This window comes from Eucyclogobius newberryi, unplaced genomic scaffold (genome assembly GCF_026437365.1).
Source record: "Eucyclogobius newberryi isolate DKJ021-1_F unplaced genomic scaffold, fEucNew1.0.hap1 SCAF_147, whole genome shotgun sequence".
In the NCBI taxonomy this organism is placed as follows: Eukaryota; Metazoa; Chordata; class Actinopteri; order Gobiiformes; family Gobiidae; genus Eucyclogobius; species Eucyclogobius newberryi.
In genome coordinates this window covers 124,666-196,754 of record NW_027315776.1, presented here as the reverse complement: position 1 = coordinate 196,754, position 72,089 = coordinate 124,666, and the positions used below count along the sequence as shown (strand labels likewise).

Genomic DNA, 72,089 nt, shown 5'->3' with positions numbered 1-72,089 from the left:
AATTATGTCATATCATTATTGTGCATCTTGGAATTAGGAAATATCCTCTACATACAACACAAAGCAAGTATATTCAAGCATGATCATAAAAGGTCATTTTAAAAAAAAAATATTATTATTATTTTAATAACAATGGCTTCATTGAGACTGAGTTGTGATTTGTCACTCCAAACAAAGCATCAAAATTGGGACTAAACACTGAAGCTGACAGTGGACCTGAGCAGGACTGATCCAGGACGGGACCTAAACATATCATCAGGAATAAACAATGAGTTGCACTCTTGACTTCAAATACAATACATTCATATGCAATACTGTCATATTCATGTGCAATACTCGGACATAATGTCAATAATATTGGTGCTATATTCTCTGTCCATGTAACTGCTGTAAATAAGAGTGTTACTATTGTTACTATTATTATTATTTTTACTCTTTATTAAGCTTTTATAAGAGCTTTTCAATCAAGAGTGTTTTTTTTTTAGTTTTCTATAAGTTATCTGTTCTTTGTTGTCTACTTCTGTACCTACTTTGTGTTGCAACACTGGAATTTCCCCATTGTGGGACAAAAAAGGCTTATCTTATGTTAAAATCTCTAAAAAGCTATAGCTATAACTATATTATCTATTAATAAATCTTGTATCGCAACATTTTCAATTTTATTATTTTTCTTCTACCCAAAAACCATATGTATTTATCCAGAGCTAATGACGCTTTCATCCTCAAAAAGAAGAAGAAAATGTTTACAATGATGTTATCGTGCCTTGGAAACGCTTCCCATTGTTTCGTTTTTTCTCTCTCTCTCTCTCTCTCACTAATTCCCGGTTTCCAAGACGATGGCGATGCTTCTGATTCCCTTTCCAAAGTCTTCACCTGCTGGCTCCCAATCTGCTCGTAGTGTGGAGGTGTGCGCCGGAGATGACAGGGCAAGCACAAGACTGTGACTGTGACTGTGAAGAAAACAACTCGAGCAGACACGAGCCGCTCACACTCCTGTCCGTCCACAACGTGCAGTTCTTCGGGGATAAAGCAAAACAAAAGACATTAAGGACTTCTAACGGCTCGCTGTAATGTCTTAGGAGTGAAAAGATTAGAACAAGACAGAACTGGTAAAGCATTATGTTGTTTTAAATGCTTTTATGCTTTGTTCCAGCAGCACTTCAGCAGCCATCTTTGAACAAATCACAGGAGCGGCGGTCTTTGTCTTGCAATTCTAACAGATTTATTTAATAGATTGGATTAGATCAGGCTTTATTGTCCTCGTAGGGGAATGCGTTCTCAGCATTTGACGCCGGGCCATCTCTTCAGGGGCAGTGGTCCTGTTGTGCATGTTATGGGTTTATGGGGGGGGGGAAACCGGAGCACCCAGAGGAAACCGGTGCACCCAGAGGAAACCGGTGCACCCAGAGGAAACCGGTGCACCCAGAGGAAACCGGAGCACCCAGAGGAAACCGGAGCACCCAGAGGAAACCGGAGCACCCAGAGGAAACCAGAACACCCAGAGGAAACCGGTGCACCTAGAGGAAACGGGAGCACCCAGAGGAAACCAGAACACCCAGAGGAAACCAGAACACCCAGAGGAAACGGGAGCACCCAGAGGAAACCAGAACACCCAGAGGAAACCGGAACACCCAGAGGAAACCGGAGCACCCAGAGGAAACCGGTGCACCCAGAGGAAACCGGAGCACCCAGAGGAAACCGGTGCACCTAGAGGAAACCGGTGCACCCAGAGGAAACCGGTGCACCCAGAGGAAACCGGTGCACCCAGAGGAAACCGGTGCACCCAGAGGAAACCGGTGCACCCAGAGGAAACCGGTGCACCCAGAGGAAACCGGTGCACCCAGAGGAAACCGGTGCACCCAGAGGAAACCGGAACACCCAGAGGAAACCGGAGCATCCAGAGGAAACCGGAGCACCCAGAGGAAACCGGTGCACCCAGAGGAAACCGGTGCACCTAGAGGAAACCGGTGCACCCAGAGGAAACCGGAGCACCCAGAGGAAACCGGAGCACCCAGAGGAAACCGGAGCACCCAGAGGAAACCGGTGCACCCAGAGGAAACTGGAGCACCCAGAGGAAACCGGAACACCCAGAGGAAACCAGAACACCCAGAGGAAACCGGTGCACCCAGAGAAAACCGGTGCACCCAGAGGAAACCGGTGCACCCAGAGGAAACCGGAGCACCCAGAGGAAACCGGAGCACCCAGAGGAAACCAGAACACCCAGAGGAAACCGGAGCACCCAGAGGAAACCGGTGCACCTAGAGGAAACCGGTGCACCCAGAGGAAACCGGAGCACCCAGAGGAAACCGGAGCACCCAGAGGAAACCGGTGCACCCAGAGGAAACCGGAGCACCCAGAGGAAACCGGAACACCCAGAGGAAACCAGAACACCCAGAGGAAACCGGAACACCCAGAGGAAACCGGAGCATCCAGAGGAAACCAGAACACCCAGAGGAAACCGGTGCACCCAGAGGAAACCGGTGCACCTAGAGGAAACGGGAGCAGCCAGAGGAAACCAGAACACCCAGAGGAAACCGGAACACCCAGAGGAAACCGAAACACCCAGAGGAAACCGAAACACCCAGAGGAAACCGGAGCATCCAGAGGAAACCGGTGCACCTAGAGGAAACCGGTGCACCCAGAGGAAACCGGTGCACCAAGAGGAAACGGGAGCACCCAGAGGAAACCAGAACACCCAGAGGAAACCGGAACACCCAGAGGAAACCGGTGCACCCAGAGGAAACCGGTGCACCCAGAGGAAACCGGGGCACCCAGAGGAAACCGGTGCACCCAGAGGAAACCCATCCACAGGGAGAACACAGGCAAGGGAATGGAACATGCGACCTTCTTGCTGTGAGGCGAGAGCGCTAGTCATTCTCAGTGACTTAGTTCCAGTTTAATTTCGATGCGGCCCCCGAAACCTGTACGACTAATCATTTTCCATGTTTGATATTCATTACCGTTAGACGTTTTCATCCCGAGCGAGGTCCCGTCTCCACAGCTGTCGAGGTGACCGTGCAGTTCCTTCGAGACGCACAGCCTTCAGTCAACAAGTGCTGTCAGTCAAACGCGCTGTCAGTCAAAGGCACAGCGTCCCGGCCGGCCGCTCTCAGAGACGGTCTGACATTTAAGACAAACCTCAATCGTTGGCTCAAGAGCTCTGTAATAATTGATTCTGAAGTGTTGTTTAACTCAAAGGTTGTCATTTGTATTGAACATGTGCTGTGTATGTGTCTGATGTGTTACGAGGCTAAAGCTGGTATATTTACATTGTATTTTCATTCAAAACACACTTTTCCTTTTAAATATATATATAAATATAACTGATGCAAATAAGAGTGTTTACTTTACCATTATTTTATCTTTATTTTTATTTTCTTCCCTCCATTCCCTATTAAGAAATGAGAGGACCTGTTTACAGGAGTTTTGTTAATAAGAGTTTTTGTTTTTGTTCATAAGAGTTCTATTAAAGGTGCCATAACATGCTTTTTTTCACGTTTCGTAGTCTATCCTAAGTGTATAATTGATTATAATAAGGGTTGTGCAACACCCTTAACATAATAGTTAAGAAATATCACCCATACCTTGGACCCCCTCACCAACCCGGAAATGCAAACGGCTTGGTTTGATGGTGACGCGTGCTTGCCCTTATGACGCGGTCTTGCCCCACCGCCCGTCAGTTTGGAGATTCGCGGAAAGGAGATAGTCTGTACTATAGCTAAACACTGCGGGAATCAATCAAAAAAACACTCTGGGTACATATATGAAGCACAAATAGCAATGTAAGAAGGTTAAAAGCTCTGAAAAGTCGATTTTGCATGTTATGGGACCTTAAAGAGTATTTTTTAAACTTTCTATAAGTTATCTGTCCTTTCGCCCTGTATCTACTGCGTTGTAACACCAAAATTTCCCCATGTGTGGACAATAAAGGCATATATTATCTTAAATAGGAGATCTTCTACTGAAAGTGTTTTTCAGACTTCCTATAAGTGATCTGTTCTTCTGTATCTACCTCTGTATCTACCTGCGTTGCATCAATGAAATTTCCCCATGTGGGACAATAAAGGAATATCTTATCTTATCTTAAATAAATACATCTAAATCTAAAAAGAAGATGAGGACAACTACTAGTGATAGTTTTTGGAGCTTCATCTCCAGTTGCATGGAGACCAACGCATAAGACACTCAAGGGCATCGGGAGCATGTGTAATTGATAGAGCTAATGCTTGTTTTATTAGACGTGATATATTATTTTCCCCTGGTATTACAGATGCTGCAAGTCAGACTCATTTCCCCGCACGAATACATATTGTATGGTATTATATTACAGCGCTGGAAACCCAGTCGCCATTTGGAGATTTAGCATACTAATATACCAACGCAAGAAGATTAAAGTGAAAAACTATGAAAATGCCTTAATCTCTTACATAAGAAATGTTTCGTGGGAAATAAAAAATACATTCAGCAGATGTGTTAATGTCCTCGAAGTGTTATATGAAGTGTCAATCAATGTAACAAACTTGAGAAGCAAGAAAATATACATAGAACAATTCCCTGCAGACGGGTTATCACTGATCACACTTTACAGGGTGAGTTTCACAGCGTATTTATGATGAATATTATGATTATTATGTTTAACAAACATAGAAAATCCATTAAATTAAAACTTAATAAAGCAAAAGTTCAGTTTTCCAGTTTCCAGCCATTGTCTCTCACATTGTTAGTGTCAAATATCACTAAATACAGTATGTAAAAATAATAATATTAATAATAATATTTTCCATAATTAGATCTATAATGTTTTATACCGTATTTTCCGGAGAATAAGCCCAAAAACCAACCAAAAAATGCATAATAGAGAAGAAAAAAACATATTTAAGTCGCACTGGAGTATGAAATACAGTTGCAAGTGTGAAAAAAACAATATCACATATAAGTCGCTCTGGAGTATAGGTACATAAGTATAAATATAAGTATAAGTCGCACCCCGGCCAAAACTATAAAAAAAAAAGGTGTGATTTATAGTCCAGAAAATACGGTAATCTTTTTTTAAATTTCATTTAGTGTTTGCTAAATAGCCTGCAGATTGAAGATATACCTTTTTTCACCTTTCTGTGTCGTTAAGTTAAACATGATGTATTATTATGCATAAGAATAATAAATAATAAAGTTATAATACCACGTTGTGCCCATAGGGTTATTAAACCGAGCCGAGGTGTGAAAGAGGGTGACCTGTCGCTTCATAAATCCAATGCCCTGAATCCTTTTAAACTGATAAAGTCTTGGCCCCATGTGTTGCAGCTCTGTCCTTAAGTCGTGAGGTCACATCCCGAGTCAGTTCCATTTGTCCCCGTCTCTTAACACGCTTGTTTACTTTGCACCTTTCGCTCCTGACCTCCGCCGACCAGGACGGGAGGGGCCTCGATGGGCTTCGGGGAAATGTTCCGGCCCCGTCTGTCGCCTGTCCATCGAGTTCAATCACAAATCTGACGTTAAAGCTGCCGACGCCTGAATTTCAAGGTCACAATGTTTACTTCCTTTGCTTCTCATGAAAAACATCCACTCTCTTTTTCCATCAGGGCGTCCATTCTGGGAAGTCAGGACCAGTTTTCAGCACCAAGAACCAGCATTTTTTAAGTGAAAAACGAAATAATGATAATAATCGTCCTGAAATAACGAAACGAGCTTGGGCGAAAAGAGGTATTTTGGGTGTCATAAAAACAGAATAAGAGGAGGTTAAAAGCAAGTTTAAAATAAAAGGTCCACGATGTGAACTCTCTGGTGGAGGTCTTAATCGTGTCCATGGTGATGTCACTAAAATGCTTGGAGAGTTGGCATAAAACGTATTCATCTAGCATTTTTTTCAGTTACAGGTGTTTTTTTTAATAGCAAAACAAACAAAAAAGTACATATTCTTACTGATTTTAATGCCATACTGTGGAACATTCCAGGCAAAGCAGAAACATCTCCCTAAACGTCCCCAGAAAAGTTACAAATTGCTCTGGTGAGGCAAAATGAGAAGTAGAAAGTGAGAGTTGCCAGGGTTGCTATAATTTAGTCACCTCATGCTGTCCACGCTGCATGCTCAGTTAGTGAGGCAGAAAATGTGCATCAGCTCCTGTTTCTAAACTGCTTATGAGCGGAGAAAAGCAGTTTGTGGTGGTGTTTTCAATGTCGCCATGTGGTGGTCAACGTTATACAACACTCTTTTACTTCCACTCTTTCTTGGACAATCCGAAAACCTCTACAACTCTTACTTTAAAATAATAATACTGAAGTGGTCCAGGAAATTGGTCCAGGAAATTGGTCCAGGAAATTGCACAAGTAAGCGTAAAGAAACATACCGTATTTTTCCAGATTTTATAAAAATCCAAGACCAAGAACAGACATTTCATCTTGAAATACATTTTAAAATAATAACAGATTAGAGAACCTGGTGAATAGGTGTACGTATGCTAACGCTAACACCTTCAGCTACATGAGGCACAGAAGTGTCTGGTATGTTAAAGTAACATATGAACAGTTATTCAGATAACTATAGCATAAAGAACATGCTAACAAGTTTACCAAAGCATCAGTTTTACCCCAAATCACTAAATCCACTGAATTCTTCTTCCTCTGTGTCACTTCTAAACAACTCCACAAACTCCAGAGGAAGAGGAAGTGCAGATTCTTCTTCTGCGTCGCTGAGAGCCTAGAGCGCCCTCTTGTGGTTGTCAGTGTGAAAATAACGAACAATATCACATATAAGTCGCACCCCGGCCTAACTATGAAAAACGTATGGTCCGGAAAATACGGTGAATGGGGAGACTCAAGTAAAAATCTGAGTAACCGCCAGGACGTAACATCTGATTTATAATTTGAAGTAAATGTAAATGGGGGAACAGTATTGGACAAAACCTGGGAAGTTACAAGGACGGATCACAAAAAATAGACACAAATCAAGATCTGAAGGAGCGATGGAAGAAACACTAACATTTGGACAGTATAAAGGTTTTGTCACTTGTGGGCTCACTCACAGTGGGAGGAGTAACCAAAACATTCAAAAGTATACAGTCCGAGCAGAAACATCTCTCAGCCCGGTTTCCTCTCGTACGACGGATATGCGGCTTATTCCTTCCCGACCTGCGTTTCCCCGATAAATTGAGTTACAAATGGCAAAGTAATAACAGGTCAGAGTCTGTGTGTGTCCTGCACGGTCGCCTCTACGCTTATTATCCATTATTTAATTAAACCCAGATTAAGGCCCATTACCAGCGAGGCGAGCGGGGGCCGCTGAGCAGGCCAGTCCCGGGGGGAGGGAGGAAGAAGAAGCACGGGGCCGAAAAATGACTTCGGAAAAGGTATGGTGGAAGCTTAGGGCGAAGTCGGATACAAAGGAACTAATTAACTGTTAAATGATTTATGTGAAGTCCAAAAAGGGGTGATGAGGAGGGAAGGAAAATGTGTACGCAGAGTATGAGGGATGATGAAACGGAGGCTATTTCTGTTGAACAAGAACGGCTGAAATGGAGTGAGAAAGGGAAAGATCGGGAGATGTAAAAGACGTATGATCAGAGCGAGCGAGGAGTAGTTTGGATAAATCGTACAAGGAAATCGACTGAAAAGGCCTTTGTTGAAGAAATTACAATCTGGGCAGTCGGCGGTCGGCTCAGCGTGAGTATGGGGAGAGGAATGTACGTTGCTATTCGAAAAAAAAAACTTCGGAATTGCTGTCTCGGAAGCTTGGGAAACAACACGCAGAGAGAGCGATTTATGAAATACGAGGCGGCCAGAATAATGTAATTCTAACGAAGCGAGACCAAACACAATCATCGTTTGAATCCTCCTGCAAAGAACTCTTCACCAAAATACCACAAAACAATGATGAAGAAATTCAATCTTTGCTAGCTACTCTTGATTTTCCCGCCATAACTGTGGCGCGTGGCAAAAAAAATAGGTGCTGAAGTAACTGATGCTGAAATTAAAACTAAAAAACAATAAAGAGAGTGGTATAAAGCGCTAAAAGACACACTCACTCTCCTGTTTTTGTCCACTTTTACCTGGGCCCTCGTTAGTTAGAAGGAAGCCATCATATCCTTCATAACTAAAGAGGGGAAGGACCGACTGTGCCTCACATAGACCACTCAATTCTGAATGTGGATATCGTATATATACGCCTCAATTATTTAAAAAAGAATGGAAAACATACTCCGAAATCTAATTCATAATGATCGGACTGGATTTATTAACAAATGACAAACACAGGATAACGTACAATGATCTTTACACATAATGAAGTGTAAACAAAAACAATAAAACAAGACGGTAATAATAAGTGTGGATGCCGGAAAAAACTTAAAGTGCTGTGCAAATCTCAAATAGATGATTTAATAATAACAAACATTGGGGATCTTTATGATAGTTCAAGAAATAAAATTGATGGCCATTTTTTACAGATCCACTCACTTTGGAATGAGGGGTGAGGCAGGGCTGTGCCTGGTCCCCTCTCAATGACTCTTGTGGAACCCCATGTCATATTTTGACAACCATTTACATTGATCAGTTGGTGCTGATCTTGATATATCTCAGAAGTAGTGTAAGACCACATCATGTTTAAAGAAACCATGATTTTGTGGTCAAAATTACATTATATTGTTTAAAGATAGTGTTTTTATATGTATTATCCGTTTGTGTGGTAACAAAGTCAGTGATAAGTATCAAACCTTTCCCTACTATCAAAAATCAATTCAAACTTCATGTATAATAACATAATTACAGAGATGTGTAATGCATATCCTGGAGAATGTTTGGAGGTTTTCAGTCAGCCTGTCACGCTGCATCCTCCTTAACCTTAATTATTAGCTGTGATTTCCCTTACAAACATAAAAACAGCCACAATAGCACACAAATCTCTTCATTCAACTCACTTCCAGCCTACATAACACACCAGTCGCTCCTCCCTCCCAACCTCAAATGTGTTTTGGTGAGCTCCATGCATAAATAAAGGCTTGTCCTTTCAATTCTATTTCCCTCCATGTCAATTATTTATTTAGCCATGCATCTGCGGCTTAAATGGGGCAGCAGTGACGTAAAGTGGCAGATTCTCCTCCTGACCGACACCGTGAAGGTCAACGCTGTCTTCAACTTCACTTCGGTTCATAAGTATCCTATGAATACTCTCAGCCAATACCATGTCTCATATTTGTCTAGATGTGGGAACCTAAAGGAACATTTGATGGAAGCTTGAAATTGATTTATGTCTTTGTGCAAGACGGGAGTGGGATTCAATACGTTTTCTTCAGCCCACTCACTTTTCAGAAAATAAGTCTCTAAATTATTTGTCAAATGTGACCAGGTATTTAGAGTTTTGGAGATGTACTGACTTTCTTCTGTATTGACTTGCTATGAATAAAAATAATAATAAATAAAATAAAATAATAAAAATGAAATATTAAATTTAAAATAAAAATCATACAATAAAATTAAAATAAATGAAAAATAAATAAATAAAATAAATGAAAAAAATAATGGGGAAAAGATTGTGAGAGATCATTATTCACATTTAAGAACTCATGACAAAGCCCACAAATTGAAGTAAAGTTATAGCTAAGTTCAGGAATAAACTTTTCAAAATCTCAGATATAATTATTGCTTCATTGCTCTTAAATTTTTTGTTGGTCTAAGAGCTTGACGTTTCAAAAAGCTTTCTATCCACTCCTTGCATTTGTTTTACATTTAATCCCATGTTTATTCTTTATAAACTCAGACAGTTACAATATCGTCTTGGATCTGCCACACTGATCGACTCCTGAACACGATATTCTCATCCGACACACACGTCATTTAGACATTTTGATATATTGTATTTTGATACATTGCACAGAACATACTTTTTACACATTCAAACACACATTTCTTAAACTATGACGTACTAGACCGTGAAAAAACAAAGATTTCATTACACGGAAGAAAACGAGCTTTCCTCACAGTCCAATTGGTTCATTTGATTTTCAGTTTAATATGGTTTGTTCATTTTGTTTTTTGTTTGACACACACAAGATAAAAATATGAAGCTTTCATCTACCGTTTTATTATTTCATCCCCACTTTGAAAAAAACTATTGAAAATGCTGGCTCCGAAAACAAATTTAAATTATTTAATTTTCCATTTTGGGTGTGAGCTTTGTGGATGATCTTGCTCTCACAACATTGTACCTTATAGAACAACAGACATGATTATTTAAACGTAATAAGTTTGTGTCTAGTCTGTATAGATAGAAGAAGTGCAAGTGGATTCCCCCCCATCCTACCTCAAAGATGCTATAGAACCATATCATCCAAACAGAGCTCTTCGCTCTCAGAATGCTGGCCTTCTGGTGGTGCCAAGAGTCTCTAAAAGTACTGTAGGAGGTAGAGCGTTTAGCTACCAAGCTCCTGTGTTATGGAATCAGCTCCCGACCCATGTTAAATATGCTGACACAGTCTCTTCATTTAAGTCCAGGCTTAAAACGTTCCTCTTCGAAATCGCTTATGGTCAGAGTAGTTAGGAACAGAAAGATAAACCCACAGCTTCAGCTACGCTGCCCTAGGAGTAACTATGCTGGGGGAAGTATGACAGCTTGAGCACTATCCTCTTCTTCTTCTGACTACTTATGCTATCAAACAATATTTATTTTTTGATTCCACTTGCAAACTGTTCACCGCCTTCTTTTCTTTCTCTCACTCCTGAGGACCTGTGGACCCAGATGCCCCTCCCCTGGTGAAGTGGTCCCTGCCCTGTGTGGACGGTCCCTCATCTGCCTGAAGAGTGGGTCCAGTTCGCCTCAGTCGGTCCCTCTTCTGCCTGAAGAGTGGGTCCAGCTCGACTCAGACGGTCCCTCTTCTGCCTGAAGAGTGGGTCCAGCTCGCCTCCGACGGTCCCTCTTCTGCCTGAAGAGTGGGTCCAGCTCCAGTCTCCTTGTGTCCGTCTGTCCGTCTGTGAGAGTCGGATCTCTCCTTCACTGGAACTCCTCCAGGTTTCTACGCTTTTTTCCCAAAGAGGTTTTTTTGTAGTTTTTCCTGGCCGAGAAGGAGAGTCTAAGGACAGAGGACCCTGGGACATCGTCCCTCGCCACCACAGACATTGTCTGACTTCATCGCCACCACAGACATTGTTGATTCATTTCTCCCTGTGGCCCTCAGAGGCAACTGTTGTTGTGATTTTGGGCCTTACAAAAATAAATTGATTTGATTTGATTTGATTCATCATTTCAAATTGTACAAAACTCAACATTTTCTGTCCCAAAATCTACATCGTGTTGCAGTTTGGAGACTTTAATACATCACGATTTGGACCGGTTTTACTCACACTCACAAATGATCCGTCGGAGCAGATGGCGTGAATGAAAGTTGAAAATAAATAAAAATAAATACATAAGAATACATAAATAAATAAATAAAAAAATAAAAAAAATGACTAAAAATAAAGAAAAATAAATAGAAATAAATAAAAATAAATGAAAACGCTCACGCACGCTCAAACACTCACAAATGATCCGTCGGAGCAGATGGCGTGAATGAAAGTTGAAAATGAATAAAAATGAATAAAAATAAATAAAAATAAATACATAAGAATACATAAATAAATCAATAAAAAAATTTAAAAAATGTATAAAAATAAAGAAAAATAAACAGAAATAAATATAAATAAATAAAAACGCTCACACACGCTCAAACACTCACAAATGATCCGTCGGAGCAGATGGCGTGAATGAAAGTTGAAAATAAATAAAAATAAATACATAAGAATACATAAATAAAAAATAAAAAAATAAAAAATAAAAAAATAAAAAATAAATTAATTAATAAAAATAAATAAATACAAATAAATATAAATAAATAAAAATGCTCACACACTCGCTCAAACGCTCAAACACTCACAAATGATCCGTCGGAGCAGATGGCGTGAATGAAAGTTGATTGTTGCATTCTCAGGTAAACAAGTCATTAGGTCGGTTTCCCCGCGTCGTTAGCCCGTGCTTCTTAATTAAACAGTAATTACCGGGACGGCGGAGCGCAGGAGTGCAGAGGTCAACGCTGTCGGAGTCACTCATTTACACATAACAACAACATGCTTCTGTTTGCTGCTAATGAAATGCTAACAAGAGAAATGTGCTAAAAACATGCTTCATTAAGTGTCTGATTACAACAACACAGTAAGGGGTTAATTCAGACCAGCGAGATGAGGCTTCAAATGTGTTTGGATTGGAAAGAAAAGTCAAACTGTCTCTTAGTTTGGAGCTATTATGCAGTATCTTTGTTTTTATTACCAAAACGAATGCACAGGCACAGTATAATTCTGGTATTTTTTACATTTTGTCCAAGGGTTTTTTAATTTAAGGTGAGACACTGCATGTGAATGGGAAAATATCTTACATTTTAGAGGTATAAATTTGAAACTAAGGGGGGGGAAATGTGTAAAAATAAGTATTTGGTACCTAAATATCTGAAAAACAGTTTCATTTCCTGCTTTAAGTATTATAAAAGTAAAATAAAAGTACATACATGAGGTGATTTGGGGTGTTTTATTTAGTATTTGAGTGAACTAGATCCCACTGAACATTGCTGCAATCGCATCACTGTCAGCAGGTCTCTTGGGCAGCTGTGGCCATGGGTACAATATATGATTAAAAAACACTTTAAAGAGCTTTTATTTTTCTTCCAAGAATCTAAAGTGTTCCTTTGCAAAACAATATCGAAACTATTATTCCAACCTTTCTTGACCAAATCCCTTCAACTACATTAATAATTTGTGTGGAAGACGATATCAAACAGAAAAAGAGAACTACTTTACGTACTACGAATGCATTTGTTTTGACAATTTAACTCTTTTTATGCAGCTAATAATCATTATTTTAAGAAATCTCTGTTGATTAGATATTATTTAGATGAAAAGAGTCTTTCTTTCTGCCTGTACCAGAATCTCTTGTCAAAATGTCACTGAATCACTTACAGAAAAGCTTGATGCTCCTCGTCTCCTCCTCGTCTCCTCCTCGTCTCCTCCTCGTCTCCTCCTCGTCTCCTCCTCGTCTCCTCCTCGTCTCGTCTCCTCCTCGTCTCGTCTCCTCCTCGTCTCGTCTTCTCCTCGTCTCCTCCTCGTCTCCTCCTCGTCTCCTCCTCGTCTCCTCCTCGTCTCCTCCTCCATCTCTCTCTTTCTCTGTCTGTTTAAGCCTGTCCACTCGCCTGTCTGTTTTTGGGCTGCAGCGTCTTCTCTTATCTCTGCACTGAGGGTCATCCTTTAGAAATGTCATTTGTACATTAGCGCACCAGTCCAGGAAGGATGCTATGAGTGAGGAGAGATGGGGGGGGGATAAGACCACTGTGTAGGTCGACAAACACCAGACACGATCCGGTTAATCTGATCACAGAAATCATCTAGAACAATGCAAGATACAGAAGGACTTACAACTCGCAAAGATCATCAGACGGACAATAAGTGCAAGATCTTTGATAATGTAAATAGGCTTTCCTAAAAGGTCAGTGGGAACATTGGAGACTGCATTTTCAGCACAATCTAATCTGATCAGTTTGTGAGCAGTTTGGCTTGTATACTCCGCCCTCTACAGGACAAGAAGAGAAGTGCGCCAAGGCTTGAGACATGATGGTTCTCAGATGGTGGGCCTGGTTCACGGGATGGTGGAGAAAATCGCGACTTGGGCTGTAACGACGTCGTGACTAGTGTCAAATAATACAAAATAGATATTAAAAAAGTAACTGCAGTTGTAATATGATGTGTTATCTGGACTGTACAGACTCAAAAACACAAAGAAAACACTATTTTATCACAAAGACAGTGGCAGTAAACCACTGAGAAGAGGTTCAAAATTCAAACAGCGCACTATAATCAAACGTTTTAAATCTGAAAGGAATAGCTCCCAGTTGAGTGGTGATGGATATTGATTGAAGTAGAGCGGCTCAATAAAGAGTATGAGCGGACACTTATGGAAATAGCCCTCAATTAAACTAACATTGATTTTATTGATCCAATGCCACTCGTCAATGTGTTTTGTCACCTAAAAGCCATAAGTGCATTCACAGGTGTAAATACAATTGTACTTCTCCGAGTAGTTTTCATACTTTTACTCCGACTTGAGTAATATTTTGTTGTGTTGGTTTTTCTGCAAGTGACAAAAGCTTTACGTTGACAATATTAAACGCTTTGTGATTCTTGCACCGCTCCGTCAGATATGATTTAGATTTCTAATTTGTGTGGTTCATTTAACAGCTTTGATTGACTATTTATATGTATTTATTTAATGTTGTGTCCTTTACACTACAGCATCTTTATTATTTTTTTACATTTACACTTACTAATCTATGCATTTTGATGTAACAGTGCATTTTGTTTTCTACTTAAGTACATTTTTTGGCTGTGCTCCAGTGTAAATTTTAATAGACGTAATAAAATGAAGCGAGTTGAGAGAAGAGTGTGCGGTGCAGAGGAGAGGTTCATGTGGAGCAGGTGATTCATATAGTAAGAGAAAAATGCATTCATAATTTAGGCTCTGGACTCGTGTTAAATGCATAATTCTCGACAGATTTGCATAACCGTGTGTACTGTAAGCCCAGTGCACAGGGGGACACTAATTAATATTCACTGCGGCGTTAACACTGCAGCAGATCATCTTGCACCAATCAAAAAAATTAAATAAAAACGATTGTTGATTGTTTTGAACAGTTAATAAATCTTCCACATGAATTATGATTTTTTTAATTTTATTTTTTACTTATTTACTGCCACATTTCTGTTCAGCATTCATAAATTGTGTTGCTAAATTTTAAGTTTTAAGACCTCACCAGAGCAAGACACTTTACATTGGCTGTAGAAATCAATTTTTGTCAATTAACAGTGTAAAAATGTAGTTGAAAAATAAAGCCTTGGGGTTTTAAAATAACTTTGCTAGAATCAGTGACGAATACTTGAAAACGCATTACTACATGATCCAATCAGAGTACTGTGTTCTGAAAACGTAGAGTACTTTCACGTTGCAGTACATTAAGTGTCATTATTTGATCCTGAAATGAGCCCATTTTAGCCCCGACTTGGACTTGGTTTGGTCCTGTTCTAGTCCTGGTTTAGTTTTCATCTGGTCCATATTTGGATTCGGGTTTTGTCCTGGTTTATTCACAATTTTGATGCAGTGAACGCAAACAAAACACCAACAATGGATTGAAAATAGCTTTGAGTTTATTCCACTGTTTGTCAAGCATTTAGCAGGAAAAGTCACAGTCACCGCAAGAGCTAAAATGTGTGATCAAAGTTGTGTTCTTTTTCCTTCCTTTCTAAATACCACCAAGAGTAACTATATTCTGTATTCTGAATAACTAAACAGTAATCGGGGTTAAAACTACTATTGAAACTCATTAAAAAGAAACAAAAAAATCACAGAAATAAGACCAAATGTGACCTTTTATGAACAGTTAGCCTTCAATTTCAGAATTAGTAAGAACCTATGGTAACTTAATGAAAACTATATTTATTTTAAGTATTATAAGTTTTTGATAGTTTAAAAAAAGTGTATTTTGTATTGTTGTATGTAACTTTATTCTTTGTGTAGAAGATTTGTGTTTATAGCAACACAACCAACCAGAATACAACTAGTTACTTCACCAATTAATCCCTTAAATGTCTTTTTTTCAACAGTTTTTATTCTGCATAAAAGGGTCACAGATTCATTCAAGTCAAACAGATCTATAAAAACCGTATCGACATCGTCTTAACGTCTCGTAGTCGAAAAAGCGGTGACTGATAAAACATTACGAACGCTCTAATATTGAGCTGTTTTGACCTGACACATCACAGGACGTACAAATGTAGGAACAGCTCCTGCCTCATTACCCATAATCCCCGTCACCGCACTTGTCAAAGCCTCTGCCCCCCTTTGGCGTGTTCACATGTGGCTTTGTGGATAATTGGTACAACACGCAGACCACCTCTGATACGGGGGCCATTAACGCGGGCCCTTGCTGCGTGATGAGCAGAGACAAAACATGACCAAAGGTGTTTTTTTGTTTTGTTTTTTAATATATGTTGGGATTCATTTATTTGTAAAGGCAATCTAGATTCATTGATTTATTGTATCAAATACTTTTTATTAACTTGATTTATTATTATCTTTTTGCTCTTATTTTGAGCTAAATTATCTTCTTGAGTTGCAAATTGTGTAATAATAATATTAATAACCCCAATATACTTTGAAAGCCTAAAAAAAAAAAACTAAACTCAAAACATTAAACTCTAAATGAATTCAAACTAATCAACATTGATATTCAGAATGTCCTGTGTTGGCATTTTGTTGACTTATTTCAGGTCGACCAAGGATTTAAATGAATATAAAACTTTGTTTAGTTCTTTCGACAGACCATTATTATTACGATTATTATGATTCATTATTTATGTATTTTCTTTTTTTTCCTTTTTTTTTTAAATTTGAACATTTTTTAAATTTTATCATTACCACCTAACTATAATAAAATGCACTGTCAATGTGTTTCTATACGTTTTCATTTAGAAGCGGGTGCAAATAGAGTTAATAGAGTCAATAATAAAGTAGGTCAAAACTAGATTCTCACTTTGATTATTGAAAAAAAAAAATACAAAAAAAGTACTTATATGAGTCTTATCTGAATAGTTTTAGAAGGTCTTGATCCATCAGAACGAGTAAAAGATCACATGATTAAACAATGGAAACTCACACTTGTAATTAGCCTCAATAAAGCAACAATGACTTACATAACAATGAATAAATAGTTTATCAAGAATGATTCAGGCTTAGTAAATACCCAAACACCTAGATTAAGTAGTTACACGCTTGAAGTATTCTTAATAAACTATTTCTTCTTTACTAAGGCAAAGTAATATATAGTTATTATAAAGTGGTAACACAAAACAAATGTTAAAACTAGTCAGTGGTTGAAGAAGGCACAGTTTTGTTACTTACATACTTAGAGACAAATATAATTGGGCAAAAGTACTGAAGTACCCCTTTAAAAATGTACTTTTAGAGTAAAAAGTAAACGCATTTCAGACCGATTTTGAGAACTATTAAAGCGTTAAAATATTCTGTATACAAAATGGCGCTGTTTTTATTCATTACAAACCACAGAATTTTTTTTTCTTTTATCCAGCCATTTTATTTGCATATTTTTGTTAACTAAAATATCAGAAAGGTCTCAAATACTTTTCACTTTTGAGTCCAGTCCGTCACAAGTGAACAAAAGAGTTTAATTTTGCTTACAGCCTTTTAGAACTGCATGGCTGTCTGATGTTGGCCTTGCGGCGTACATACAAGTGAAAGGAGTGGTAAGACGGCGTTGCCATGGGAACAGCTGTGTAAATGAGAGATGTTGTGAGCTAATGGCAGAGACACAGGCTGCAATCGATCATGTGTGAGCTTTATTTATGACCTCACACCCCTCATATGTCAACGCCTCCTTCGCTTGTGTCAGCTGCAGACGCTCACGGCCACGAATGAAGCGGTGATGGTCCAGCTGACGTGAATCTGGAATAAAACTGTAGTCGGGCGGTTTTTAATACTGAATAAACTGCAACTAAAATGTAAAAGTGGTAAATCTGCTTAGAGGACCAATTGTGTTATGTTTAGGTTTTAATTTCACTCTTTGTCATCAGGATTTTGCTAGAGGTATAAATTTGAAACTAAGGGGGGGGGGAATGTGTGAAAATAAATACAAAATTTTACCAGTTTTCCAGAAATATTGGCATTTACCGTATTTTCCAGGCTATAAGTCGCACCTTTTTTCATAGTTTTGGCCGGGGTGCAACTTATACTTATATCTATACTTATATACTTATACTCTGGAGCGACTTATATGTGATATTATTTGTTATTTTCACATTTGCAACCGCATTTCATACTCCAGTGCGACTTATATATGTTTTTTTCTTCTCTATTATGCATTTTTTGGCTGGTGCGACTTATACTCCGGTGGGACTTATAGTCCGGAAAATACGGTATAATTTTACTTCCTGGTAAGGCATGGAGCAGATGTGATAAATGTTGAAATAATTCCTTGATTTTGTTAAATTAATGTTTAAACTGTTAGAAAATGTGCTCCTTGAATGTGAATTAAACATGTTGTGTAGAAAGTGGAAGTAGAAAGAAGCTGAGGCACTCAAAAAGCAGTTTGGCGTTATTTAATTCCTATGTGCCATGTGATAATAAAGCCTTGTAAAGAACTTTTTCACCTTTTTCAGTGTCTGAAACATTCTCTAAAACACTTAACATTTTGTGTATCGATTCCTTTCCAGAACTCAATGCTACTTTTTCATTTTCCAACTTTTCTTCACACGCTGCCACTTGACTGGTGTAAAACTATGAACAATAGTTCACCCAAATTAAGTATTAATAAGAAAACCCTTCTCTTAAGACCAAAATATACTGCAAAAAATATAGGAATAGAACAAAACAACATAAAATCTGATATGCCACAGTAAAGAAGGATATATTATCATACATATTCTTTGCTATGACATTATACACACATAAATATGACTGCACTGTGTGTATTTTAATATTTTAGCTTCAGCTTTTAGAGAAAGTGGTTCTGATCTCCACTGCTGAAATCAGTAAATCGATGCGAATGAAAAGAATAAATCAGTCATTCTCTCTAATGGAGTTAATCATATTTCTGAACTAAAAAGCCCCATTAGTCCCGGGCTGAGACGTGTATATGCACCTCCGTAGTTTCTAACAAAGATGAATGGCGAGGGAGAAAGGATATAGTTCTGAAGCCGCGTAATGCTCCGAATACATTTGGTCTGAGAAGCAAAATGAAAGTAAATGGTAAACAAGACGAGAAGAGACGGCGATACTGTAGAACCACTCGAATGTTACTGTGGGATTTGTGGAGGGAGGATTTGTGTACCGTATTTTCTGGACTATACGTCGCACTTATTTTTCATAGTTTTGCCCAGAGCGACTTATTATTTTCACACTGGCAACCACAAGAGGGCGCTCTAGGCTCTAGGCGACACAGAAGAAGAATCTGCACTTCCTCTTCCTCTGGAGTTTGTGGAGTTGTTTAGAAGTGACACAGAGGAAGAAGAATTCAATGGATTTAGTGATTTGGGGTAAAACTGATGCTTTGGTAAACTTGTTAGCATGTTCTTTATGCTATAGTTATCTGAAGAACTGTTCATATGTTACGTTAACATACCAGACACTTACCACAGTTCTGTCTGTGCCTCATGTAGCTGAAGGTGTTAGCGTTAGCATACGTACACCTATTCACCCTGTTCTCTAATCTGTTAATATTTTAAACTGCATTTCAAGATGAAATGTCTGTTCTTGGTCTTGGATTTTGTCAAATAAATTTCCCCCAAAAATGCGACTTATACTCCAGTGCGACTTATATATGTTTTTTTCTGCATTTTTTTTTGCTGGTGCGACTTATACTCCGGTTTTGTGCGGCTGAATACTGGGATTACATGTTGTTGCTACAATAAAAAAAAAGCCAGTTTAATGTGTGGATTTTCTTTTGAGACATGTTTTACAAAATATGTATAAACCGTAGAATCACTACATGAAAACTGCCTCTGGTCTCGGAAAATCGGCAAACACAAATCCGTCCAGTTTATGTCATTTTAATTGAAACAAAGATTCAGTCATTTCTAATTGTCAGTTAAGTCAGTGTATCATCAACAGTTTCGATGATGACAAACGTTTACATTTTTACAAATTCTCATGTGTTTGTCCGAAATAGCATCTTTGGGCAGGAGACAAAACAGCAGGGGATTTTTATGACTAACCACAACAGGAACAAACCCAGACTTCCTCTCTCCTAATTCATCATTTTATACCTACAAAGTCTAAAACATATATTTCGTGTTGTTGTAGTGTTGATTATTGCCTATGTCTTGTCTGATGCTTGTAATTCACTAGAAACATTTTGTAAAGTGCATTTTTCAACATAAGCTAAATCCTTGTCAAACTTTGATGGAGATAAATGGATTGGATGAATGGCAGTAATTACAAGAATAGCCCTAATTGTTGTTTTATGTTGACAATAATTATGTAAATTGGACAGAAGTGTTGCAAGGAACGACATGTCATCCAATTATGTCAAAAGATCGACTTGTGAAATGTTCAAATGGTTCAACGACAGATGGAGCAACAGAAAACCTTGAAAAACATGATTCTTTTCCACAGATCTGACCTGTAACTTTGTGTTGTCACCTGCTTATTCTCATGTGAGGTTTAATGCCGTACTGCGGAGCATTCGAGCAAAGCAATATAACGATGTTGATACTCTGGACCTTTAAACAGGTGTATGATTTATCTAGACCTTATTTTCTTTGAACCGGTCCATGACGTCACAATAAATCATTTTGCAGGAATTCTCACTAGAAATGTTTCAGTTGCAGCATTTTTCCTGTAGCAATAAAGTCTCAAAAGACAGTTCTTCTAGTCCAGTTTAGTTGCGGGTTTCGTTGCGGGTTTCGTTGCGGGTTTCGTTGCGGGTTTCGTTCCGGGTTTCGTTGCGGGTTTCGTTGCGGGTTTCGTTGCGGGTTTCGTTGCGGGTTTCGTTGCGTGTTTTCGTTGCGGGTTTCGTTGCGGGTTTCGTTGCGGGTTTCGTTGCGGGTTTCGTTGCGGGTTTCGTTGCGTGTTTTCGTTGCGGGTTTCGTTGCGGGTTTCGTTGCGGGTTTCGTTGCGGGTTTCGTTGCGTGTTTTCGTTGCGTGTTTCGTTGCGTGTTTCGTTGCGGGTTTCGTTGCGGGTTTCGTTGCGGGTTTCGTTGCGTGTTTTCGTTGCGGGTTTCGTTGCGGGTTTCGTTGCGGGTTTCGTTGCGGGTTTTCGTTGCGGGTTTCGTTCCGGGTTTCGTTCCGGGTTTAGTTCCGGGTTTAGTTCCGGTTTTAGTTCCGGGTTTAGTTCCGGGTTTAGTTCTGGGTTTTATTCTGGGTTTAGTTCTGAGTTTAGTTCCGGGTATTGTTCCAGGTTTAATTCTGGGTTTACTTACGGTTAAGTTCCGGGTTTAATTCTACATTCAGTTCTAGGTTTAGCTCTAGGTTTAGTTCCAGGTTTAGTCCCACTTTAATCCAAAGTTTGTGCTGGGTGTGTATTTGTCACATTGTGGGGACACTCACGGTCAGTTCATGGTCAGTTCATGGTCAGTTCACGGTCAGTTCACGGTCAGTTCACGGTCAAGTTCACGGTCAGTTCACGGTCAGTTCATGGTCAGTTCACGGTCAAGTTCACGGTCAGTTCATGGTCAGTTCACGGTCAGTTCAGGGTCAGTTCATGGTCAGTTCAGGGTCAGTTCAGGGTCAGTTCATGGTCAGTTCAGGGTCAGTTCATGGTCAGTTCATGGTCCAGTTCATGGTCAAGTTCATAGTCAAGTTCAAATGGGCTGAAATACATTGATTAAGGTTTAGGTTCAAAGTAGGTCAGAAGTAATTATGATTAAGGTCAGGGTCAATGTGACGTCCCACAAAAGCAGCCTTCTCTCTCTTCTCCCGGCGACAATGACGACATAATTTACCATTTCCTTCTGTCCCAGATGAAATGGCCAGATGTGATTGCATTTCCTCGAAGCGTGAGAGCTGTGGAGATGTTATAATTTAGCAGGGCGTTTCATGTAGACACATAAATATCCGAGTGTCCCTGCTTCAGCCGAGTGTTTACTGCAGGCGCTTTCACAGACACCTCCGTCAGCAAGTTCATAATGACTGCCTTTTACAGACTTTACCGTAATGATGGAGTGTTGCAAACATGATGGTGAGCATGTCAACATCAGGACAGTTAAAGGCGCAATGGACGATTTTTTGGCGATTTAAGAACGCAGGCGAAAGTGCGCATGCGCACTCCCCTGTGCGGACTGATACAACACACACGTGCGTTTGTTTATTAGCGCGACGGATCGTATCGCATCTCTCGTCTCCCGTAGATTTCCGTCTATTTCTGCGTCAGCTCGAACAGTCTTTCTCAGTCTTCATTTTGCCCCGTACACTGAGGGAACTATATTATGATAGATCAATGCGCTTAGACACGCGGAAATGTGGGACGATCCACACGCGGCTGCAGGTGAGCGATAGGTGCGTTTTATGATTGATACGTGGCAGGACAAATGATTTATCCACGCCACGAGGAAATATGATAAAACATTTGCTGAAAAAATCGTCCATTCCACCTTTAAGCTTTGATTCAGGGATTTTAAAATGCAGAAATCTCTCCAGCTTTTGGTAGTAGCTAATTTTGTTAGAATTTGGTGTTTACTGTGGGTTTCATGTTGCCATATTATTTTCGAGGCTCATTACTGCACCCTAAGATAGAATACATATGTAATACTGGTAATGTTACTGTATGTGTCATGGTCTATGTATGTTTATCATTCTGTGCAACAAAACAACTCTGCTGGTTAGCGTTCATAATACTGTGAACGTTTATATTACAATCCTACAACCATAGTCTGACCATAGATTAGATAAAAATGTAAGAAAATTAAATGCGCACGTTAGAAAAGCTGGGATGTTATCAAAATGAAGACAATAGCATGAACTGGAGATGAGATAATATACGGGCTGCACAAGGAGGCCGGTATATGTGCTGCTGTATTAACCACTAGGCCACTGGGCGGCATGAAAACAAAAGCTAAATCAAAAGTCTCACAATGTATGACTGACGTGGGCAAAGTCTTAACCTTGTTATATTTAAGTGCTGCTTTTGTCACTGTCGGTCATGGTCCTCTAGTCTCTGGATGAGCTGCTCTGCTACTGGCCTAAAGTGGTTCAAGTTCTATCCAGAAGAACCAAGTTGAAATTTGTTACTGTGTTAATATTTGGCTTTGACTTGTGGGATGCCCCATGGCCAGTCTTGGGACCGCGTTTGTTCAATCTCAAAATGCTGTACATCTCTTTGCTATATCTATGCCATGTGAACCATCACCGGCCTCCTGCTGGTGCCAGAGTCAGGACAAAACATGGAGCTCAGGGACCGGCCTCCTGCTGGTGCCAGAGTCAGGACAAAACATGGAGCTCAGGGACCGGCCTCCTGCTGGTGCCAGAGTCAGGACAAAACATGGAGCTCAGGGACCGGCCTCCTGCTGGTGCCAGAGTCAGGACAAAACATGGAGCTCAGGGACCGGCCTCCTGCTGGTGCCAGAGTCAGGACAAAACATGGAGCTCAGGGACCGGCCTCCTGCTGGTGCCAGAGTCAGGACAAAACATGGAGCTCAGGGACCGGCCTCCTGCTGGTGCCAGAGTCAGGACAAAACATGGAGCTCAGGGACCGGCCTCCTGCTGGTGCCAGAGTCAGGACTAAACATGGAGCCCAGTTTTTAATAAGATCTATTAGGTTTTCATTTGCTAGTGTTGTAATTTGAATACATCTCTTCCTGTACTCTGAATCCTTTTGAATTGCTTTGTGTATGAATTATCCTCAAATAAACTTGTTTTTCCCACTGTAAACTTGAAATACCGTGAGATAGTGGGAGTTTTGCATTCCTGGCAGATAACAGAGGATCAGAGCGTTGTGTGAGCGGACAGTGAAGAATGATGCATTGCAGTATCAGTGGTGTGTTGTCAAGGTTATCTGGAGTTAATGACAGAGCCAGAGAGATAAACAAACAGGAGGATTTGAGAGAGACACATTTAACTTCACAGTGAACCAACGCTGTGACCTAGATTTGAACTGCACTGGAAAAATACACACTTGAATCCAGAATATGTTGATTTGATAAGTGTGTTTACATACTGGGTTTAAAGACTGTATATGATGATATTCTTTTATATTATTGGAATTCCCTTCGCCCACAGCTCAGGAAATACACGTGAAATCCTTAGGGGGCACTATTTCATTTTTCAGAGTCTTCTTAAACCGGCTCGCCTCTCCACAGACCCGATCTTTATCTAAGCCTGGTGGCATCACCAAGAAAATTACCTAAGCTTAAGTTTGAACAAATGTGTGATTCATTTGTACAATCGAAATGATGGATATAATTTAACCATCACAATTAACACAAAATATAGCTACCATATTTTCTGGACTATAAGTTGCACCTTTTTTCATAGTTTGGTGCGACTTATACTTATATTTATACTTATATACTTACAACTTACATGTGATATTATTTGTTATTTTCACACTTGCAACCTTATTTCATACTCTAGTGCAACTTATATATGTTTTTTTCTTCTCTATTAAGCATTTTTTGGCTGGTGCGACTTATACTCCGGTGCGACTTATAGTGCGGAAAATACGGTATACAATTTTTTTGGATAATTACAAAATACAACTACAAAATACAAATATAAGGATATTTTACACAACTCAAGTTAACTGTAAAAAATGTACACAAGATGCTAAAGGCAAGGCAAGGCAAGGCAAGTTTATTTGTAGAGCACATTTCATACACAAGGCAATTCAAAGTGCTTCACACAGCAGGAAAAATGCATTCAAATCACAAAGAAATTACAGAAATACAATAAAATTAACTAAATTAAAAATTATCAATCCAACTGATTTTCTAAACTAATAAAATCACAAACAAAAGAGAAGAGTGCAACGATAAAAATTAACTACAATAAAATTAACTAAATTAAAAATTATCAATCCAACTGATTTTCTAAACTAATAAAATCACAAACAAAAGAGAAGAGTGCAAAGAAAAAATCCTTTCAGTCATATGCGCAACTAAACAAAACTGTTTTTAGCTTAGATTTGAACATTGTCAGAGTAGAAGCCTGTCTCACATCTTCAGGAAGACTGTTCCAGATTTTAGCTGCATAAAACTGAAATGCAGATTCCCCATGTTTTGTCCTGACTCTGGGCACCAGCAAGAGGCCGGTCCCTGAGGTCCTCAGAGTCCGAGATGGTTCATATGGCACTAACATATCCAAGATGTACTTTGGTGCTAGGCCATGGAGAGACTTGTACACAAGCAGAGCTGCTTTAAAGTCTATTCTCTGAGCCACAGGGAGCCAGTGCAGAGACCTGAGAACAGGACTAATGTGCTCATACTTCCTGGTTCTGGTCAGGACCCGAGCAGCAGCGTTCGGGATGTACTGCAGCTGTTTTACAGCTCGTTTGGAGAGGCCAGTGAGCAGGCTGTTACAGTAGTCTAATCTACTGGAGACAAACGCGTGGATAAGTCTCTCTAAATCTGGTTTTGACACTATATTTTTGATTTTGGCAATGTTTTTTAGATGGTAAAAAGCTGCTTATGTTATTGATTTGACGTGGCTATTAAAGTTCAAGTCTGAGTCCATTATTACCCCCAGATTTCTAATTTGGTTTGTAGGTTTTAGAGCGAGACTCTGGAGGTGACCGCTAACACTTTCTCTTTGTTTCTGTGGGCCAAAAACGATTATTTCAGTCTTGTCTGAGTTCAGCTGGAGAAAGTTGTTTTGCATCCACAAACTGATCTGTTGGATGCAGTGACAGAGTGATTCTACTGGTCCATAGTCACCTGCCGATAGTGAAACATAGTGTCGTCTGCATAATTGTGATAGGACACATTTTCACTGCGCATCAACTGACCTAACGGCAGCATGTAGAGGTTGAACAGAAGGAGACCCAGGACTGACCTTTGGGGCACTCCACAGGTCAGGGTCATGTGGTCTGAGACACAGCTACCAATTTCAACAAAGTACTTCCTGTCTTCCAGATAGGACCTTAACCAGTTTAGGGCAGTGCCAGTGATGCCCACCCAGTCCTCTAGTCTCTGTAAGAGGATCCCATGATCGACAGTGTCAAAAGCAGCACTCAGATCTAACAGAATTAAGACTGAGGCTTTGCCCGTGTCAGTGTTCAGGCGGATGTCATTTGTCACCTTGACAAGAGCAGTCTCAGTGCTGTGATGAGGTCTAAAACCTGACTGAAAAACATCAAATGAGTTGTTTATTAAGAGGAAATCTGTGAGCTGTTGGTAAACAACCTTTTAAAGGACTTTGCCCCAAAATGGTAGATTAGAGATGGGCCGGTAATGACTCAGTACTGCGGCATCAAGACTGCTCTTCTTTAGGAGAGGCTTTATGACCGCAGTTTTCAAAGACATTGGGAATGTTCCAGATTGAAGCGACATGTTAACTATGTGAGTGAATGGTGCTAACAAACTGTTCAGCACAGACTTTAGAAATCTGGTGGGTAACACATCAAGGCAGCATGTAGATGAACTCAGACTGGTGATGATCTCATGGACAGTTTTGTCAGTTACTGGTGCAAAGTGAGTTAGCTCTAAGTGTCTTGGTGGTTTTAGGGTAATTTTTTGCATTGTGGGATTTATAGCATTTTTAATGCCCTGAACTTTGTCATTAAAGAATAATGCAAACTCATTACACTTGGATGTGGAAATGAGTTCTAACGGCAGCTGAGCTGGAGGGTTTGTTAATCTGTTTACTGTGGCAAACAGGACACGCGAGTTGTTACTGCAGCTTCCAATTATTTCAGAAAAATATCTTTCCCTAGTTCTACATAAGATTAGGTTGTACATGTTCAGACTCGTCCGTATACGTCCCAGATCAGTATTAGGTGGGTCCAGTATACGCACAAACATACACATATGGTAGTCATTAGAATAGATTAGAGGACAGAAGACCAGAAGCAATCAAAACGGTGTAAAAATAAGAAGCAGAGATGTCCGTGGGCCGGGGAACAATAGCCTTGCGGTATATGTCTGTTTGATGAATGGGTGTTTTTAGGCGGAACAGGAAGTCATGGCCATTTATGGAAGAGAGCAGCCGCCGCCCCAAACCCCTAATGAGTACATGCTGCATACCACCACGGCCCCGCGTGTGAGCCGGCCAATCACAGGACAGGACCAGAGGAGAAGGGAACTTTCAAAATAACGCGTTTGATATGATAATACTTCTTCTTCTACAACTACTACAACCAAGGACACTTTGCCACATAGGTTAGAAATAAGGAGGAACTACATTTGAACTTTCAAAACAGAATCAGAATAATCAGAATAGGTTTTATTGCCATTGTCGCTGAACAATTGCTTTGGTGATAAGGTGCAACATAAAACAATAAATAATAAAAGTCAGAATATAAACTATGATTAAAAAACAAGGCAAATAAAGACCAGAGAGAATTGTTAGCACATAAACAATTATAAGAAATGTGCTTTCTATTTCGTAAATACGGCTAAATGAATGAATTCCTCAAATCTATGTAGTTTTTCCAGTCCAATAATGCGTGAATTGAAAGTATGTTGATCATTTCAGTGCTCAAACTGCACTCACTAAAAAGCACTGAGCTGTTAAAGATGTACTACGTAACATTTCAGATGGGTGCTTGCATCATGGAGATGTTATTGCTGTATCTGGAATGTTCACAGCAGCTGTTTTTATTGAGTAAAACACGCAATCTTACTGTGAACGGCCTCGTCTCTCCAAAGATCTGACCTTCCACCAGAATGTGCACCGTTTAGCATCATGTTGCTAATAGCCGTGCTGCTCATTCAATATGTCTCCTTCCCGAAACAAACCCCTACTCCAAGCGTTCTTATGGAAAATGAATCCCCCAAAGAACATATTTAGATACATTATTTTGGATAATACATGTGAAAAACTGAGCAAATGTGCCATTAATGCTGGAAAAAAAACATTTTTTAAAGTCCATATTGCTAGGTAAAAAAACTAAACAAAAAACACTATTATTATTATTTTTAATGTATTTATTTCTTTCCATTTTTAATTTTTTAATTTTTTAATCTTTATTTTTTTATTAGTAAATTACTACATTTTAGGGGGTTGGGAAATTCTTGAAATGAAATGAGGGAAAGAAAAAAATAATCTCAAGTGTGAAAATTGTTGTATAAAAAAAAAACATTTTATGCTTGTTCCATTGACTTATTTAAAGACCAGTGAGAATGCACTCAAATCAAGATGAATCCTGTTTAACTGAACTACACATCTCATTTTAAATGTGTAGTTTTTGTGCGTGTAAAGCCGATGAAGTGAACTAGTATTTCAAGAGTAATTTGATGCCTTCTGACAAAAGTGCACACACCCACATTACTGTCATCACCGTCGTCGGATTCATCAATTATAATCAGCGCTTTTCCCACGTATTGTGTGTGTGTGGGTTGAATTTAGTTCTGCTTTAGTGCCTGTCTGATCCTGTAAAGCTCCATCACAATTACACACGCATTCATACAGCCCGCCCCAGGCCCGTGTACAGTACTGCACTGCTGAGCTGGGGTTTGTAGTAATATTATGTGATGAAGAAGAGGGAGGAGAGTCGGAGAGGAGGGACCAAGCGGGACCACACGAGCTGGCCTCAAAGTTTCAAACATACAAGAGCAGAAACACACTGGACATGGAGGGATATTTACACTTGGAGCTCACACTTTGGGAGACAATTTGAGTATAATTTTGTGTTTTTTTAAATCATGAAGACAAACTTTTATCATTTTACTTGAACAAATTTGTGAAAACAGCCATTTTTAATCTCCTTTTACTTTGAAATCCTTTGCGTTTTTCAATCTTTTTTGTTCTAAAAGGGACACAAAACCCGCGGATGCTGCAAAACTTTCTTTAAGTTGTCCAGATCATTTTTGAAAAGCGGTTTAAGCAACTCGCGTAACAACTATTTGCTATTTCCTGTGACACCTGCCCATCGTTCATCTGTAAATACGTTTTGGAGGACTTTCATTGACATTTTGTGCTTGCTTAGCCGCACTGCTGGACATACGTAGAGTGGCAGCGGTGTATTTCTGCGTTATACCTGCGCCGTCCTGAGTCATGGAGCTGGACCGTTTGGGAGGCGGAGGGGTCAAACCGGAGCGGGGCGTCCCACGGCTGTATCGGGTCGCTTTGGCCATGTGCGTGTGCGTCTGCGCGGCGCTGCTCCTCGCACTCGTCCTCGGTAAGTCCACACCGGCATGGTCTGAAAAGTCAACGGCTTAGGACATCTCAGGTCAACGGCTTAGGACATCTCAGGTCAACGGCTTAGGACATCTCAGGTCAACGGCTTAGGACATTTCAGGCATGTTTCAGCATGGAACCAGGTCGGAACCAGGTCTAAACCAGGACTAAAGTAGGACTAAAGCAGGACTAAAGCAGGTCTAAAGCAGGACTAAAGCAGGACTAAACCAGGACTAAACCAGGACTAAATACGAACTAAAGTAAGCTAAGATTAAACAAAGTAAACCTACATTAACCAGAGAAGCACTAATCAAGGTCTTAACTAGACAAGGAAGAAACCAGGACAAAACCAGGTTCTTAAAGGTTTTGAATAGGCTTAGAGTCTTGGTTTAAACCCCGTCTAACAGTTCTGAACCAAGACTATATCAGGTCTAAACAATGGAACTTAAATTGGTCTAAACTTTGACTAAATTAGGTCTAAACCATGAATCAAGCAGGTCTATAACAGGACTCAAGCAGGACTTCTCCAATTCTAAACCAAGACAAACTCAAGTGTAAATCAGGACTATGCCCTGCCCACGTGCACTTGTTTTTCCTCTTTTTCCATTAAAATCCTATAATTTGCAGTGGAACTGTGTCATATACACTGCTCTAGATTATAGCATAGGCTGTGACTGTAAATAACCCCAGTGGAGCAGAGGTCTCGTACGGGACACTGCTGGGTCCTCGCGTGTCCCACTATTTTTGGGTCATATAAGGTTTCACCTGCACTTAGCACTCTGAGTCTCTTTAACCAGAGTAAAGCACCGTGGGAGTCGGATTTAAAGAAACAGGGAATGATTTGTAGAAGACAGGACCACAAAATAGTCTCTCATTTTTACTACTGCAAGAGCCAATTTAATCTTTGAGTTGTAGTTGTAGTAGAAAGTAAGTGTAGTAATAGTCGTCAAAACATATACCGCAGTCATGTAATTAAATGAATGATACATACATTTTGTGGGTCTAGAAATTAGAAGTAGCAGTACTTAAAGTATAAATAGCAATAGTAAAAGTTCTTAGTGTAAGCATGAACAGAAGTGGTACTTAACTATTGAGTGAATCACTGATGATATAATACATATTTTCTTTACCATTTTTTTTGTTATTGTGGCTGTTTTTGTTGGAAAAGTCTTTTGAGATGCGTTTTGGAGTCTATAGTCCAGATAACAATGAACAAGCATTATTGTTTCCTAAGCACCAGTTGAGTTTTAATAAATGTGTGCAGAGCCAATGAAAGGGGAGCAGCAGATGTCAGTGTCAGGAGGTTCCTCGCACCACGGCATCGCTTAAACAAACACGGTTAATCTAATCTATGGACATTTTTATCTGTGGCCCCTCTCCACCCTCAATATTCACACTGAGATGACTGAAATGTGGACATTTTGTTGAGTAAAAGTTAGAAAACTGCAGTCGATAGAAGTTTAGACCAGCGTTTGAATTCAAACGTCCACAATGCATGGAGACGTTATTGCTTTGTGTTGTTTTATAGTGTTTTTATATCTAAATAAACCTAGACAATGATGGTTGGCTAGGCATTTAGACTGGTTTGGAATAATTTTACACAAGCAGTAATCTTAATGCTGAAAAAAGGATATTGTTATAGAGGGAAGCAGGTGTAAAACAAATCTAAAACTAAACATTGTATTTTTCTTCATGTTTTTTTCTACAGATTGTTCGCCGATTAATTTAAATGTATTTGAACTTGAAAAAACATTAACTATAGCTGAAGAATTCATTTGCAAATAGAGATTTCTCCATTTTGAAAACTTTTTTTTCTCTTTTTTCTTTATTAACAGTCAATAATATGTGCACCGTTAGTTATTATTATCATTATAAGCATGTTCACCAGCAATGGCAACAGGAGCTGTAGCGTGTAGTAGAAAAGCATCACCAAATATATCTTCACAGGGAAATTGCTCAAAATCAGATGGAATAATATTTTTGCCTTTCAAAAACACTGCTACAAAAAGGAATAATATTAGCCTTAACCATGGTTTTTTCACCCGTTTTTGCAAATTAACTCTCTTTCTGTGTCTTACAAACAGATTCCGAACACGTTTTATACTGTCGTTGTCATTGTAATATAAAACTCTACATAATAACAGTAAAATATACACAACAAAATCAAGGCATGCAACAAACACGCTAAAAAACTCACAACAACTTGCTAAAAGTTGAGTCAATGCAAGTGTAATACAAACCTCCACAGCCAATTGTCTGACTTTTTAAGCTGCATTTGTTTGTTTTTTACTGTGAAATAAGACGTTAAATAAAATAGAACTAGAAAAATGCAGTCTTCCACAGCCCTTTCCTCATACAAATATATGATTTCACTTCTATACAGCGGCATCACACACCAGCAAATGTAATTAAGAGAACAAGTATAACTCAAATGTGTTCTCTCTGTGTCTGAAGTCAGATTTCCCATTGCACACTGTATTACACAATGTTAATTAAATAATTCAAAGCTTGTCCCCGTGTCATCCTTCAGTGGGGCTTTGAGAGGGTGGTCCCGGTGTGAGGAGGGGTCTCAGGATGTCTTTGGGTTTGGGAAAGTCACTGTTGCCCAATGGAAGCTGACGTTTCTGTGGCTGCATTGAAGTGTAATTATGTTATAGTTTGTATGTAGTTAGCACACGCCCACTCGACCCCTCCCACTCGTCTTCAGTCTCAAGTCGTGTGGGAAACGCTTAAAATGCTGATACAAATGGACCAGTTCAGCTTGAAAAATCAGGCTTTGCACCAACGGACAACAATGTTCTTAAGTTTTGTTATTTTAAGACAGTTTGAAGTATTTTTGAGCAACTCTATGGCAGCGTGATACTTATATGCCTTCTATGTTGTGAATGTCTTTTTACAGATGTGTATTTCACAGTATATCACAATTTTTCTTCTTAAAAAGTTATTGCAAAATGTGATATGTCTGCAATATCGATATTGTTATATACTACTACTATACTATTAGAATATACATTTTGACACTGGAATTTAAGTCATTCTGTTGGCATAATAAAACAAATACCGTATTTAAGATAAGATAAGATAAGATAAGATATTCCTTTATTGTCCCACATGGGGAAATTTCATTGGTGCAACGCAGGTAGATACAGAGGTAGATACAGAAGAACAGATCACTTATAGGAAGTCTGAAAAACACTTTCAGTAGAAGATCTCCTATAAATAAATAAAAACTCCGGACTATAAGTCGCCAAAGTGCGACTTATAGTCCGGACAATATGATAATGTTAATGCCGTATGTATTAGATGTTAAAAACAATAAACTTCTCTCAGACGGAGGATTTGGCGTGATTGCGATATATTTTGTTTGCTGCAATAAATATTCTTGAATGTATTCCACTTTCTGTTTGTAACTGATGAAATCACACAAGGAAATTACCCAGCAGCACAGCAGCACTGAAAAAAAACTCATCTAATGTAGCAATGTTTTTTATTTGACAAATGAAAATATATGAAAGCGACTTTATTTTGATGAATTATGTTTAGAATGTTAAACAAAAAGTAGTTTATTTTGTCTAATTTATGCATAAACTTTGTCTGGGATTAAAGTACCTAGTGTGATGTCACTTCCTGTCCTTTTCTAGCGATTTTTCAACGTTTTTCTGCACAAATACCTACTCGACTGGTGTGTTTTACACCAATCGAGTATGACAGGTATAAATGCACCAAATAAAGTCAAAACAAAAACCTGTCATACGCACTTTAAGATCTTCCCTTTTGTAAACAATGTAAATGCCTGTTTTCAACTGTACCAGGATGTGATAAATCGACATCCTCTTCCATTACTCAATCCTGTGGTACTCTGACGGTTAAATATGTCCCTTGGTTGTATTTGGAGTATACAAGTTTGAGAAACACTGACTTATCGGGCACGTTATTGGATGAAAACCACGTGTAAAGAGCTGCCAGTCACTATACCGGCCACTTTCTCTGTCATGGTTCAAACTAAGAGTGAAAAACATAGAAGACAAAACGTGAAATCCTAAAACTCAAAAGCATACAAAACATGAGATGAAATGAAGAAGAAGTGGGTTACTTCATTTGGCAGCGCGCGCCGTTAAAGCCACGGCCAACGTAAACACAGATGTATCGTGGTTTACCGTCTGTGTAATTAACGAGAGTGGAGCGGAAGGAGGATGTTTTGTTCTCTTTCGAGGAATGTGCAGCGAGTTTGTGGCCGCGCCGAGAGACGATAAACATTTCTGTCGTCCGCGGTGGCTCCTGTTCCACCACGAGTTCAGTCTAACACGAGGCGGAAGCAAGCCACATGTTGATGAGACGGGAAACGAGCGTCGAGTTAGACAAGAGCCAAGACAGCAAAGTAATTCACCGCTGAACATTATGGTATTACACTTTTTGCACTGGAGCGGCGTTTCAGTTTACTTGCCTCACTTGAAGTTTCCTACAGTAATGTACAAGTATATATGAAGCTCCTCAAGGTTCTTTAAGGCCATTCATCTAATCTCATCCTGATTGTGTCCATTGCTAAAAATTATAAAAAACGTAGCCCAGAATCGCACATTTTTTAGGTTTATACTTTCCTTTCCGGTTTGTAATTGATGACATCACACTAGGAAATTACCCAGAAAACACGGGGCACAACTCATCTAATGTCACAATTTTATTTATTTGACAAATACAAATATGTGAGAGCAACTTTATTTTGTTGAATTAATGTTTAGAGAGTCAAAAAAGTTGTTTCTTTGTCTAAAGTATGCATTAACTTTGACTGGAATGAGTCCCTAGTGTGATTCCTGCAATTTCCCACAGATTTTTCAACGTTTTCTCCATAAATACCTACTCGATTGGTGTAAAACAATAATTTATATGTACAACAGGCATAAATACACCAAATAAAGTCAAAATTATAGAATGGTAAAAACCTGTCATAGACACTTTAAGCTTCATACAGTCATCGTTGTAATTCAAAAACCAGTGCGTTGACAAACCAAGCCAGTTGAAGCAGCAGAAGACCATATACAGGGCCCGTGACAGAGAACGCTACAAAGGTGCGAAGTATGGATTTAGCAGGGAGGTGTCGAGAGCTAGATCACAGCACAATAGGTGTCTGGAGAAGCAGTTCTCTGACAATGACTGTGTGGCTCCGGCTTCTCACCAATTACAAGCCCAGAGCCCCCCACGCTGCAGACGACCGGAAACTGTACGACCAGCTTTTAGTCGAGGTTTGAAACACCCATGACAAACCATTCGGACCAGAACCTCCCGCCACAAGAACAGCTTCTTTCCCTCTGCCGTTGGACATGAACGCGTCTTAACACCTGCCACTTTAAGAATCATTTAAATCGACAACTATTCATTGCACTCCTCACTTTTTGCACCATTTCTGTAAATTCACAATGTACATTTTGTCTTTATCTTTATTTTATCTGTACGTTTTTAATTTTATGCATGCCAAATTTTGCTATTCTTCTTCATTGTTGTTGTACGTTGCACCTTAATGCAAAAGAAAGTTCCTAGTTCATCGTCAATGGCAATAAAAACTCTTCTGATTTCTAACTGGTTTGAATACAGTGCCTTTGCCTTCTGTGTTTATAAAGTTAATACCCATTAGACTTTTTTTTTACAGCAATCTGGATATAATATAAGTGATGTTTATTGAATATATTGACAGTGATGGAGTCAAACCAGAAGCTTTTTTTGATGCTTCAACGCAGCAGAGTAACTGGAAATTTGTCACCATTTCCAACTTTAAAATATTCAGAGCAACACTTCACAAGCACAAGCCGTTATTATTACCAACATCCTCGGAATAAATATTTAATTCACATAATCCTCACATATTATACCAGGATTGTTTTGTTTACAGTATTTATTTGTGTTTCCTGTAGTCTCCAGTCAAAAGTCCACTCAGGAGGAGTTCTGTCTGACCCCAGAATGCATAGAAGCAGGTACGATCCCACTTGTCAATAAACTTACTGAAGTGGAAGTAAGAAAGAGCCTATTGTTTAAAACCTTATTGGGCAGATATCATAATTTTAATATGTATGTTATGACTTTTTAGCCGGGTCTGTCCTGAGTAAAATGGACCGCTCGGTGGATCCATGTGAGGACTTCTACTCTTACTCCTGTGGCGGCTGGTTAAAGGAGAACCCCATCCCAGAAGACTCGTCCTCGTATGGGATCTACCCCTGGCTCCGGCAGCATGTCGACATCAAACTCAAAGGTACGAGCTAAACGCACAAGGTCCTGTAATGATGAACTCTGCCACTCCAGATGAAAGCTAAAGGTGAGGAAACTGTTCAACAAAGAGCAAACTGACAGCTCCAGGTATTTAGTTCGCATGTACCACATCAAACATTAAACCCAAAACCAGTCCACATCAAGACTAGAACGGGCCCAATAGGACCAAAGAACAGTTATTAAAGTTCACTGAGAACTTTAATGAGAACTAAACAGCCTTTGTGTCCAAAAACTCCAATTGAAAATATTTGCCAATCTCTGTTTATTTGATACGATTTCCTTCTTTGCTTAATTATTTGTGAAGTCTGCCAAAGCAGGAAAAGTAAACACAATATTTAATGCCGCCAAAATGTTGATGATTCACATTTGTGTTCCAGAGTTACTCGAGGCTCCGTCAAACGCAGACGAGCTGGAGGCAGTGAAGAAGGCCAGGATGCTTTATCGCTCGTGTCTGAATGAAAGTGAGTCCAACACTTAAACAAATGTTGGAAGGAATTGGCATTCATGGGAAGTTGGGCTGCACATAAAACTTGAGAGATAATTCTTAATTCTTCTTAATTCTTTCATTTTCAACAATATGGCATCCAACTGTTCAAGCATGAATGAATCCCTGTTTGAAATATGCTGTGTTTTCAAAGTGTCCTTGTAATTCTTTTAACCTTAGACACGTAAGGTATGAAAAAAACTGTATAATATTGTAATGGTTGATGATTTGGAGATATGCAAAAATAGAAAATATCAAGTATATGGTCTAAAAGGCAACTTAGAGGTGTAAATTTGAAACACTGTGTAGTTTACTGACATAAATGTAAGAATCATGCTGTTTTCATGTAAAAATAAGGCGATTTGTTAATGTTAAAAGTTGAAGACATTGATAGCAAATTTAAAATGTCTTGCTTCATTTAGTTGACATATTAGATACATTTTGGATATTCTATTTAGTATATGAGTAAAATAGATCTTACTGAATTTTCCCTTTATTTTTTAAAGTAAAACATTAAAAAAAAATCAGGCTTAAAATTAGCAACTTCTGTATGATCCAACATAATCTTGTAAATCGTAGAAGATTGTAAAGTTTGGTGTCTGTAGTTATGTCCCACATGAGAGAAAAATGCATTTTGAGAAAGCAGCAATGTCCCATGTACAAATATTAATACAAGCGTTGAGTGTTTTGCCTGTAGTGTCTCCCTAAACTTGCAGAATAACATCTAAAATCAAACTGTAAAATGTTGTGCTTAGTTATTCATGGTATTTACGTTTTGTGTGACATTTAACTACAACTTCAAACACTGCCTTTACCAGCAGATGTTTGGACCCAGTCTTATTTGAGCTCTTTGGATCCCGTCTCTAGGTGTCCTGGAGGGCCTGGACGCGGGGCCCATGTTGCAGACCCTGAGGCAGCCCGAGTTCCGGTGGCCCGTGGTCGGGGAGAGTCTGGGGGGGCAGTACGAGTGGTCCCAGAGCCAGTGGAGCCTGCTCAACACTTTGGCCCAAATGAGGAACCAGCACAGCAAGAGCGTCCTCATCCGCCTCTACGTTTCCCCCGACGACAAGAACTCACTGCATTACATCATCAAGGTCGGGTTGTATGTGATAACAACCTATTATTAATGTTCTAAGTATTATTAAAGGTGTGGAGGCTCATCGAACAATGCCAAATCCAACATTTTTAAATATTCACTTTTAAATTCAACATTGTCGGGTTGTTTGTGGCCCTCGGTGAAAAAAGTTTGGACACTCCTGGGTTGAGGGTTTTGCTCATGGTTGACTTATTATTATGCTTTAATCATGTTTTAACATCGTTCCCTCCAGGAGTTGTATTTAAATCACACCTATTTCATTCATGTTTACGAGGTCTTCTTCTCTGCTTATTCGCCGAGCCTTGCAAAAAAAAAATGTTGTAACGTTATACTGTATTGCGAAAATCCTTTGGTCTGCTGGAAATGTTGCATTTAAATTCACAAATAATTGCCGGACTCGTTCTCAGCATCAAATTCCATCTGTTAAACTTGCATGCTTGTTGTCTAATATCGTGGCAAGCTAGCTTTTGTTTATTTCCCCGTGGGAATTCCCTCTGCGGTCAGGAAAGTCCTTTGTTGCTTTCAGTACATACATTATTTGAAGTTATAAAACGTGAAATGCCAAAGGTACTCAAGAGCACGTTTAAAGGTCGATTACACTACAAAAAATAATGCGCAGTGTGCCCTTTAAAGAGACAGTCGCTACAAAACGGAGGTGGTTAGCAGCGAACGAACAAACGACTAAAACCTGTTCCTTTCCAAATGAAACAAAGACTGGCATAAAGTTGTCCGCACAAATGAACAACGGTGAGTTTATCTGTTAAAGGTGCAACTGTTTAACTTTCATCCACCTCCTGCTGGTCTCCGTGGAGATGTGGTCATTGAGCACAAAAACACTGGACTGGACACAAAACAACAGCAGCATGGATTTACTTTATACAATCTTGGCCTCAAAACACACCGCAAAATTGAGTTGTCCTTGAAAGCAGCACAAAACAACAACAAAAATCCATAGTGCATTTACACCTCTTTCCCACAACCGCAGAGGAGAGCGATACAGTTTGTCCTCTACAATTATGAACGTGTTTTTGTTGTTTTGTTGTGTTTGCAGCTTGACCAGGCGTCCTTGTCGCTGCCCTCGAGGGAAGACTACATCACCAACACCTCGGCCGCCATCGCTGTGAGTCTGCTCCTCATCTGTCAAACGCCTCGTCCGAATATCCCACGGCAAAACTTACATAAGAGAGAAATCGACCCGTAGAAAGTCAGTAAATCAGCTTGACGGAGTCCGTCCACTTTGCCTAATCAAGTACCGTATTTTCTGGACTATAGGGCGCACTGGATTATAAGGCGCACTGTCAGGGAGTGGCCCATTTTCGATCATTTTTCATATATAAAGCGCACAGGACTATAAGGCGCATTAAGCGAAACAAAACAGTCTGATAAGTCAGTCAGTTGAACTTTATTAATGCAGTGTGCGCGGAAAGTGGCCAGCTTTTCTTTCGTAATCTTTTGCCAGTTGCTGCGAGATATTAATTAATCCATATATAAGGCGCACTGGATTACAAGGCGCACTATCAGGGAATTATTTTCGATCATTTTTCACATATAAAGTGCATATAAAGTGCACAGGACTATAAGGCGCATTAAGCAAAGCAAAACAGTCTGAAAATAAGTCAGTCAGTTTATTAATGCAGTATGCGCAGAAAGTGGCAAGCTTTTTTTTTGTAATCTTTTGCCAGTTGCAGCGAGATATATTAATTAATCCACATATAAGGCACACTGGATTATAAATTGTGTTTTTTTGTAGAATTAAAGGCTTTTAAATGCGCCTTATAGTCTGGACAATACGGTACATGGATCTGCCCACCACTAGAAGTCACACCATGTAATCAACGATGAAAGATTACATTTTTATTTATTTGTGAATAGCGTCTGATTAGATAAAGTCAAGTGCACTTTGATAGGTTCCACAGTGTAGTATTATGGCCATGCAAGGCTTTCACGCGTGCAGGGGGTTTCAGAATAAGAGGGCCGTTGCCATAGCGATCAACAATTCAAAATAAAAGATACCATCGTTTGAATGGGAAAACGTGCTCAAGATGTTGCATATGACAAACGGGAAGCTGGAACCCATGACTGTGACGGTTATGGCGGATTTTCCCTTAAAATACGGACTAAACCGAAGCCGTTTCTGAACCATACGAAGCACGAACAAATGCCTGGGCTCAGTAGTTTTTGCCTCTGGTGCCGATTTGTTGGGTCTTGGCAATTTCCCATTACAAAGCTGAAGTACGTGTCACCAAAATGCGATTTAGGGACTTGTAATTAAATGTTTTTGACTGTAAATGAGTGGATTACAGCCTCCTCATTATATTTCACATGCCTCGAAGCTTGGCGGTTCCCTATTGTCGACAAAACAAAGGGAAGAAACAAAGACAATGACATAATAGAATCGCTGTAAAGGCCCATCGTTTATATCGTTTTTTTTCCACCATAAATCTTGATATGGCCCATGAATAAAAATGACAAATCCGCCGTGCGTGCTCATGTGCCCAGTATCGAGCGGCTCTGCTGAACCTGATGGTGGACACGGCCGTGATGCTCGGCGCGCAGCAGAAATCCGCTCAGGCGCAGATGGAGAAAACGCTGGAATTCGAGACCAAACTGGCTCAAGTAAGCGCACACGATACAATACAATGATGTTAAGAATAAAAGGGAAACGAAAGGAGTTGGAGCAGCTGAAATTGCAGAGACTAGACTATTTGTGTCAACGGTTTTGCTGTGATTGCTTGCGCAGATCTTGATTCCGTACGAAAACCGCACCAGCGAATACATGTACAACAAAAACACGATCGCTCAACTGCAGAAGGCGATTCCACAGGTAAACAGATTCTCTTTTGATGCGTTTTCTCCTCGAATGTCCCCGTGATGTTTGCCGCGACGTGTGTCTGTGCAGTTCGACTGGTTGGGGTTCGTGCGAGGCGTGCTGGAGGCCTCGGGACATTACTCCGTCTCCTCGTCGGAGCAGGTCATCGTCAGAGCGCCGCAGTATTTCAAAAAGCTCTTCAAACTCATAGAGGCCACGGATCCGAGGTAAAAACAGCGTAGACTCGTGTGAAACAGTAAAAGCTGCATCATTAAAGCCAGAGCGATTGTTGTCTCTTTAGTTATGAATGGATCGGAGCCAAAATATTGATATTTTGAGGACAAAAAAGGAGGAAAAATAGTGATTATCATGCTAAAAATGTAAATAATTCTTTAAAAATTACAGTTTTAAATCTTTTTTCTCTCTCTCTGCACATATACCATATTTTCCGGACTATAAGTCGCACCTTTTTTCATAGTTTTGGCCGGGGTGCAACTTATACTTATATACTTTTACTTATACTCCGGAGTGACTTATATGTGATTTTATTTGTTATTTTCACACTTGCAACCGCATTTCTCCATTTTACTCCAGTGCAACTTATATATGTTTTTTTTCTTCTCTATTATGCATTTTTTGGCTGGTGCGACTTATAGTCCGGAAAATACGGTAATAGATTGTTTGATCAGTTCAAGCCAAGTACAAAACAACAAAAACATTTTCAATATGCTGTTTAGTTATTTAAAAGTCATTGGTATTCGTATTTGATCGATATTGCAACATCACTTTGCACCTATCCAAACAACAATCATTGGTATATAGTGTCGGCCTGCACTACTTGTCTGTTGAAAGTACTTTTAACCACAAGATTAACACAATAATCTGGTTCACCATCGGCTATATTTATGTTTTCTGACTTCTGGAGTTATACAATTGTTGAAATGTCATATAAACAGTTGCATCTGATGAAAGCAATCGGATTTATTTCGAGGGGCTCACACATGTGCAGGTTTTTGACAAGGAAATTACACACAAAACATTACGTAAACTAATGTGGCCAAGACAAAATAAAAGAAAATGTTAACGTTATTTTAAAATTAATTGTACGGTACTTAGTCTTCCAAAACACAAGTTAAAATCCATTGTTAAAATTCAAACTAAAACGACCACAAAAAACCTGATAGACTACTTTAGTTACTTTTTCTAGCCATGTAACAAGAGATTATTGGAAAACACTTCCTCTCGCGCTCTTGCCCTTCATCTGACATTACGAAATCCTCCAATTCCACAGTGTGAACGCAACTCGCCGCCGTTTGAGTGGGATTTCCCACAGTTTGAATGCATCGGTGGCTTTCCGTGCGCTCGCTGACGGTGTCTTCTCAATAGGACGGTGGCCAACTATGTTCAGTGGAGGACAGTGTTCTCCAGAGTCACCACTTTGAGCCGGCGCTTCCTCTACAGATACTTGGACTACGCACGGGTTTGTGGAATACTTCTGTACTTTTACCACGCACGGAGAGCTAGAATACGGACGTGAGAAAACCTCGCAAGCTTTGTATTTACACACGCATAAATAATGTAGTGATATTCCTCAACAAAAATAGTTCAGGTTCCCTTTATTTATTTGAAATCTTACCAGCGTTTAGTGTAATTAAGTTGAGCCAAATGATTCATGCTTAATATTTTGCTTTTTTTAATTAAACTACAATAAATAATTCTGTTTTGATTGATTCTTGGAGTTTTATAGTTCTTCTCTGACCCAAGAACTTCATCTTCATATCAGAGAATGAGCAGGTTTATTTAATGTTTTTGTTAGACTTAAATGTCCCGACTCAAATCCTCATAACTATGAAATAATTACCTACATGAGGCCAACTGTAATACCGTATTTTCCGGACTATAAGTTGCACCTTTTTTCTTAGTTTTGGCCGGGTTGCAACTTATACTTACATTTATACTTATATACTTATACTCCGGAGCGACTTATATGTGATATTGTTTGTTATTTTCACACTTGCAACCGCATTTTATACTCCAGTGCGACTTATATATGTTTTTTTTCTTCGCTATTTTAATTTTTTTGGCTGGTGCGACTTATATATGTGTTTTTTTTTTGTTTTCTATTATGCATTTTTTGGCTGGTGCGACTTATACTCCAGAAAATACGGTAATCTTATTGGTATCACACACTGACATAAATAGATAATAAATTACCAAATAGGTAAAATTTGAAAAAGACCTGCACAAACATCGTAATTGGGACAAAACCGGGACTCGACCAGGACCAAACCAAAACTAAACCTGGATTACATGAGGACAAGTGTCAACATTGCCTTAGGTCCCGCCTCTCCATAGATAAACAGTTTACATCACCTTGAATTCTGCGTCTCCTTGCCCCTCCACTCCAGGTTACCACGGGGACGACCTCCCTGACCCCTCGTTGGGATAAGTGCGTTAACTACGTGGAGAACTCGCTTGTTTACGCCACCGGTCGCCTGTTCGTCAGCGCACACTTCCAGGAGGACAAGAAACACATGGTACTTTTGGATTCTATCTTATAAATATTAGTCCGTGTAGCTTCCAGCGTGTTTACGAGCTCGACATTATTACTAAGAAGTTTCATAAAACCAAACCTGCTCTGAAAATTATTATAAAATGAACTTTTTAACCAACATGTTGGACAGGTAAATCCATGACTGTGCTGTTCAAGTCCATAACCTTCAATCTGATATTTCAATGCTGTTTATAGCTAAATACAAATATTTTTTTTACATTATTCAAGACAGGATTTATTATGACTATTTACCACAGTTTAGTCATGAGAAGAGGTCTGGTTTAGTTTAAGATTAGCCGTGGTTCAGCTCCGGTTTAGACGTCCTGGTTAAGTCTTAATTCAATCTTAATGTACTTTAGTTCGTTACGATTCTATGAGTTATGTTTTTATTTAGCCCTGGTTTAATCTGGTGTATTGCATGTTGTGTGTAAATCTGTGATGTTGCTGTACCCAGATGGAGGAGCTGATTGATGGCATCCGCTGGGCCTTCATCGACATTTTGGAGAACGAGAATGACTGGATGGATAAACAGACCAAGCAGAGAGCCATAGAAAAGGCAAAGACAAATGACACTACTACAACAACAAATACTACTACAAACTACTACTACTACAACTACTACAAATGACTACTACTACTACAACTACAACAAACTACTACTACTACTACAACTAATACTACTACTACATTGCATAATCACCAATTATTCAAAGCTTGTCCAACCTCTCATATCTCATAACTTAACGGCCCATTATTGGGTCAGATCTTCTCTCCACTTGATTCCATTAATTAGCCCATGACTAATGACTGTCAAAAAACATTTAAAAAAATGACGCTTTAGTACCCCGCCTAAGGCCCGAAGTCACTGGGATAGGCTCCAGTCACCCGCGACCCCGAAAGGGAACAAGCGGTAGAAAATGGATGGATGGATGGATGGACACTTTAGTATCAAGCTTTAACACAAAGATCATTATTTTACATTGATTTCCATTTTTCCCTCCCTTTTTTAATGCAGAATGGATAAACCAAATATATATATATATATATTTTATGTTTAAACCCTAAATATATGAACTGTTACATTTTCAGTTTTTTAAGTTAATAAAAGGTAATAAATGGAAAATCGACGTAGTTAGGTGAAAACAGACATGTTCTGGGCACTCAAGCCCCAGATGGAGGACAGGATCAATATATATAAATATTAAAATTAAATTAAAAATAAAAACATTTAGCATCGCACTTTTCAAGATACCCAAATACATTTTACACAGAGGAGACAAACGATAAAGACTAAAGGCGAATACTCAAACATGCATGAATCAAAAGCTCATGAAACTCAACTTCAGCATCATTATCCTTTGCTTTATTTTGATGCATGAGCTTGACATATAAAGTATACTGCTCCTAAATGCACCAAGATGACCAAAACATGCAAAAGGGGAACTTAAGGACATTTAAAAACCCTGATGCTTTCATTCTACCCTGAACCGCCTGTTATTTTCCCTCATTGTAGATACAGTACTGCAATGCCTTTCTCTAAAAATCAATACAACTTTGACCACACACTGAACAATACAAGGCCATAGATTAAGTTTTGAAATGGTGTCTCTATTATTACTTCTTCTTTTCCTATTCCTCGTACTTAAAAAAATAATAATCTCAAAAATGCTACAGTATCGACTTCAAAATCGTTTTCACATTGATTAAAGCAGAGCACAACCTGGAGAAACCTCTTCAGAAGTGTCATTATGTCTTATACAACCTCAGAAAAACATGTTCTTGATTTTCCTTTCTTTAATGTGGTGCAGTATTTAGACAGTAAATGTGCCTCATGTCTGTCCTCACAGGCTCATGCTGTTCTGCCTAAGGTCGGCTATCCAGAGTTTATCCTCAACGACACGTACCTTAATGAAGATTTGAAGGAGGTGGGTAGATTTTTGGCATAAATCAAAACTGCACACCTGTTTAAAGAAAATACTTTTTTTTTAAACTGGCAAAAGATATCAGACCTTTTTAACATTGATGTTGGATGTTCTTATCCATTTCATTTATTTGTTATCTAATGTATTCATTTTATCTATTGTGTTCATTGTATCTATTGTATTTATTGTTTTTATTCTATCTATTCTATCTATTTCATTTATCGTATTTAATCAATTTAATTTATTTAATCAATTTAATTTATGTTATCCATTTCATTTATTTTATCCATTTTATCTATTGCATTTATTTAATCTATTGTATTTATTTATTTAATCTATTGTATTTATTTAATCTATTGTGTCCATTTTATTTTATTTATTTTATTTATTTTATTTATTTTATTTATTTTATTTATTTTATTTATTTTATTTATTTATTTATTCATTATGAACATGTCGGCTTTGGTATTCGTGTATTTAATCTATAGCTGCTTAAAAGCTTTAGAAACAAGCCTTTAGCATTTTAGTGCAGTATTGTATAAAGCGAGGGTGGAGAGCGCAGAGGACATTTGGCAGTTTGTTCTGTGTGGGAGAACAGACTGGTCAGAAGCACGATTTGTTTGACTGAATCCATCTGTGTTTTTTTTGTAGTTACAGTTTTCTGAAAGCGACTACTACGGGAACGTGATGCAGACGCTCAAGTTCATCGCTCGCTCTGACCTCGCCTGGCTTGGAAAGACAGTCCCACGAACAGAGTGAGTTTAAACACGGGGAAATATCACAAACAAACAAACAAACAAACAAACAAACAAACAAACAAACAAATAATACATAATGTACTTCCGCCTATTGTTTGCATTCAAAATTCAAGAATGGAGGCATAATAAGAACAATGTGATTTCAATGGAGAAAACTGGAATTAAAGTCAGAATATCACAAAATATAAACATTGAAGAGAGGTTTTACAAATGAAAACCCCTCAGATAAATGGTTTCAAGACTTTTACATTACAGTTTACATTATTTGTTCATTTAAAAGGTGTTTATTATAGGCACTTTGCATGTTTGATGAAGGCAAAAGTCAAGATTCTTATTTTTTACTGGACAAATGCTGACAGAAATGTTGACCGCACATACGGTTCTCATTTTATCTAAAGATATATTACATAGTTAACCAGAATTCTGAGTGTAGAAAACCAAATTTTTTCGATCGTTTGAATAGAATAGAAAAGCAAACTAACTGACATTTCTAAGCTGTGAATTCCAAATTATCTATGTTATTCTGACTTAAAACAATAAGCATACCGTGATGTCAGTTATTTGAAAATGCGACATGGCTTTCTTCATTTTGCCTCCAACCTGGAATTTAATCTGTAGTATTTTCCAGACTATAAATCGCACCAAAAAAAAAAAAAAAACATATATAAGTTGCACTGGAGTATGAAATGCGTTTGCAAGTGTGAAAATAACAAATAATGTCACATATAAGTCGCTCCAGAGTATAAGTATATAAGTATAAATATATAATAAGTTTAAGTCGCACCCTGGCCAAAACTATGAAAAAAGGTGCGACTTATAGTCCGGAAAATACGGGTATTTATTTTTAGATTTAAAACTAAATAAAATTGCTTTCAATGTGACTTTTCTGAACATAAACGTTAGACTTTTAATCATTGCCGTTTAAACACATTGGCTGTAAATATCTACACAAAAAGCACCCGAGCTGATCACTGATGATTACAAAAGATTAATTAAATGTGATTAATTGCAAAGTGTTGCCATAAATAAACACGTTTTGCGCCGGTCCAAAAGCCACAGAAATACAGCGGGTTTTGTTTTCCAGCAGCAAAACACACTCAAGAACCACATAACGTCACACAGTTTGTCATGTGTTTTATCCATGTTTTTGAGCCGCAAATGTGATTCAAAGCTGAAAAAGTGCAACACGACTGAGCCATTTTTATCCATTAGTTTTCCCTTGTCAGTGTCGTATTAAAAAGCTGTTCCTGTTTTCATTACAGATGGTTCTCCAACCCAACGACCGTGAACGCCTTCTACAGCTCCTCCACAAATCAGATCAGTACGACAATTCAATCACGCAAAGCACTTGCACATAAAGCCATTAGAAGTGTGACCAGAATAACGTTTTACACAGGGTTTTACAGTATAAACATCACTGCAGGCAATTTATCATGTCATTATTATGTTTTTGTTTAAGGAATTGCTATAGTCTTAATAAAAAGCATGAAAACAAGAAAATGTCAGTGAGAGAAAAGAGAAAGATTCAACATTCTGGTGGCTGTGAATAAAACCTAACCGTCTTTATCCTCCGACACAAATACAAACCCAACAGCATCAGGGCAGAAAGAAAAAAGTGGTTTGATATCTTCTAAAAAAAGTGTAAAAATGTAATAAAATGATCTGTTGGTTTCTTATCTAGGATTCCCTGCAGGAGAGTTGCAAAAGCCATTTTTCTGGGGAAAGGAGTATCCGAGGTGAGAACATCCGAGGGAAAACAGAGCGCGGAGGTTGCACAAAAGCTGCAAAAGTGAATACCGTATTTTCCGGACTATAAGGCGCACTTAAAAGCCGTTCATTTTCTCAAAAAACGACGGTGCGCTTTATATTCCTGTGCGCCTTAAATATGGATTGATAAATATCGACAAAAGATTACGGCGCACACTGCATTAATAAAGTTCAACCGACTGACTTATCTGACTGTTTTGTTTCGCTTAATGCGCCTTATAGTCCGGCGCACTTTATATATGAAAAATGATCGAAAATAGACCGTTCATTGACAGTGCGCCTTATAATCCAGTGCGCCTTATATTGCGGAAAATACGGTAAACATCTTCATAGGTTTATATCTATATTGTATAAACACTAATTCTCTATTTGTTTCATACTTGTTTTCATTTTGAATCGCCGTATTTTCCGGACTATAAGTCGCACCTTTTTTCATAGTTTTGGAATGCGACTTATACTTATACTTATATTTATACTTATATAATTATACTTCGGAGTGACTTATATGTGATATTATTTGTTATTTTCACACTTGCAACCGCATTTCATACTCCAGTGCAACTTATATATGTTTTTTTCTTCTCTATTATGCATTTTTTGGCTGGTGCGACTTATACTCTGGAAAATAAGTTAAACATGAATTTCTTTATTAAATTTGTGACCAAGTATAGAACAAAATTGCTTGTTCCAGATCGCTGAGTTACGGAGCCATTGGCGTGATAGTTGGCCACGAGCTAACACACGGCTTTGACAATAACGGTCAGTTACGCTTTTTAAAATGAATAATTAATGCATTTCTTTCAAACTTATGTTATTTATGATTTTTTTGTTGTCTTCACCGATAGGTCGAAAGTATGACAAGAACGGTAACCTGGATCTGTGGTGGAGCAACTCTTCCATAAACGGCTTCACCGAGAAAACGCAGTGTATGATCGAGCAGTACAACGACTACCACTGGGACGAGGCGGGACTTCATGTACGCGTCACCGTAGCAACGGATGGGGAAACTCTTCATGAACGAACTAAGTGTGAAACCGGTATTTTATGTATTTCCAGGTCCGCGGGAAAAGGACTCTGGCAGAAAACATCGCAGATAATGGAGGAATAAGGGAGGCGTTTAGGGTAAGGTTGTTTTGGCTGCGTCATCTGAAAATATTTGAGCGGAGTACACAAATACTGGGGATGGGCGAACATCGGTTCCAATATGGGTATCGGCAATATCGGAGGATTTCCGAGATTTCAGTATTGGTTTGTTGAAAATGTAGCCTGTATTTGGCGCCAATATTGTTTTAGGCTAAAAACTTGGCTATATATTTACACAACCATGCAACAAATCATTTTATATCCCAGATAAATATGTTTTTATTATTTTTTTGAAAGTGAAAAGTTATTCTGTGAATGTAACATACATTTGTGAGCCTCGCTATGGATTTAAAAATCAGCAGGACAGACATTTTTTACCAGTATAGGCCAATCAAATACCAGTTTCTAGTCCTTTAAGTGTTACTTTAAAATATTTCCAACGTAGGAGTACAAAATAGTATTCCAAAATATTACACACAAAAGTATATATGAAGTATATGTGTTGTATTTAGAGGAAGTATTTGTGTTGTGTCCAGAGAAAGTATTTGTGTTGTATCCAGATTAAGTATTTGTGTCGTATGTTGATGAAGTATTTGTGTTGCATGTTGATGAAGTATTTGTGTCGTATGTTGATGAAGTATGTGTTGTGTCTAGATGAAGTATTTGTGTTGTATGTTGATGAAGTTTTTGTGTCGTATGTTGATGAAGTATGTGTTGTGTCTAGATGAAGTATTTGTGTCGTATGTTGATGAAGTTTTTGTGTTGCATGTTGATGAAGTTTTTGTGCCCCGTCTAGATGAAGTACTTGCATAGTATTTAGATGAAGTGTTAGTGTTGTGTCTAGATGAAGTACTCGCGTAGTATCTGGATGAAGTACTCGCGTAGTATTTGGCTGAAGTACTTGTGTCTTCTCACAGGCGTACCGGCGCTGGGTGGAGCAGAGCAGAGGAGGAGAGGAGGAGCCTCTTCTTCCTGGAGTGGGACTGACCAATGACCAGCTGTTCTTCCTCAGCTACGCCCACGTGAGTCTGGACCACGTCACACCAGCGTCACTCGACTGAACTCCACCACCGCTGCAGAAGAAGGAGGAGGAAATGGAGTTAGAGAGTTGTTTAATACAGGGACGATGGACCGGGTGGTAAATAGAAATATTTACCGGAGTTTCCAGACTATAAGGCGCACTGGATTATGAGGTGCACTGTCAATGAATGTGTCTATTTTTGATCATTTATTCATATACAGTCATTTCTGGACTATAAGTCGCACCAAATTGTACCTATTTGGATCGGTCATTTAAGTCAATCAGTGTGTGTTACCAATAAGATTACCATATTTTATTTTTTATAAGTCGCACCAGCCAAAAAATGCATAATAGAGAAGAAAAAATATATATAAGTCGCACAGGAGTATGAAATGTGGTTGCAAGTGTGAAAATAACAAATAATATCACATATAAGTCACTCTAGAGTATAAGTATATGAGTATAAATATAATTATAAGTCGCACCCTGATCAAAACTATGAAAAAAGGTGCAACTTATAGTCCGGGAAATACGGTATAAGGCGCACCTGACTATAACGGCACATTAAGCGAAACAAAACGTGTACCACACAAAATCGCTTCGAGGTCAGTAAACACAACAAGAACTAATCCATATATAAGACGCACTGTCGTTATTTTGAGAAAATTAAAGGCTTTCAAGTGCGCCTTATAGTGCGGAAAATACGGTAAACCAACCAGCAACTTTAAAGTGAAGCTCTTTCCATCTCTTTTCATTGCGCGAGGAGCATTGCAGCTTACGTGTTCTCATTTTAGTAGAGCAAATGTCAAGTTCATAGCCGTCTCTAACAAAAGACAGGTGTATTTGTGCGTTTGAACAGTTTTCCTTCATTTGTCTGCGTCCTGTGTGTTGCAGGTGAGATGTAACGCGTACAGAACAGAGGCGGCCAGAGACCAGATCCAGAGCGGAGCCCACAGTCCGCCTAAATACAGGTTCATACAATCAATACATGACTATTACATGAGCTAAATGAAAGGTCTAGAACTGACCAAAGCACAGCAGTAGAACAAAACCAGGATGGAAAAACATGTCTTACCTTCTCATCAAAGGGTGTTGAGGTGATGTTAGAATCTAATCCAAGTTTTTGAGCTGCATTGACCTTGTAAATAAAAAAATACAAATAAAACAGGAAGTTTGTGGTCCTAGATACATTGCAGCTGCAAAGATGCATCTAAAAATGCCATAAATGTGTGGGTTTCATGGGTCCAGTCCGGGTGGGTACCTATATTCACCGGTACCTATGTTCCCCCTTTTCTATGATCGGGGGAAATACGCTAATACTAGCATAGGCTACTGGTTCAGGTTCTACATCCCAGATAATTGTGAATAAATGTATGGTTTTACTGCATAAATTATAGCAGCATATGATCCAAACCCAAGTCTCTTACAGAAATCCCCCCAGACTGAGGCTGAGCTGTTTGTTTCAGGTTGTTAGCAGCTGGCTAATGCTAGTTTACATATCATTGCGTGGCTATGCTAATAAACGTTAGCCTAGTTGCAGACAGTTTTATTAACAAGCCTAATGTTCAACTGTCCGGGTGTTATATTTGAGGATCAGACACACAGTCCATGCTCCTGAAAGCTTTGAGTGTTTGTCCCATGCAGAGACTCGTGGACGAGGACGAGCAGATGGAAATGTCCACAAAAGTTTATTGTGGAAGGTTTTCGCTGCTTTTAAGTGTTGTCAACAACTCGCCGCTGTAGATAAGGATTTAAGCCCATAACTTCTATCTTCTTGAAGTATCAACCCTTTTCATTTTAAATTGTATGCATTGTTTTTCATGAGTTACAGCAAAGTCTTCAGAATGGTGGTGACAACATAAGTCATGGGACGGACACATTTAGAGCAGCGAATCCACTTCTGCAACTCTCGTTTTAGGTGTATTTAAAATACAGGAATTAGCACCAAGTTCTAGAAAGGAATTACAAAATAAAGTATAGTATATATATAAACTGACAATATGTTTTTCGATAAATTAAAATGATTTGAAGTCCGGACATTAATCTTTATTTCAAGAACTTTAATTAGTTAAACCTGGATTACGTGCTTGAAGGTGTCGACTTGTTTCATTGTAATTCTTCATATTTCCAGACAAATCGTTTGCCACTTGTATATGAATGATTTATTTACCTCATGGGCAAATGTATTTTCTTATTTACAGCTTATTTATCTTCAAAAAAACTTGTTTCAAATGAATCTTGTTATTCTGAATTCATGTCAATTCAAGCATTTATTCTGAGTTATAAAACGTCTTGTTGCAGAGTGATTGGAGCGATGAGTAACTACGAGGAGTTCAGTAAGGCCTTCAGCTGTCCGCAGTCCTCTGGGATGAACCGGGGGGCGCTGTCTTGTCGCGTGTGGTGACATCCGACCCCTGACCTTTCACCTCAGCTGCAGCGGCCATAGTTTGATGTTTACAGAACCCCATGAAAAACAGAGCCCCACTGTTCTTCCGGAACATTCAGATCCAAACACACGGACAGTTCTCGGAGAGGCGCGACGAGGACCAGAGCCATATTTTATTTTATTTTATTTACTGTACAGGAATGAATTAGTGTGTGTGTGTGTGTGTGTGTGTGTGTGTGTGTGATGTTTTAAAATAACAATAATGATAATAATAATGTAAAAATATACTGTATACATGTTTTATTTGATTATAAAATATGCAAAAAGAGATAAATTCACAACGCCAACAAGTCAATTTAAAAAATGTTTGTCCAGTGTGTTCCGTGCATACTGTTTAATGCCATATTTCTTACGGTGTATCCATAGCAACGACAGAAAACCCCTGTGTTGTCTCTATGCCACATATGGTTTTAACACTTGATACTTTTACAAGCTCCTCCTTGGGCGTTAGCCTGAACAAGTTAAAATTTGGTGAAAATTGAAATAAAAACAACGGTGTTACGGTCTTTGTGCAGCTTAGCCTCACACTTTTGTAATATATTTGTAAAGTAAAGGAGAAGAAAAGGCCCCACAGATTCAGCACTAGGAGTCATAAAAGGAGGAAGACTGCAGGCGTCGGCGGTGCCATCATTGCCGCTTGCAGCTATATTTATTTTAAACTTTTTCACAAGCCAAATATAATCTGTATAATAAATATTCCTGTGTGTGAAGTGACACAATGATGCTTGCAGTAAAGTCCATATTGAATGTTCATATGTCATAAAAATAACAAATTTAATTAAACAGATAGCCCACATTATATTTCTATTAAATTAATCTGAGTGAGAGTGGTAACAGTATATTATTAATCCACTTGACATGATTGTACAGATTTATCTTATCTTTATCTTAAAATAACTTAAACTTTGAGTGTTCAGATGCTTGATTTCTGAGCAGGACAAACAAACATCAGGGACTGAGATCGGATCAAAGCACAAGATACAAGACGAGGTTCACTTCTTACTTCATACTTGTACTTGTACTTACGCTCTGGTGGGACGTCCTCAACCTGCTGCTCTCCATCGAGGTCAATCAAGGTCAAGTTTCAAGTCAGGTCAGAGGAAAGATGAACCTATTTGGTGTAAAAATGCATTGAAAAGATTGAATAAAAATGTAATCAAAGCGTATGTTTATTGCCAACACTGTGGAGCGTTAAGCAATAACATTTCAGATTCCTTTTACCTCTACAGAAGTCACGTCACAAAAAAGATCATCAGACTATACTACAGCGCCATCTTGTGCTCACTGCTGTAGTTTCCACACTAGAGCTGCACAAAATCACAATCGAATCAAAATTGCAACTTGCCCGATTATCGAATATCAAAATTGTGCTGTAGCTTTAACTTAGAGCTCTACAAACATCTCGTATGAGTCCATCAGTTCATAGTTCAGCCTCCTCTCGAATGTAAACACAGAGTTGTTTAAACTATGAACAGAATCCTACTTTATAAAACATAAATTGCAAATCTAATCGCAGTTTTAACCCTTTTTTTGGAACTCCAAAATCATGCAGCTCTTTTTCCAACAGTCCAACATTTTCTGATTAGTCATTTTTGTTATAAGCATGAGATTTATGAGAATTATGGGAAATTAGGACGCCTGCCATAGCCATTGACGATTTAAAACTAAATATTATAACTTTTAAATGTTGCGTATTAACAGCACAATGAAACCTATACATTGATCGAGACAATTCCAGCTTCTAAAAAGTGAAAACTCAAACAAAAAAAGTGACTGCACGGCTCCGATCAAAGTCCTCCTGGTCCCTTCTTTAATCCCCCACATTTGGTAGCACTTATACGTAAAACATTTCATTCACAAGTTCATTCTGTAAACATTTACATCTGGACAGTGAGCGAGCGAACGTGGATGAGAAATCTGAAATACAAGACGAATCGGACTGTAAATGGCCAGCTCCTTCACAGTTGGCGGTTACTTTGGATACGGATATGTCTGAAGCGGATCCATGCAACACGATAAAGCACTTATTTTGTGTTTTCTCCTTTTTTAAAAGAGTTTAAGTTTCACAACAGCAGCTTTTATACATATGACAAACGTTTGTATTCGTGTGTTCAGCGGGGAATATGGCGTTTGAGGGAAAGCTCCAGAACAAGGCCCTGTACTGCAACTGGATTAAGAGGTTTAGCAAAGCAGTATCTTGGATTTACCCATGATTTATGTGATTTTAGAGTGACTTTGAATCATTCTACAGTTCAATTCAGCACGAGTTCAACACATTCGGTGTCGGGGTTCGAATCCACGTCCTTACGAGTCATTGAAAGAGAAACCCAGGGTCAGTTTGGTGAATAAATGATTGATACATACTGCACATTATATCGCAAATCGAACTGAAATTGCAATTTAAATCGGCACAAAATTGCAAAAGCAGCAATTATTTTGATAGTCGAACGTCCTCGGCAAAGACGTTTTTTATAGAAAATAGAAAATTCTTGTTGTGGCTGTAGTTTGGACCTCTAGTATTAGTTTATCAGTTCATCTTTCAGTCTTTTCTCAGATGTTATTTCTCCTGGAATTGTTTACAATGCGCACTGTGGGCAAAATCCTACTTTTAAATATATATCGCAAATATAATCGCAGTTGCAATGAAGATTTTTTTTTTAAACGTGCCTAAATCCAAAAATATTCAGGTCAATTGCATTTTAGCCTCCAAAGTAATTGCACAGTATCACACATCATGATGGTTAAACAATTATTTGACATATGAAATCTCTTTAGAGGCCAGTGTAATGGACGATTGAAACAAAAAGGAATATCTAGATATTTTTTGGTATAACTTCAATGACATTATTTAGTCCTTATTTCAAATCATAAATGTACTAAAACATGCCTGTAAAATGTCCAGGAATATCACTTACTACTCTATAATTTTATGCCGTATTTTCCGGACTATAAGTCGCACCTTTTTTCATAGTTTTGACAGGGTTGCAACTTATACTTATACTCCGGAGAGACTTATATGTGATATTTTCTGTTATTTTCACACTTGCAACCGCATTTCATACTCCAGTGCAACTTTTTTCTTCTCCATTACGCACTTTTTGGCTGGTGCGACTTATAGTCCGGAAAATACGGTAATCAGGCAGCTTATTTTTGCTAGAATTTTCAATAGTTTATGTTATTATAGTTTAAAAAAAACTCTGATATTATAAATGTTTAGAGCTCTGACCTCTAGTAGTTTACAAGTGTATTGTACCATTTTACATATTTATTAAGCACTTCTTTTGTAAAATTATATTAGACAATTATTATTTTGAAGGTCCAGTTAAATGCCCGTCTCGTGCTCCGGGTGCATAGTACAGGGCCCTGTTGTCTGCTTAAAACAAGTGTCCACTCAGAGTAGAAAGTCCACTGGTAAAAGGTTACACTAACTCACAGAAAGTGTTATTTATCGTCTGAAAATGTGCTTTCGATCGCGGCGAGTGGAAGTAACTCGTCGTTTCCCCGTTTGTCCCGTTTGTGTTCAAAGGTAGAGTTCTTCTTCTCACAACAGCGTCCAGACATTTTGGCAGCACTTCCGGTTTTTGACGGTGTCTTTTCTTTCATCTCAGCACACTTGCGGCCGATTGGTCCACGCGTCCGCAGCGTTTCCCGTTCGTTTACCTCGCCGTGACCATCCACAGACCCAGGGCCACGTTAGCCGCCAGCAGCGCGCTCCCCGCCAGCAGCAGGAAGAAGCCGATCAGCTCGCGCTTCTGCCTATCGGTCACCACGGTAACCAGCGTGGCCTCCAGCAGGGCGTTTAGCATCCACTGTCCGTCCAGGGCGAAGCACGGCACAGAGTTGACCACGGCCAAAGCCCCGGACAGCGACACCACGTATCTGAGAGGGCGGCGGGTTAAAAGAGAACACGCTCCACACTGAGAGAAGAAAACCCAACAAGGGTAAACTATTGTCTTATGAGGCTAAATGTAATTGTTTTCTAGTTAATAAATGTGTTATAAAGCAGTGATGATTATAAAATACCTTAACACAATCTAGTGTGGATCAAAAACGCACTGGTTTAAACAATTTTACTACTCAAATTAACTAGAGCTGAAACATGTGCATTGATTAAGCACAACAAATCCAGACAGTTGTCAATTACCGTATTTTACGCCTTTCTTTATAGTTTTGGCCGGGATGCGACTTATACTCCGGAGCGACTTATATGTGATATTATTCGTTATTTTCACTCTGACGACCACAAGAGGGCGCTCTAGGCTCTAAGCGACGCAGAAGAAGAATCTGCATTTCCTCTTCCTCTGGAGTGACACAGAGGAAGAGGAATTCAATGGATTTAGTGATTTGGGGTAAAACTGATGCTTTGGTAAACTTGTTAGCATGTTCTTTATGCTATAGTTATCTGAATAACTGTTCATATGTTACGTTAACATACCAGACACTTACCACAGTTCTGTCTGTGCCTCATGTAGCTGAAAGTGTTAGCGTTAGCACACGTACACCTATTCACCATGTTCTCTCATCTGTTATATTTTAAATTGCAATTCAAGATGAAATGTTTGTTCTTTGTTTTGGATTTTATCAAATAAATTTCCCCTAAAAATGTGACTTATACTGTTTTTTTTCTTCACTATTATGCATTTTTTGGCCGGTACGATTTATAATCCGGAAAATACGGTAATTTAATCAACTGTTCACGGACGTCAAAATGAATGACACAAGGAATGAGAACATTTTGTGATTTATCTATAATTATACTCCATCAGGACGTGTTCAAACGGCTCCATTTTATCTGTATCTAGGTCAGATTTAGAACAGATCTCGTATTCACAGGGTTTTTGCAACCAAAACGACTCATCAATTAATCAAAAGAATAGTCAGTGGGTAAATAAATTAGCAAAGTAACCTTTAGTTGCAGCCCTACAATTATGGTTATGCTCACATTAAAAAATAAATGCAATATATTTTTAATGAACTACTCAGTGGATTATCAGAACATATGGAAGCTTTTGGCTCTTGATAAATCAAGACAGATCTATATAATTTATACAAAATACCCGAAGAATAAATCATATAAAAGGTGGAGTCTTTATCTATTCTACAGTCTTTATCTATCAGCTCCGTAATGTATTCAAAATTGATTATTTTAGCGTCCAAGTTTAAAGGATACTTGCAGAAAGTCTCCAAGAACACAGGCAGGTCCAGATGGAGAAAACCGAACCGGGGAACAAAGTTGGTCAGGCTTACTGCATGAAAAAAAAACACCAAATATATCACAAACCTTTAAAGACAATAGATAGTAATTAAACTGTTCCACAGACGAGTTCAGAAATGTATGTTATTATTTGTCTGAGTGAAGCAGATCTTATTTTAGGGTAGAATTTGCTGTTTAATTGTCAGATTGGAGATTTGCTGTCCTGGTTTATGGTTTCTCTGTAATTACTGCGACTATTCACATGAAACAAAAACTGGCCTGAAGTTCAACGTCTTCTCTGTCAACATAAAAAACTAAACAAAATCATAGTAATTAGAAAGTGGCGCCAAAATAATCTTAATCTTCTAGCTCAGTGTTTTTTGGTACATTTAGTATTTTGTAATCAAACTCAAATATGCAAACACAACTTTGTGGATTGTATCATCTATTGAAAATATCGGCGTGGTGGAGGTGCGACGTACATACCGGCGTGGTGGAGGTGCGACGTACATACCGGCGTGGTGGAGGTGCGACGTACATACCGGCGTGGTGGAGGTGCGACGTACATACCGGCGTGGTGGAGGTGCGGCGTACATACCGGCGTGGTGGAGGTGTGGCGTACATACCGGCGTGGTGGAGGTGTGGCGTACATACCGGCGTGGTGGAGGTGCGACGTACATACCGGCGTGGTGGAGGTGTGGCGTACATACTGGCGCGGTGTAGGTGTGGCGTACATACCGGCGTGGTGGAGGTGCGACGTACATACCGGCGTGGTGGAGGTGCGACGTACATACCGGCGTGGTGGAGGTGCGACGTACATACCGGCGTGGTGTAGGTGTGGCGTACATACTGGCGCGGTGTAGGTGTGGCGTACATACCGGCGTGGTGTAGGTGTGGCGTACATACTGGCGCGGTGTAGGTGTGGCGTACATACCGGCGTGGTGGAGGTGCGACGTACATACCGGCGTGGTGGAGGTGTGGCGTACATACCGGCGTGGTGGAGGTGCGACGTACATACCGGCGTGGTGGAGGTGTGGCGTACATACCGGCGTGGTGGAGGTGTGGCGTACATACCGGCGTGGTGTAGGTGTGGCGTACATACCGGCGTGGTGGAGGTGTGGCGTACATACTGGCGCGGTGTAGGTGTGGCGTACATACCGGCGTGGTGGAGGTGCGGCGGGTACCCCACGAACAGCATGTGCGAGTGCGGCGGGTGCGTGACTCGGATGAAGCGCGTCTGGTTCTCCAGAGACGGCGTGACGCAGACGCTGGAGAGCTGCGACGGGGCGGAGCAGTCCTCGTCCGTGCGGCACACTCTGGTCCCGCCCACCATCTTACGGACCGGCATGCAGGCGAACTGAGGAGCAACGAATACGAGGTCATACTGTGAAGACGTGGCCTGGACTGGAGGATTCGGACGAAGGCGTGGCACAAGGTTGGCACAAACGTGAGGACATTTTGCAACGGTTATTTGTCGTCTCACACTAAGCACAGATACGCTACGTACTCGTCGATAAGGATGTCGAGATTATGGAGTTTATCGATAATCGTCATATTCAGGTCACAATTTAATCACAAGAACCAAAAAGTAATAATCGTGAAAATTTTAGAAGCAAAATTAAGTTTTTTTTAATGCATGCCCTTTTTGATTTTATTTATGTTGTTTTATCATTGTTCATTGTTTTTATGTTGTTATTTATGTTGAATCACCAAAGCAAGCTCCTATGTTTGTGAATTCTGTTCTGATTGGCTGCTCTGATTGGATTGGCTGCTCTGATTGGCTGCTCTGATTGGCTGCTCTGATTGGCTGCTCTGATTGGCTGCTCTGATTGGCTGCTCTGATTGGCTGCTCGGGCCACGCCTCTCTGAACTTGTGCAGAGCCAAATCGTTTTTTTCATGCAAAAAAGCCTCTATTTTACAAAGAGCTTAAAGGAGAAAGAAACGTTTCAGTTCATCTAAGATCTGACTGTGTGTCTGGCCCAAACTGCACTCACAAAACCACAAACACAACACAACCATTTATTTATTTTAAACTCATGATTCACAACCAAATCTTAGGCTACGTGCATTCCAAGCCTTTTACCTTCAACTGTTGCCCATTAAAACTTATAATCTTGTCAACTAATAAACCATCAACCGATCAATCAGCCAAATACAAAAATCCTGTATCACTTGAATATATACAGCACACAAAACATTTTCTTTCAAAATGTGTCCTTATCTGGATGCAAATTTAGTGTTAAGATAAGATAAGATAAGATAATCCTTTATTGTCCAGGAAGTGAAAATACCAGAATTGATCAAATATCTATTACTCCAGGGACATAATGGTGAATATGAAGTAAAAAAAATTGCAGGATTGTAGTTGTTTTTGTAATGATTAGGTTAGATTAGTCTATGTGGGGCGCGTCTCACCTCTTTGTCCCGGATGCCTCTGCCCTGGGGTTTGGTGTAGGAGAAGCACAGGTCAGTCAGGCTGTTGTTACTGCAGCAGTCCACCGTCCCGTCCAGGCGCTTGTACGCTGCAGGACAAGAGAGAAGCTCGGGTTATTATAAATTAAAAACAATCCAAACAACAATGTGTAGGATTGTGCTGCTCTGCTGATGTGGGCGAAATTTACATAAAAATTAATATCTCAATGTTTGTTCGGCTTCGTCTTGATAACAATATTCAGACAATACGTTTACACTGCAACATGAATGTGCCAAAACGTGTCTGCAAATGTCTTGAGTGAGCATCGAAATCACACAAAACACAAACAGATCATAAACTTAACCACAAAAAAGCAGATTTGTATCACTTCATACCTTTTTTTGGAAGAACATTTTTAAATCAGCTGGTTTTGCAGTCATTTTAATAGTTTTAATTATAGACAATGTAATAGATATTCTAATTTTGCATATTTTCTAGACAACAATAGTGACATTACCCAATTTTTCTACGTATAATTACATAAAATACATCATAAACACTACTTGTTAAGTCTTTTGCATTTGACACATCCGTCTTAACCAAGTCTGGTCAGGAATACGTAAAGTAGCTTAAGTACGCCAATTGTCTTTAGTCAGTCTACAAGTCCAGTACTTCGTTCACCACGTCACTGAAGCTTATAATCAAATGTATAACAGTCACATTGTACAAAAGAGAGCGTGTTGCAATTTGCATAATGGCAACTAATCTCCAATTATACAAAACAAACCCTTGATCAGCGTACGGGCAGACGAGACGCCATTATCCCAGTCAGAACGTGGCAGGGAGCCCGGGTCTGAGAGGAGTTGTGCCGCGGTTTGGCTCGCGTTTGGACCGCGTCGTCTCTTTTGTTCCTCCACGATGGATTATGGACAGTTAATTAGCCCGGCAACAATAACAGCTCGCGGAGATACGGTGGGAGGTTTCGAGCGGGGCGGATGTTCGAGTCAAAACTAGTCCGAACGCCAATTAAAGCCGCAAGTGTTTGTCGTTAAAAGGCCCGTCTACGGGAGCCTTTCAGGGACAACAAAAACAAATAATAATCAAATATGGAGCTTTTTTTAACACTCAAATGCACGTTACCAAACATGACACTAAACAACAGTATCAAAGAAAGGCTAGTTTGAACAGGTGATTCCACAATTTGGGTCAAAAGTTGATCAACACAAGTTCAGATACTTCTGCAAAAGCACTTATATTTACTGTTAAATATGAGCCAAATGTTCATGCAATCATCACATTTAACTGCTAAGGAACTACAGCAAACAGCTCACTGCAGGAAAAACATAATTCGGGGCATTTGAAGTGTCGTCGCCCCCTGCTGTTTCTAGGCGGAAAACCAGCCTTGCAACATTCGCCGACATGGACCCGAAGACAACTCTCCTGAGAAACCCTGGCTCGATTTTATATTTGACAATGTGAAATGTTTTGTACGTGGTTGTATCGTCTTATTATGATAATGATTTTTTTTTTTTTTTAATGGGCAAAAAATAAGAATCTTTTGCATCTGTTAAATGTATTTTCACAAGGGCGCTGCAAGGGGTTACTCCAAGTTACTAAAAAGCTTTAAATGACTGGCAAAATAAAGCTATGAGTTAAATTATATGCATCTTTTCACTTCCCACAGCAGCCATGGGGTTGACGGAAACGTCAACCTTCAGGGTTGGTTTTTGCCCAAGGACACAACAGCAGGTCGACGATGATGGCGGCGACCAAAAAAGATGCCAAATTGCGTTTGATTTAGTCAGATCTTGGTATTAGGGATGGTCCATTATGGATTTTCCTTTAACAGATACCGACATCCATTGTTAGACTTGCTGCAGTAGCTGATTTTTGCAGATGCCAATATTAAAATCCACAGCAAGGTCGTTAAATGCATGTTCAGTTTAAGTATGGATCACAAATGAACTTCTTACTCAAGTAAAAATAACATTTATTTATCTGGGAATTAATGTTTGTGAAACCACATGCCATATTTTTGCCTAATTGCATTCCATTTCAAAAAGACAAACGACTGGTGCACTGAGGACGAACTGGGAAAGACACACAGTAATAGTTCGTTCAAGCACCATTAGGGGACGCTGCGCAGGTTTCACTCACGTCTGCCATGGGCCCAGCTAGGTTGCAGACTGGCAGTGGGGACGCAGTATCCGGTCTGAGGCATGTGGGACAGATGAGACAGACACTGGGTCCAGTCTTCCACCCCTCTGACGGGACAGTCCTCCAGGCCAGTCACGATGTCCCCCACGGAGAGGCCCCTGGGACCTTCTGCAGCAGAGCCCTGGAGAGAGAGAGGAGGGAATTACAGAACTAGAATGTCACTTACAATCAACAACTATAACACATGAGTCATTTGTCCAGATGATTAGTTTAATTACCGTATTTCCCACACTATAAGGGGAACCGCACTATAAGGCGCATTAAGCAAAACAAAACGTGTACCACACAAAATTGCTTTGAGGTCAGTAAGCACAACCAGAATTGATTCATATATAAGGCGCACTGGAGTTTTTTGAGAAAATTAAAAGGCTTTTACCGTATTTTCTGGACTATAAGTCGCACCCTTTTTTCATAGTTTTGGCCGGGGTGCGACTTATACTTATACTTATATGTGATATTATTTTTTTAATTTTCACACTTGCAACCGCATTTCATACTCCAGTGCGACTTATATACTTTTTTTCTTCTCTATTATGCATTTTTTGGTGCATGTAGTCCAGAAAATACAGTAAGTGTGCCTTAAAGCGCGTAAAATAAGGTAGTTAAGACCGCTCCTAACAGATATATAGTAGGATTTGTTTTGTTATTGGCCTTTTAACATGCTCTTGAGTACCTTTACTTTGGCATGTCATGTTTTGCACCTTAGAATATTATACTGTGTTCATTGAAAAGCCCACATGGGGATTTGTTCTTAGCACACAGCTCAAATCTGAAAAGTGCCCTCTAAATAAATACTGTATATAGTGAAACAGCCTGACCTGCACCACATCGGTGACCAGAGCCCCAGTTCCTGTGGCGTAGATGGGAAAAAGAAACACAGGCAAGAGGAAAAGGAAGGCCAACGCTGCCACACACAACATGAAGTTATGCCAGACACCTGCGAGTGGAAAAGGAATGCTGTTATTTCACTCCTTTTCTTCCCAAATACATGCAGTACAGTCACAGATTTCAAGTAATTCAAGGCATTACAGACAATTTTACAGGAAACGAAAAGACTCAAGAGGGATCTCACTAAACCGCCGCATTATTCTCCTAAACTTTCACTTTAATTAGATAAATCTTATGTGTTTTTCTTTCTACTCCTTAACCGTTCATTTGTTGCACTTCTCTGACCAATAAATAACTACTATCTGCAGCGGTGGCCAGAGCGTCGATCTCATTTGCAGACACCATCATTCAAGTTCTTTCTGGATGAATGAAGAAATGAAATCGTTATAGTCTTTAATGCCAGCTAAAGGATATTTAATAAACTGATTTCCCTGGATATATTTGCTGTATAATGTGTCTTTTCTGAATTAGTAAAGCCATTTGCGATTCACAAAACAACTTCATTAAGGAGAGTGGTATTCAGTACGTACTCCTTCAGTTTATTTTAGTTTACAGAATGTGATATACAGTAATTGACGCATTTTATGTGCAACAAATGTCTAATTATCTTCACTAATCGTCAGCAACAAAGCATATTCTCTACTTTCGGAGGAGCTCAATATTCATTTGGCAGCATTATCTCTCCTACGGCAGCCTGAGAGGGACACCCATCACGTCCATGTGTGACTGAATAACTGCCAGCTTAACCAATAATAATAATTAATACACAACTTTCATGATTGCTGGGTGAAATGATTTGATGCGTGTTTAATACAGTGTGAGGAGTCTATATTTAGCTAAATGTATTGCCTAACTGAGATGGAGAGAACTTAAAATATATAAGTGTACATGTGATTTTAATTGTATTTTATTGACCTTAATTCAGCCGGGGAAGTTTTAAGACGAAGTGCTCCAGGTAAATAGGAAAACAATCTTAAATCTAAGGCATTTTATGTGTAAAAACTGCCAAAATGTTACATATTTTTCACAAACAAAACTAAAACAAATGTAAAGAGCCAGGTTTAAATGTCTTGCTTCATTTGAATTACATATTAGATGGACACGTCATCTTATTTGTAATTCAATTAAACCAAATCAAATTGAAAACTTAAAAAATAATCTAATAAAATCCGTAAAAAAAAAAGTACAAGATTAGAAGGTTTTGTGTCTGTAGATGCTTCTTATATGTAAATATATGTGTCAGAATAAAACAATAGTCGGTCACAATGTCCCATAAAAATCTATGAAGGCGAGTTGATTAAATTAAATTATAAAACATCTTGAAATGCAGATTAGACGGTTTCTTTGTTTCCAGGTTCTTTAAGCAGATTTTTGACAGAAAAGCTATTTTTTTGTTGTTGTTTTTACCGGCGCAGAAGATTCGTAGCTGCTGCGTTGGCGATATGATATTCAGGTGCGTCGTGAAGAGGTCGACAAAAGCCCCCGGGTACACCACGAATACAAACATGCCGAAGCCGTTCACTCGCACCTGCTCCCTGAGGAAAGCAAGAGACGGGGTCATTTTACATGAAGCGACAGGTAATATTTAAACACTCACATGGCCAACGCGCAATCAAGTCTTAACAGACTTCAAGACGGGTTTCTAAAAGGTCTACGTTTCAATTCAAATACAACCCAATAAGAAGAATAACCCTAACATTTAAATATCATACGTTTCTGCCAATGAGAACTTGTATGAACCGAAAAAGACAAAATAAACATTTCAAATAAGTTTAAAATAATGGACCTGACATACTACAAATAAACTTAATATAATATTTTACTACAAACAAAGTACATAAAAAAACAAACAGTACAGTTTTCCCTTTTTGCTGGTCGTCATAGCAACACATCCTTTTCCAAAGTATGAACGAGAACGTACCTCAGCGCTGCCACCGCGTGGCCGAGCTCGTGTATAACGCCGCTGAGCAGCAGAGCGATGAAGAAGTAGGCCAGCTGATTGGTGGGAAGGTTCACTCCAGGGACCTGAGCACAAAATACTTCAGACGAGCTCCGGATCACAGAAATGGCACATCAGTTACAGTACTTACAAAGCTGCTTCACAGTTTAAGCCCAGTCCCTCATTATAAATACATGAAAGAAGCGCTCACTCACCACCACCTGTAGCGTCTGCTGACCCCCGATGCGAGGGTTGTCTGTGGTCATCTGGGCCAGAGTCTGCTGCAGTGTCTTTACCAGAAGAATCACTGAGCCCACCATCGACACCACGCCGAACACCAGACCACTGTTGAACCTAAAAACATTGCATACATTAGCTATACTTTAGCTACGACACTAAGGAAAATGCTAGATGCTGTACAAATGACAATGACTATAATAAATAAAAAAACAAAATTTGCATACAAAATAGTTCAATACTAAATGTTATTATGTGCAGTCTTATTCTAGCTCAGCTATAGATACAGATCAAGATTTTTAAAAACGGTATTGTCCTGTATTCTCAAATTGCATCTAGTTTCAATACTAAATAAATAAAAAATAAATAAAAAGTTTCAATACTAAATTTAGATATCTTTTTTTTCCAACTCCATTACCAACCACATGTTTTACTTACATATGTCAACATAATCTACAATAAAACAGACATGGACAGCATATGTATTTATATAGAATGTTTTGTTTGCTGTCATTAAATGTCTGTTTTTGTCCTCAATGTGATGTAGCTAATATCTTTAATCAAATCTAATCAAATCTATTTTATTACCATTTACAATGTTTTATAGAAAACTTTGAACTCATAAAGATCAAATGAGATAAAAATGATAATTGACCTTTGAGAGATGACACATGACATTTTTCAAATATAAATTGAGAATAACATAGGGCCTAAGATGGATCCCTGGGGTACTCCTTTGGACACTGCCAATTTTTGTGGAATAAAACTAAGACAAAACTAAATAAATAAATCAGCAAAAGTTGGATAAAATACACAGTAAGTACTACAATAGTTTTGCCCTGACCAGAGGTAGAGAGCGCATGGCCGGATGCGGGCACAGTAGGCGAACAGTCGGTTGAACATCGTAGTTTGCCATCGGATGTGAAACGGCGACAACATCAGGCCTCGACTCGCCAGCCACGATTCATAACCGACGCGGTGGGCCAGAGACGACTGTGGGGGGCACGAGAAGCACATTTGACATGGCAGACAGAGGGAGAAAATCACTGCACGTTGATTTCCCATTGAAGGAGGCGATGCGGTGATTGAGCGAGAAACTTACTTTAATCACAAACTATGCAATTCAGAGAAAGGGCAACTTCAAGGTTAAATAGAAGCAACACATGACAGTTCACTTAATAATGTATTCAATAAAAAATATTAAAGTGGTGGAAGAGTCTGTGGAAAATGATGGTTATTGGATTATTATAGTCAAATGATTATTTCTAATGTACTTTGAGACTTTTAAATACATCATCGAACAAGTAAAAGGTAAAAGTATATTTATTTTGATTCAATAATGCCTGTGTCCTTGTTACAGAAAGGTATTTTTGTGTGTTTTTGAGTTTGACTTCTTCCTATTCCCTTTCGACTTATTTATTTTACTATATTTTCTTTAATATCTGTATGTAAGACTAATCATGCAGCTATATACATGTTTAAAATAAATAAATAATATGTATAGTCCAGTTAACGATTACAGTGATAAAAATATGACTGGTTCTGGTTAATAAATGAATACCGTCCACTGACTTTCTTTTCCTCTTGTGTCGCAATTCAAAGGAAAATTAATTAAATTGTAAGTGTTTATTTTGCTCTTCTTTGACCCTTCGAACTATTTATTTGACAAAGCAGCACATTCAAATCTGGAAAAACAGAAAAACACTGCTCAAAATAAAGCACGATATGGGGCAATATACTGTATGTGCTTCAAGTAACTGACAATGATTAATGCAGAATTCAAATTGTAGAGCAGGAAACTAACTGCAGTGTAGAAGTGAATAAAAGCATTGGAGGTCCAAATGTCAAGTTGAATTAATTCCATTTCAATTCCTTCTTTCAACATAACATTTGTATTAATAATTTGCTATTCACTTTACAATTTGGCTTTTCGATTTCAATCATACAATATTCATTTTCAGCTTCTGGTGGCACAGATTTCGGCCCATAACATACTGTAATTATCTTGTAAATACAGGCCTACCGACGCTGTATGTGAACTGAACACTGGGAAGCAGATTGCACGTTCTGACAAAGTGAATTGGCGCACAACGTTAAGCTTCAAACTGTTGAGGACAATAACAATTTAGTGTAGGAACGCTTTAGTTACAAGAAGTGGATTAATAACGACCGGGATTTCCGCCTCAGTTTAGCAACATTCGGCCACTATCCCGCCGCAGCAGTAAGAGGATAAGAGCCTCACAGAAGACCCCACGGCTTAAGTAGAGGGTGCTACGCCGAGCGGGATTGGTGGAGCACTCGGACACTGTTGCTAACACGACCGCATCAGGGCTTTTTGCACATTTTTGCTTCCGTTTGCAAAAATGTAAACGAATGGGATGCAAAAAGGGTCCGTCACCTGCTTGTGGGTGATTCAGTAGGAAAAAAAAAAGTCACTGGCGTTGGATTTTTCTTTATACAATGTAAACTAAGCACATGTTAAATTATACAGACATTGGTGACAAACGTGTGTATTTTTTGTATGAGATTGTCCCATTGCAAATTGGCAGTTTGGTTGTTACTAGACTGAATAAATGCCAGACAAATATGTTTAAATGCCATACTGTGAAATATTCCGGGTGCAGCAATGAACACCTCTATAGAGAGAAGCAGGTGTTGGACACACAGAGTGCACCTTTCATCAAATCTAGGTCAAATATTAAGTTCATAAGACATTTTTAGGCCCAGAGGAGTCATATTAAGCTGCATCTGGTTCACGTTTCCTCAGAAGATACACATTATACATCGCTATAAACTGTCTTTTTGCATTTAGAGTCTAGTTAGTTAGTAGACAGTCTAGAGCACATATTCTTAATTATCCCTAACCCTAAGTAGCCCCTTGTTCACTTCCTATTACACTACTTAACCTTAAATTTTATTATGTACACACCGCCACTTTCTATTGCACTGCATAACTTTACATTGTATTATGTACGCCGTTCAGAATTAATTGTTCAATGTTTTGTTGTTTGTGTTGCACCAAATCACCAGGACAAGTTTCTATGTCTGTAGATCCTGTTTATTGACAAATGGCAATAAACACTATTCTGATTCTTGAGAGCTACATAATCAGTAAAATACATTTAAATCAGATATTGGGCCGCAGTAACTTTGTACAGGAAACGTCAAAAAGTTTAAGAAGAAGAGAGATTAGTCCAATTAACAATTTCGATTAACATAAAAATGATTATTCTAGTCGACAAGTCAGATTACTCCGATTTCCATGACTCGTCGCAGCCCTGATCCTCCACCTGGACTTTTATTTAAATCAGGACCAAACCAACACGACTTTGCAGTTTGCTTGTAGCCACAACATTTCAACAAACAGTTATGAATGATAATAACTGAAACATATTTACCCTCAGCAGCGTGTCGGCGAGGTACACCGCGCACCAGACTCCCATCACCCCGATGAGCAGCGACACGGGGATCATGGTGCGTCCACAGCGGGGCTTCGGCGCGCTATAAGCGGACACGGATCAGGCAGCGCCCCGGTCCTCCTCCATCACCCTCCACCACGCAGCTTCGCGCAACTACACCTGAGCAGGCATGTTCAGCACCGCGTACACAAGCTCCAGCCGTGGTCTAAAGCGTGCGGGGATAAGACAGGCCGAAATGCGTGTGCGTGCGGTTGTTTTGGATGCGCTGAATGGACAAGTCATCAGCAGCATCCGCACACTTCCGGGTTGTGTTGTTCGTGTGGCGTCGGTGAAAGTGGTTTGGGGCTGTGTCGCCACCTGCTGGACTGGTTAAGAACTGTAAAAACGAATACAACTATCGGGCAGAAAAGTGTAAAATATAATCAACAAAAATGGTTCAAAATTTATTTAAATTGTGGTTTATGTGTCTAGACTGGACAACAACCAGAGATAGGTCAATACAATTATCCTTAAGTCAAATATAATCAACAAAAATGGTTCAAAATGGAATGAAATGGTAGTTTATATGTCTAGACTGAACAACAACCAGAGATAGGTCTATAAAATTATCCTAAATCAAATATAATCAACAAGAATGGTTCAAAATGTTATTAACTTGTAGTTTATATGTCTAGACTGAACAACAACCAGAGATAGGTTTGTGTTTGTGTGTAGTTGTAACGCCAATGAAATGAAACTCAATTTACAAAAAATTAAATGAATTAAAACAATGAAAAAGACCTTAACGCTAGTGATGGTGCCAATATTGTACTGAATGTATTGCCACATTTTATTTACTTATTTATTTTGGTTATGGCCTTCCATCAAACTGTCCTAATACTACTTTATGAGAGAATTGATGGAGCAGTTATAGCTATAACTAATAGCGATACCCCTCAGTGATTAATAAAGCAGTTTAAATAATGTATCCATATTTCACTTTCAGTTTGCTTTCAGAAACAGACCTATTAACTTCAACTTTTCTGACTCACACTTAAACTATTCATCTATCTTTCCAATAAAATAAACTATAGGCAACTACAGATCAACGGCAAAGTAATATGTAACTTTTCTGGTGGAGGGTCCAGCACCGGCTTGTTTCTATGTAAGACAGAGTATGACATCTGTTCCCATGGAAACATACAGTGACTCCACCAGGCCAAGTCACCGGTAAAATGTTGTGTTTTGTGGTTTTTTGTCTTATAGTTTTGGGGCAATAAAAACCCTTGTAATTGTATATTTTTAGGGTAAGACAGACATTGATTGTTCACCTTTAATGTAGTAAAATTAGCCTATTTTTGAAACTGATCACCTCGAGTATTGCTACTCTCTTCCCTGTTAAAGTACTTCAAAGTTCCCACTATGACTTTCATGTTTCAAACCTTCTTTGCTACTTTGCCAAAACATAACTTGACTATGAGCGCTGGGCTATTGTCTGGAAAACAAGTATATAGTAAAAAGATGAAGCTGAAATAAAATGATTCGTAATTCTTCAAAAGCAGTAAAGTATCTGCCATACCAGTGTTGACCACTAGATGCTGCTATATAGCCAAATACAGTGGACTCAAAGACAAATTGCGTGACATATGGGCCAAGATATGAATAAAATGTCATTTGAAATTACACCACAGTGATTTAAACATCTTTGCTTGTGTTACTGCAGTAAAACCTCTCCACGAGTTTACAGATATTGTATTTCTCGTAGCTAAAAGGTCACAGAGAGTATTAAAATGTGTTATGGCTGAATGTAGAAGGCTTCGTGAGAGCGTCCCAGTCTGACTCATTAGCTCATAAAAGTAACCAGTCCAAATAAAACTGCATATTGACACTCGCACTGCTCTGACTCAGGCTTGGTTCAATAATGCATTTATCGTTGTGCTGCGTGGCGCTGTCAGGGGAGTTTATTGTCATTAAATATTCATCAGTTGCTCACAGATATTTCCCTGGACCTGGAGTCAAACAGTAGAAATACATTGTTTTTAAGATGCAAACAAGGGAGAAGTTATAGAGTTAGAGACACTTTCAATATGACACAAAACAAAACAGAAACACAAAATCTAAACAATTGAGCTTAATTTATGCTATTATTGCAGTAAAGATGATTATTTGTAGCATATTTATAGTTACATGAAACCCTCCTAAGTCACATTTTGCCACGTTTATGGTATTGAAAAGTCCACACCGCGTCACAAACGACATGTAACTGTAATATAGAGGTGTCCAAACTATGGCCCGGGGGTCAAATGCGGACCTCAGACTAAATTTAGTCGGCCCTCACTATTCTGAAAGGTACTTTTTACTGCAACTTTTAAAATCCTGTCGTTACAACGTCAATAAATAACTTTTTTTTTAATATACAGACCTGATACTGAGGTTTTGAAACAAATTTATGCTGCGGTGGCGCTTTAAATGAACAGTTTTGAATGATTTACGGTATTGACCACTGATCTTTGGCCCTGGATGAAACATGTTTGTAATATACTTCGATACAGTCCCAAATATGCCATTGTTCCTATAGAAAGAGAGAGAGAAAGAGAGAGTGGAGTGGACCGGCTGACCAGTCCGTCCATCGTCACGTTACCTCCTGTTCCCCTTGACCGCCTCCCCTGACCGCCTCCCGCCCGCACGACTCTACACGACTCTACACGGCTCCAAACGCACACGCCATACGACCCTATACGCTCATGCAGCTTTAATGCAGCCCCGCCTCTTCATACACGGACTAATATTACATTTACAAGTTCACCGGACCTGCCACTGCAAAACCTAGAACACAGACGATCCAAAAAGTAGTAGTAGTTGTAGTAGTAGTAGTAGAATAGGTGCTTTCTTTAGTTATTATATAGTTGGCACTTTTAATGGCTATTATTTGCTGTAGTCTGCACGTGCAAGAGTAGTAGTAAAGTAGTAGTCGTCAGTGTTGGGATGTAACTGCATACATGTACTGAAAAAAATACCTGAATGCTTAAAGTTACTAGTACAGTTACTCTAAAACCAAACAAATACATTGTGCAATTTGAGGAAAAATTTTAGTGAACGCTTGTGTTTTGTGCTTCAGTGTTCAATAATAAACACACGTATAACAAACAGTGAACAAAGCTGTTTTATTCTGTTTTTTTATACTTTATAATTTAATATAATGTGACTCATCGTGAAAGTATTCAGAATAAACACTGACGCAACAATGTATTGGAATATTTTACAAAATACATTCTATTCCTTATGTTAAATAAGTAAAGGTGCATTAATCCCAACACTGCAAGAGTAGAAGTAGTAGTAGTAGTGGTAGTATTGTAGGTGAGCAAAACTTGTAGTTGTATGGCACTTTTTGTCATTATCATATGCAGTAGTGTGGGCGAGGACATGTAGTATCATTACTTGAACCTTCTATATTTAATTTTCATATTTAATTAATGTTTAAGCATCTTTACTGTCCAAAAAGTGATAGAACTGTTACTTTTACTTTGTTCAACTGTCTCAATAGCTAAGTATAATTGTACTTAATCACTTCACAATAGCAGTATAGCAAGAGAAATACAGAAAGTAGAAGAGGTACTAGGAGTTTTTGCTGATATACTGGTAGTAATAATAGTATAGTAATAGTAACAGTTTAGTCATGGTAATCTTTTGTGTATATTTTAACCATGACCGATTCCATTTTGAAGTATTGTTGTTTAAGTAAAGGCGAAGTAAAGGTTTTCTTCAGGTCCTACCTTTGTTACACCAAATACTTCAGTCATATTTCAGTTTTTTAAATCCAACTCAAGGCTCATGAACCACATGTTAAACTTTTCACTGTGTTAATCTCTCGTGATCCACAGATAGTCCAGAAGAAGACACATAATCATCTTTATAATCGCCTATTTTTAATTCATTTCATTCATTCTATTAGACGTTGCAGACAATAGTTGCAGTGAGCACGTTTTGTCATTACTTCTAAACACTTGTAGACGCACTATAAACATTCCAAACACTATCAGGAGTAGTCATAGTGGTATATCTATGCAGTAGTAATAGTAGTAGTAGTGGTAATTGCAGCAGTAAATACACAAAACATTTGCATAAACCATCAGCGCTTCATTTTACTACAAAGGAGTTTTCAGAAGTCCAGCAGCAAAGTGCGGCGCGTGATTGACAGCTGGGTTTTTGGCATCGTCCCGCGTCGGTGGTGGGTGGGGCGGGGGCGGGGCTTGGGGACTCTCACTCTGGGCCAATCAGGACGAAAGGAAGAAGCAGGTCAGGTGCTGGAAGAGGACCTCGGAGGCAGAAGGCCGGGCAGAGCAGCACGGCAAAGGTAAGAGACAGTAGCAGTGTGTGTGTGTGTGTGCGTGTGTGCGTGTGCGTGTGCGTGTGTGCGTGTGTGTGTGTGTTTGTGTGTGTGTGTGTGTGTGCGTGTGTGTGTGTGTTTGTGTGTGTGTGTGTGTGTGCGTGTGTGTGTGTGTGTGTGTGTGCGTGTGTGCGTGTGTGTGTGTGTGTGTGTTTAAATGCTGTGCTAAAGGTGGAACTAACGTTGTGTGGAGTGTGAAACGAGGCCAGTGACTGCAGGAGTCATTCTGGGACCCGTTTCCAGGGAGATGAGAGCCAAAGATAACACGCAAATAATTTAAATTCAATTATAATCATTATTCAACTCCTCTAACAAAGTTATGAACGCGTCAGAGCAATGTAATTCGTTTAAATGCTAATTTCACTGAAGCGATG

At 39.1% G+C, this 72,089-nt stretch overlaps 2 protein-coding genes across 2 annotated transcripts; one reads left to right on the top strand and one right to left on the bottom strand.

Moving 5' to 3' along the window:
* The first annotated feature begins 28,673 nt into the window (after window positions 1-28,673).
* phex (phosphate regulating endopeptidase homolog, X-linked) lies at window positions 28,674-51,132 on the top strand. Its single transcript, XM_072445425.1, has 22 exons — window positions 28,674-28,844; window positions 34,750-34,809; window positions 34,923-35,084; window positions 35,479-35,562; window positions 36,453-36,679; window positions 37,733-37,801; window positions 39,181-39,297; window positions 39,422-39,505; window positions 39,581-39,717; window positions 40,877-40,970; window positions 41,899-42,027; window positions 42,499-42,600; window positions 43,892-43,969; window positions 44,618-44,721; window positions 45,987-46,045; window positions 46,406-46,460; window positions 47,183-47,250; window positions 47,337-47,467; window positions 47,548-47,613; window positions 48,492-48,596; window positions 49,490-49,566; window positions 50,897-51,132. Exons 1-22 carry the CDS (start codon window positions 28,721-28,723, stop codon window positions 50,997-50,999), a joined length of 2,235 nt encoding a protein of 744 aa, XP_072301526.1. The 5' UTR covers window positions 28,674-28,720; the 3' UTR covers window positions 51,000-51,132.
* Window positions 51,133-54,661: 3,529 nt separating this feature from the next.
* On the bottom strand, window positions 54,662-67,638 carry mbtps2 (membrane-bound transcription factor peptidase, site 2). Its single transcript, XM_072445424.1, has 11 exons — window positions 67,329-67,638; window positions 64,775-64,923; window positions 63,909-64,047; window positions 63,676-63,779; window positions 63,162-63,289; window positions 61,685-61,803; window positions 60,807-60,987; window positions 58,652-58,758; window positions 57,394-57,592; window positions 56,212-56,287; window positions 54,662-54,920 (listed from the first exon to the last, which is right to left on the bottom strand). The coding sequence occupies exons 1-11, from the start codon at window positions 67,401-67,403 to the stop codon at window positions 54,698-54,700; spliced, it is 1,500 nt and encodes a 499-aa protein (XP_072301525.1). The 5' UTR covers window positions 67,404-67,638; the 3' UTR covers window positions 54,662-54,697.
* Window positions 67,639-72,089: the final 4,451 nt, after the last annotated feature.

Excerpts from the sequence above, each read along its gene's own strand:
- phex (XM_072445425.1), top strand. The coding sequence starts at position 28,721 with ATGGAGCTGGACCGTTTGGGAGGCGGAGGGGTCAAACCGGAGCGGGGC. Across the intron at positions 28,845-34,749 it reads GCTCCTCGCACTCGTCCTCG|TCTCCAGTCAAAAGTCCACT; the intron begins GTAAGTCCACAC and ends TGTTTCCTGTAG. Across the intron at positions 36,680-37,732 it reads CACTGCATTACATCATCAAG|CTTGACCAGGCGTCCTTGTC; the intron begins GTCGGGTTGTAT and ends TTGTGTTTGCAG.
- mbtps2 (XM_072445424.1), bottom strand. The coding sequence starts at position 67,403 with ATGATCCCCGTGTCGCTGCTCATCGGGGTGATGGGAGTCTGGTGCGCG. Across the intron at positions 64,048-64,774 it reads CCATGCGCTCTCTACCTCTG|GTTCAACAGTGGTCTGGTGT; the intron begins GTCAGGGCAAAA and ends CAATGTTTTTAG. Across the intron at positions 60,988-61,684 it reads TGGTCACCGATGTGGTGCAG|GGCTCTGCTGCAGAAGGTCC; the intron begins GTCAGGCTGTTT and ends CTCTCTCTCCAG.